Source organism: Eucalyptus grandis, chromosome 2 (genome assembly GCF_016545825.1).
Source record: "Eucalyptus grandis isolate ANBG69807.140 chromosome 2, ASM1654582v1, whole genome shotgun sequence".
In the NCBI taxonomy this organism is placed as follows: Eukaryota; Viridiplantae; Streptophyta; class Magnoliopsida; order Myrtales; family Myrtaceae; genus Eucalyptus; species Eucalyptus grandis.
This window is the reverse complement of record NC_052613.1, coordinates 8,703,096-8,772,055: the sequence shown is the minus strand read 5'-3', so window position 1 is coordinate 8,772,055 and position 68,960 is coordinate 8,703,096. Positions and strand designations below refer to the sequence as shown.

General features: G+C 38.8%; 8 protein-coding genes across 12 annotated transcripts in view; 6 read left to right on the top strand and 2 right to left on the bottom strand.

Moving 5' to 3' along the window:
• LOC104434399 (putative disease resistance RPP13-like protein 1) overlaps positions 1-1,987 on the bottom strand; it is a 4,208-nt gene extending 2,221 nt beyond the window's left edge. The window contains exons 1-2 of the mRNA XM_039306741.1: positions 1,867-1,987; positions 1,580-1,668 (exon numbers count right to left, since the gene is read on the bottom strand). Coding sequence (XP_039162675.1) covers positions 1,580-1,668; positions 1,867-1,987 — 210 coding nt within the window. The remainder of the gene's footprint in view (positions 1-1,579; positions 1,669-1,866) is intronic.
• A 5,915-nt stretch (positions 1,988-7,902) lies between these two features.
• Positions 7,903-10,578, top strand: LOC104421530 (peptidyl-tRNA hydrolase, mitochondrial). Its single transcript, XM_010033512.3, has 8 exons — positions 7,903-8,394; positions 8,504-8,588; positions 9,246-9,313; positions 9,409-9,459; positions 9,544-9,617; positions 9,942-10,000; positions 10,069-10,145; positions 10,229-10,578. Exons 1-8 carry the CDS (start codon positions 8,053-8,055, stop codon positions 10,340-10,342), a joined length of 870 nt encoding a protein of 289 aa, XP_010031814.2. The 5' UTR covers positions 7,903-8,052; the 3' UTR covers positions 10,343-10,578.
• Positions 10,579-21,420: 10,842 nt separating this feature from the next.
• LOC120290374 (glucose-6-phosphate isomerase 1, chloroplastic-like) lies at positions 21,421-23,665 on the top strand. The gene is made up of 5 exons (XM_039306438.1): positions 21,421-21,556; positions 21,641-21,706; positions 23,237-23,305; positions 23,405-23,485; positions 23,575-23,665. Exons 1-5 carry the CDS (start codon positions 21,521-21,523, stop codon positions 23,629-23,631), a joined length of 309 nt encoding a protein of 102 aa, XP_039162372.1. The 5' UTR covers positions 21,421-21,520; the 3' UTR covers positions 23,632-23,665.
• Positions 23,666-23,769: 104 nt separating this feature from the next.
• On the top strand, positions 23,770-26,110 carry LOC104435835 (SART-1 family protein DOT2-like). Its single transcript, XM_039306437.1, has 5 exons — positions 23,770-23,860; positions 23,946-24,204; positions 24,355-24,575; positions 25,180-25,273; positions 25,721-26,110. The coding sequence occupies exons 3-5, from the start codon at positions 24,418-24,420 to the stop codon at positions 25,793-25,795; spliced, it is 327 nt and encodes a 108-aa protein (XP_039162371.1). The 5' UTR covers positions 23,770-23,860; positions 23,946-24,204; positions 24,355-24,417; the 3' UTR covers positions 25,796-26,110.
• Positions 26,111-34,092: 7,982 nt separating this feature from the next.
• Positions 34,093-36,371, bottom strand: LOC104434398 (ankyrin repeat-containing protein BDA1). 2 transcript variants are annotated; one of them, XM_018867743.2, is made up of 3 exons: positions 35,755-36,371; positions 34,712-35,093; positions 34,093-34,459 (listed from the first exon to the last, which is right to left on the bottom strand). In XM_018867743.2, exons 1-3 carry the CDS (start codon positions 36,319-36,321, stop codon positions 34,311-34,313), a joined length of 1,098 nt encoding a protein of 365 aa, XP_018723288.2. In that variant the 5' UTR covers positions 36,322-36,371; the 3' UTR covers positions 34,093-34,310. The 2 variants fall into 2 exon arrangements, with proteins under 2 accessions (XP_018723288.2, XP_018723287.2); XM_018867742.2 differs by having other exon boundaries at positions 34,093-35,093.
• Positions 36,372-41,346: 4,975 nt separating this feature from the next.
• On the top strand, positions 41,347-51,849 carry LOC104421522 (actin-related protein 4). The gene is made up of 20 exons (XM_010033499.3): positions 41,347-41,554; positions 41,743-41,834; positions 42,194-42,370; positions 42,503-42,576; positions 44,086-44,166; positions 44,268-44,328; positions 44,437-44,486; positions 46,724-46,778; positions 47,058-47,135; positions 47,234-47,287; positions 47,740-47,793; positions 47,872-47,932; positions 48,406-48,457; positions 48,744-48,810; positions 49,935-49,997; positions 50,084-50,146; positions 50,483-50,545; positions 50,820-50,884; positions 51,217-51,285; positions 51,436-51,849. The coding sequence occupies exons 1-20, from the start codon at positions 41,542-41,544 to the stop codon at positions 51,479-51,481; spliced, it is 1,338 nt and encodes a 445-aa protein (XP_010031801.1). The 5' UTR covers positions 41,347-41,541; the 3' UTR covers positions 51,482-51,849.
• Positions 51,850-53,089: 1,240 nt separating this feature from the next.
• LOC104421513 lies at positions 53,090-59,204 on the top strand. The gene is made up of 9 exons (XM_010033487.3): positions 53,090-53,345; positions 54,176-54,349; positions 56,081-56,477; positions 56,574-56,854; positions 56,946-57,014; positions 57,098-57,154; positions 57,612-57,664; positions 57,752-57,827; positions 57,942-59,204. The coding sequence occupies exons 1-9, from the start codon at positions 53,305-53,307 to the stop codon at positions 58,876-58,878; spliced, it is 2,085 nt and encodes a 694-aa protein (XP_010031789.2). The 5' UTR covers positions 53,090-53,304; the 3' UTR covers positions 58,879-59,204.
• A 5,785-nt stretch (positions 59,205-64,989) lies between these two features.
• LOC104421488 (histone deacetylase 15) overlaps positions 64,990-68,960 on the top strand; it is a 9,862-nt gene continuing 5,891 nt past the window's right edge. Inside the window, exons 1-7 of one of the 4 annotated variants that reach the window (XM_010033456.3) lie at positions 64,990-65,175; positions 66,492-66,769; positions 66,866-67,045; positions 67,133-67,247; positions 67,790-67,863; positions 68,368-68,443; positions 68,657-68,721. In XM_010033456.3, coding sequence (XP_010031758.2) covers positions 66,506-66,769; positions 66,866-67,045; positions 67,133-67,247; positions 67,790-67,863; positions 68,368-68,443; positions 68,657-68,721 — 774 coding nt within the window. In that variant the 5' untranslated portion in view covers positions 64,990-65,175; positions 66,492-66,505. Of the gene's footprint in view, positions 65,176-65,206; positions 65,330-66,491; positions 66,770-66,865; positions 67,046-67,132; positions 67,248-67,789; positions 67,864-68,367; positions 68,444-68,656; positions 68,722-68,960 lie in introns of those variants that run through there. The other 3 variants (XM_010033475.3, XM_010033462.3, XM_010033468.3) reach the window with 3 other exon arrangements.

Genomic DNA, 68,960 nt, shown 5'->3' with positions numbered 1-68,960 from the left:
CGTTAAACAAATACAAAATATCTAAAAGGCGTTTTCCTAAAAATTATTTTTCATGAAACGAACCGAAGCTTTGTTCGAACGAATTTTCCCTCTCTTGGAACCTCCTGATTGGCGATCGCAACTATGAGTTGGAGCCATCACTTTCTCCATCGCCTTCCTCCGTTCCCCGATTCGCCACCACCTATTCTTCCTCCCCTTGGACCACCATCACCTCGCCAGTTTGCTGTCCCTCCGCCGCGCACATTGCCAAACCATTCGGAGAACGATGATGTCCGAGCAGTTCTCCTCCTCCTCGTCTTTGTCATCGTCTTCTTCTTCTTCTTCAGCGCCGGTTGCTTCATTGGCCAGGCCCGTCGACGGCAATGTTGAAGCAGAGAAGCCACCGCAGAAGCAGCACCCGTGGCTCATCGTCTGGCGCGGGAACCCCGGCAAGGATTACAGCGGGACTCGCCACAACTTGCGTCCGCTCTCTCTCTCTCTTTCTCTCTCTCGTGTGCGTATGCGAGAGGAAATCTCTGGCGATGTAATCCACGTGATGTGTGAAAAACGAGCTTCGTTTCAGGCGGGTTTTTGAGTTTGTAGAGGCGATAGCCGAAGCCGAAGGGATGTCCATGAGCAGCGTTTCTTTCAAAGCCCTCCTTGGAAAAGGTCTTGCTTGCTTGCTTGCCATACTCTCTCCCTGTTTGGGACCCGCCCTCGAAATTCTACTAGGATAAACAATGAAAGGTTCTGCTTTCTCACACCATTTTCGAAGTTTTGGGGTCTTAATGGAAATGAGGGATGCAAGACCAAGTGACGGTTTTTACCCATCAATGCAGATGACTGTTTATGTTAGTTTAAGCAATGGTAGGTTTAAACCCACTTGCGGATAAGCTCGACTTAGCTCGGGGCTTATAATTCAGCACGTTAATGCACTCTGTCGATAGAGAGTGGTGAAATCAAAATAGTCTTGCTGCTATAAAGAGGCGCGATTTCCCTTTGCATATAGGATTCAGCATCACAATAGGGAACCCTGAGTCAAATAAATGGAGATTGCGATCACTTAGTTGGATCGCGGAAAGGGAATTAAGGTTGGCTGGGTTCTAATCCTGGAGCTCCAGTGGTTCAAGCATTGTGTGAGGCTGCTTCTAGTTATGGGTCTATGTTCTTGTCTCTATTAAACGAGAGGACAATTTGTATTTGTGTAGTCCTTCCATTAATTCAAGACTAGGGACTACATTGAACATTTCTATACAATTCAAGGACTATATTAACTATTTACCAAAAATTCAAAGACTGCATTGAACAAATTAAAAATTTAAGGGTCACATTGCATATTGTGCTAAAGTTTAAAAATCATATTGAATAGTTTAAAAGTTCAAGAATCAAATTACATGTTAAAACAAAGTTAAGGGGTTGTTTGTATCATTATAGCTTTTGAAAGCCATCGAACTACAATTACGAACACGAATGTAAATACCCATTATCTGACCGAGCAACTCAGCGCACATAGCCAAGCAGAAAAAAGAAAAAAAAAATGGCTTTTTGAAACTCACATCACAAGCACGCAGGAATTTCAAAAGACTAGGCAACCGAAAACCCCCTCAAACATCTCTTTGTTCACCCCGAAAAACGGCATGGTGGACTCAAGGCCGCTGGTATCAAGCTTCATAAGTTCATGGCTAAAACCTGTAAGAAAAAACTCGGGCGACTGAATAACCGCAGACAAAAGACCATCCACATGGGACAAGTCGATGGATCTGTCCGCAGAGCAGTGCTGCGGAGGCTTTTGTTGGTGTTGTCATCTCTATCCGCAGCATTCTCTCTCTAGCTCAGGTGAGCCTTCCTGGAAAGAATCTTTTCCCACCTGCCATTAATCTTTTCTACCTTGGTTTTGAGACACCAGCAAGCACGGTCGGCTAAAGAAAGAAAACTTCTCTGCTTGTGCTGGATTCTGCCTCCGACTTGGCCTGAGTGGCTTCTCGAACTCATCGAGCAAGTCTTCCATGTTATAGGCCAAGTCCCTAACATCGTCCAACTACAGTTTCATTTGATAGTCAACACTCAATTGCTTGTCCTCTGCATCATCATTAATTGTTTCTAGCATCCCCTTCCACTCATCAGCAGGATGGTGTTGATTCCTTCTCCTTGTGCATAGCCCAATGCCAAAGAAGTTGACTTGTTGATTAGGACCAAAAAGAAGGAACCCAAAAAGATCTCTTCAATGGCCATGGGTGAATCAGACACTATAGTCCGTAGAGAACAACAAAGGTTATGGGAGGAAAAAACACTAAAAGTGCCAAAACTTTCGTGTGGCGCTCACTTAAATGCCAATTTTTTTTTCACTCACTTGAATGTCACAAATTTGAAAAATCAATCCAATTTCGATTTTGCTCTCTGGAAAATCCGATGTGGACGTTGATCATCTAACTAGGCGACACCAATTATCCGACGGCTTCACCGGCGTGATGTGGACAATTTTTAAATATCTTTAATATCTTTTATTTTTTTATTTTTAAAATTTTTATTTTTTAGAATTTTTCTTTAGGGCTGACGAGGGTCACCGGCAACCTCGCCCAAATTGGGTGGGGCCATTGAGGCCTCACCAACTTTGGGTGGCCGTGGGTGACATCGCCTCACCCAAGGCTGACAAGGCCTCAACACCTTTGCCTAGGGCCTTCGTAGCTAGATCTAGGTAGCTTGGGCAAGGGCTGCCTCACCCTCGTTGCAAAGGCACTACACCAGGGCGTCACGACCTCACTGGCCATGGCCGACACCGTCCAAAGCTAGCAAGACCATAAGGGCAGTCCTCATGCAAGGCCTTCGCAGCCAAGGGCAAGGGTCACTAGTCACCCTCATCAACCTTAAAGAAAAAAGTGAAAAAAATCAAAAAAAATCAAAAAAAAAAAAATCAAAATTCCACGTAGGATGATTCGTGGAAATTAACACTCAATTAATCGATTTTATTGTGATTTGACACTCAAATAAGCAGAAAAAAAAAATATTTGGTACTTAAGTAAATACTGTACAAAAGTTTTGGCACTCCTAATATTCTTATCTCGACTATGGGGAAGCAAAGTGATGATGAGCTAATGGAGAGAGAAAACTATGAAATCCAAGAAAACCAAGACTTTCAAGGGTGCATACGGGAGGATAGACAAATCAAAGTAAAATATTTTTTGTCCACAAGTGCTTTTTTGGTTGTACATAGAGAGTATCTCTGGTGACTTTACTAGATATCGTGTACCTTCCCTGTCTAAAGAGTGAAGTAAAAGTCAAAAAAGCCAATGAGAAAGAAACTTTGGGAGAATTACCAAAAAGTCTTAAACCTATTGTAATTATACCAATTCGGTCCTAAACTTTTTTTTGTCCAATTTAGTCCTAAACCTTTTATAATTGTGCCAATTCAGTCCATCCGGCCAAAATTGGCCGGCCAAGTGCCGATGTGGACGCCGGCGGGGGACACCCGGCCGGCGAGGTAATTTTTTAATTTTTTTTATTTTTTTTATTTTTTTCGAATTTTTAAATATTTTAATTTTTTTTTTTTTTTTGGCCTTCTTGAATCTTCTCCTTCCTCCGGCCGTTCCGGCCGAGGTCGCCGGCCACCGGCGAGGCTCGCCCGCCGGCCACCGGCGGAGGCGAGCCTCGCCCGGCAACGGCGAGGCTCGACCTCGCCATGGCTGGGCGAGACCGAGCCTCACCAGATCTGGCGACGGCGGCCTCGCCGTCGCTGGGCGAGGCCGAGCCTCGCCAGATCCGGCGAGCTCGGCCCTCGCCGGCCACTGGCGAGGGCGAGGCCCTGCCGCGCTGCGTGGTGTAGTCGAGGAACCCGCGGAGGAGCTCGATCTCGTCCTCGTCGGTCCAGAGGCGCTGGAACAGGGTTTTGGCGACGGTCACGGCCGGGGAGGGCCGCTTGAGCTCGGAGGGGAGATCGTGCCGACGATCCGGGGGACGGGGGAGGCGGCGATGGCGACGACCCTCGCCACCACCGGGCGAGGTCAACCTCGCCCTCACCAAAGTGGCCGACGAGGCGGCCGTCGCCGGATCTGGCGAGGCTCGCCTCCGCCAATGGTCGGCGGGGCGAGCCTCGCCGGTGGCCGGCGAGGCCGACCTCGCGGCCCTCACCTCTAGCCGGCGTCGGCCGAGGAAGGAGAAGAAGCCAAAAATAAAAGAATTAAAAAATATTTAAAAATATTAAAAAATTACCTCGCCGGCCGGTTGTCCCCCGCCGACGTCCACATCGCCGGCCAACCAATTTTGGCCGGATGGACTGAATTGGCATAGTTATAAAATGTTTAGGACTAAATTGGACAAAAAAAAAGTTTAGGACTGAATTGGCACAATTGCAATAGGTTTAGGACTTTTTTGGTAATTCTCCCAAGAAACTTTAATAAATTCAGGAAGGCTAAGACTTTGTAGGACGCAAATTGGCTGTCTTGATTTCTTTTCAATTAGCATAAAAGTGCGAAAATTGATATTTTAAAGGGTTAATATCTTGAAAAACTCAAAATTGATATATCTATGATAAATTTACCACAAATTATTTTTTTATCACAAAAAAATCCCAAACTAATATACATTTGACAAATTTACCAAAAACCGGTACATTTGTGACAAATTTACCTTATGTTAGTTTTCATTAAATTTTACTATCAAATTATTAAATTAAATTACACGTGACAGTTCACTGATATACCAATTTGAGATTTTATGCTATGTTTGTTACAGTTTATAATTTTTGTAATTTTTTTATTAATCCAATTTAGCGGGGTATATTTATCACAAATTTACTAGTTTTGGGTTTTTTACGGTCGAATAAATTAGTTTGAGATGAATTTATCATAAATGTATCAGTTTATGATTTTTTTTATGGTCGGTCAAAGTAAATTTGTCACAAGTGTACCGGTTTAGAGTTTTTCATGGTCGAAAAAATAGTTTTTGGTAAATTTGTCATAGGTGTATCAGTTTGGGATTTTCAGGATATTAATCCTATTATAAAACAACTCATAAATCGAACTATTTTTTAATTGGAAACACTAAAACATTTCTCCAAATTCAAATTTCTATATAATTTCTTTAATAATATTAGAAACGTAACTAGTACTAGAAATCTGGGCAAGAAAACAAAAGAAAAGATCTATTTGTTTTTAGTTAGATTGAAACAAAAAAGCCCTAAGCAAAAACCAAGGCATTTCATTTGTAATGACCTTGTAGATCATGCTCTTTTTTATTAACGTAGCAAAACATCGCCAAAATTCAAACAAAAATAAAAGAAAGCAAACATTGCTCAAAACACAAAACATTTTATATCCATTCGTTTCACAAAAATATATGGCACTTTTGAAAAGTATTTTTCAGGAAATCATTTTATATGAAAATAACAATATTTTTCGATATTCAATTAATGATTTATTTTTGTTCATTGCATTCCTTTTCTTCCTTTTTCTATTTTTTTATTTTTCTTTATTAAAACATTCGAATTTTTAATTATTTTTAATTTTCCTTTTCTTTTTCATGTTGTTTCTTTTTCTTTTTTTGTCCTCTGGTTACAGCAATGGCCGGCAAGCTAAGGAATGAGCTCGTTGACTTTTGGCAAAGCTCGAGCGTTGTCAATCTAGCGAGATGCCCAAGCTTCACTGATATGACGACCTTGAGCTCGCTTGTGGCTCCATGGTTGTCGATTGGCCGAAAAAGAAGAAAAGAGAAAAATTAAATATTCCAAATAAAAATTACAATAATTAAAATGAATGGTGAGAGAAAGATGATGCAGATAACCTATGAAGCACCGACACTCTTCAAAAGCTTTCATGTCGTGTCGAACATTTCGATATGTGTCCGACACTCTCCGACACTCGGTCAACACGTGTTGGAAAATCCGACACCTAGTCAATTTTCTCGACACTTTTCGACACTCGAGTCGAAATTCTGACATACGAGTTTTCGACATGTAATTCCGATATTAATGTCAATTTTAAAAATTCAATAAATGAGAGATCAAAAAATATATATATGAAAAAATAAAACATAATAATAAAAATAATAAATGGATATATATATATATATATATATATATATATATATATATATAATCTTCTCTTCTTTTCTAACTCCACTTTTTGTGATATACAATTCACCCCTTAAGTTTTTTTTTTCTCATCTTCCAACATATCTAATATGCAAGTCAAGAATATGGATTGCTTGTTTTTTCTTCAAGTTTTATGAATTATTGAAATAGAGTTGAATTTGTCAAATTGAAACAATGAATGGTATTCATAAATGATGAATTGATGCTTTTAATGTGTATTCATTCTAGGCTTTTTTTAATTATTTATTTACTTATGAATTTGATTCAAATTAATTTGATTGAAATAATCATAAAAATGATAATTTATTTTATATATATATATATATATATATATATATAATATATAACGTGTTACAATGTGTCAGAATTCTTTGTTTTTTGATAAATGACGTATCAACGTATCGTGTCGTATCGCGTCGCTTGTTGTGTGTCAGTGCTAATTAGCAGATAACATTTTCCCACTTTTGGTAATACTTTTTTTTTTTTGGTAAAAGGTAATAAATATATATAGCTAAGGCAATTTACAAAAGACCGGCACCAAAAACCTACACTCAAACCTCAAAACGAGACAGAGTGTAGGAGAGCCAATGTAAAAAGCCACAGAGACAAGCAAGAAAAGCCACAAGGGTAACAGCAACAAAAAAACAAGTGGGAAAGAAATAATAACAAGGTTGACCAATCCTCAGCCTACCATAGGAAGCGGGCTAAGAACGGATAGCCAAGAAAAGCTAGGAGCAACTCGTGCAAAACAGCAACTAAGGAGCACTGGGCGGACGAGAGAACACCATAGGGTCAAAACCCCAACCACGTTGAAGCCTCTTATTCCTCGAGATAGGAGAAACATCTTTGAATGTTATAGCTTTATCCCTCACAACTTTAATAAAGTGATTTTTTAGAGCCGAGACCGCTAAGGATTCGCCTGGAAATATAATCGCATTCCTCTTTTTCCAAATAAGATGACACATAGCTCTAAAAGAAAACCGTGCAATACAATAGAAGAAGTCCTTACTGGATAAGAACTTTAAGGCTCAACTGAAAATATCTTTCCAACATCTATTCCGCCACGGGAGGTTACACTAGCGGCCCAAAAGCAGGCTAGAGAAGCCGAGGTGCGACACACGAAGAATAAATATTCGACGTAACTGAACATCATTGCAGAAGACACAAACATTATAGTCGATCCTTTCATAAGAAAGAAGCAAAGATTCGAGTCGGCAGGCAATTTTTGTTTATAAGCCATAAATTAAACTGGAACCGCGGGGCTATAGCATTGTCCCATACAAAAGACGCCCAATCAACACGATCCTTGTTAACTCTAATGGAATTCCATGCTGAAGCTACAGAAAAGGATCCAAAAGCATCACAATACTAGGTAAACTTGTCACGAGCCGAAGAGAGGATTGGAAGAGAGATCCCCCATCTTTCTAAAAATAATTTAAATAAACAACCCACCGAGGTAAATAGATCCGCAACAATAGAATAGTCAGGAAGACATAAACCTTCACAGAATAAGCAAGGGATAAAAGGCATCAAGCAGGCCACAAGAAAGCCAGTGATCATGCCAAAGAGACATTGATAAGTCATTTCCAATCTTCCGCACAAAGAATAATCGAAAGTAATTCCTCAGTTGAATGATTTTTTTCCATGCCCAAAAACATTGGCCAAGTTGGGAAGAAATCCAAAAGTTTTTTTTTTTTTAATAAATTAGAGTATACTCACCGACACCACAACGATTCTTTATCAGTGAATAATTTATCTATTGGCAGAAAATATTTTACTGGACTAATTTATTTTTCGTTAAAACAAGCTCGAAAAATCTGAAAAACGTTTTTTCAGAAATTATATTTTCACTAAACGGACGGAGCGTTTGCTCCGACGGATCTTCCCTCTCTTCATCTTCGTTCACCGCCGCCGCGTTAGGGTTTTTCCACCCTGCAAATCCTCCGCCTGCAACAACCTTTGGAAGCTCCCGATTCGCGGTCGCGACTATGAGAGTCGGAGCCATCGCTTCCTCCGTCGCCGCCCTCCGTTCCCCGATTAGCCGCCGCCCCTTCCTCCTCCCCTCCTCCGACCACTCTCACCTCGCCGGCTCGCTGCACCTCCCCCGCGCGCGTTGCCGAACCGGTCGGAGGACGACGATGTCCGAGCAGTTCTTCTCCTCGTCGTCGCCGCCGCCGCCGTCACCTTCTTCTTCTTCAGCGCCGTTTGCTTCGTTGGCCAGGCCCGTCGACGGCGATGCCGAAGCGGAGAAGCCGCCGCAAAAGCAGCGCCCGTGGCTCATCGTCGGGCTCGGGAACCCCGGCAAGAATTACAGCGGGACTCGCCACAACGTGCGTCCTCTCTCTCTCTCTCTCTCTCTCTCTCTCTCGTGTGCGTATGCGAGAGGAAATTTCTGCCGATGTAATCGACGTGATGTGTGAAAAACGAGCTTCGTTTCAGGTGGGTTTTGAGTTTGTAGAGGCGATAGCCGAAGCCGAAGGGATATCCATGAGCAGCGTTTCTTTCAAGGCCCTCTTCGGAAAAGGTCTCGCTTTGCTTGCCATACTCTCTTCCTTTTTGGGGATCGTCCCGGTCCACGAGCACGACTTGAAAGATTGTGCTTTCTCACGCCCATTTGAGAGCTTGCGACAACATTTTCCGAGTCTTGAGCGTTGTCATGGAAATGAGGCGATGCAGGACCAAGTTGTAGTTTTGCCAATCTATGTAGATGACTGTTTATATTTGTTTAAGCGATGGTAGGTTTAGACCTGTTGCGGATGAACCCGACTTAGGTTGGGGTTCATAATTCAGTGCGTTAATGCACTCCCTTCGATTGAGAGCAGTGAAAATAAAAGAGTCTTGCTGCCATAAAGAGGCGCAATTTTATCTTCGCATGTAGGATTCAACATCGCAATAGTGAAAACCTGAGTTGAATAAATGGAGATTGGATTTGTCTAGTTAGATAGCTGAAAGGGATTTAAGGTTGGCTGGATTCTAATCCTGGAGCTCTAGTGGTGCGAGCATTGTGTAAGGCTGCCTCTAGTTGTGGGTCTCTGTTCTTGTCTCGGTTAAATGACAGGATAATTTGTAATTGTGTAGTTTCGGTGCATACATGGAAAAGAGAAAGCGTCTTTCCTCGTAGATTTGTTTCATCAATCATAATCCTTATGGGATCGATTTGGTTTCTGATTTGGTTTTGTAGGTTTCATAGGAAATGTCCCAGTCATGCTGGCCAAGCCACAAACTTTCATGAATGCCAGTGGCGAGTCTGTAAGCTATCCCTTAAGGATTTGTATCTTGCTGATAGTGGCAATATCTTTGTTTATCTGTATAATTTTGGCTGATAGGTGGACCACATTTTGTAGGTAGGGCCTATCGTTTCATATTATAAGATCCCATTGAAGCAAGTACTGGTGGTAAAATCTTGTCACTGAATCGAACTTTGCAGTACTTGAAATTTCTGATGCTGCAATGTTTATCTTCATTGTTTACTTCTGCAGGTTTTTGATGACTTAGACTTGCCCTTTGCAAAGCTGCGCTTGTTGCCAAAGGGTGGACATGGTGGACATAACGGGTACCTAAACCTAGTTCTGCAATCCTTTTTTGCTTTCACTTCTCCTATAATTCATTCGACAAACATATTGTCAATACTTCGAGGAAGGCATCATTGACATTTAAGGCACCCCTGCCATTGTAGATTTCAGGAATATCCACCAGCACCGTACCACTTCATATGCTATATCTGGCAGACCTGATCTTTGATAGAACTTTTTGTGCCAAGAATTTTTCTCACAGAGGTTTACATTAAGTTGTTGGGTTCTTCTGTAGAAAGCAGACAACTAAATAATTTTATTATTACCTTTCGTATGTATTGCTGATTTTCAATTTGGTTTTATAGGATGAAAAGTGTGATTAATCATCTAAAAGGGAGTCGTGATTTTCCTCGATTAAGAATAGGTGAGTTTCCACAGCACCATAAGACAAGTACATGCCTGTTTTGTCTTTTAACGACCACATGTCAATAGGCATTGGGCGGCCCCCTGGTAAAATGGACCCGGCAAGCTTTGTTATGCGACCATTCAATAAACAGGAGCGTGAGGAGGTATGTAGAAATACTTATTTGTGAAGCTACGGTGGAGGTCACTGTGATATGTGTTCTGATTGTTCGCTTCCAAATCTTCGCAGTTGGATTTTACATTGCAACAAGGTCTAACGGCTATACGGATCCTTCTGCTGGAAGGATTTAATAAGAGTGCAACATTTGTCAACAGCAACAAATCAATGGAACAACTCAGTTGAAAAAAGACATTGAATTCTTTTTCCAGACAGAAGAGACTGCTGTAGCCACCATCAGAGAGACTTCGCTCTGTAACGCGATTTACTTGGGCAGCCAGAAGAGGTTTTCTCAGGCAAAAGCTGGTTCAGATGATTCGATGCAACAAAGAACATCTTCATTTTTTTAGTTGCTTTATTGATTATTTGGGTCTTGGTTCATAATTAAATCAAAACGTACTTTGATTCTTCTTCTTTTAAAATCAGAACTGAGATGGAAAGAGTTCTTATAGGTTCTTATAGGCTTTTGCAGTTTTGGGTCAACCCCAAAGGCCCTAATTCCGGGGAGGGGCATATATTCCAAAGGCAAATTTAGGCTCCGTTCGTTTAAAAAATAATTTCCGGAAAACGTTTTCAGGATTTTTCAAAGATTCGCTTCACGGAAAATAAATTATTTGAGGAAAATATTTTTTTATGAAAGGAAAAAAAGTCTTCTAGATTAAGCTTTTGGAAAACATCTTCCTCATTTTATCTCTTTTATCTCACATTTCTACAAATCCTTACTTTCTCATCCCTTTTTTTTTTTGAATTATTTTTTAATTTTCTTTAACTTTTTAATTCGAATTATTTTTAATTTCCTTTTTCTTTTCTTTTTATTTTATTTTTTTTTTTTTCTTTTTTTTTACTTTGTTTCCCATCTTCTTCTTTCTTGGCTAGTCGTTAGCCGTTGCCAAAAACGAATCTCGAGCTCATCGATCTCAAGCTCATGCTCTGCACTCTTATCTTTTTCTTTATTTACTCTACCCTGCAGTTGTACATCACTCAAGCAAAGGGTTTTACATGCAGTTGTACATGCTTTGCTTCTTTTCTCTTTTATTTCTTTTTAAAATCCATACAAATATTTTTTAGAATAGATAAATATTTAGTGACAATGAGGGAACAAAGATATAAAGCAAGTTCTTTACCCAAAAAAAAAGAATATATGAAGCAAGTTTGCCTGGATTTGAAAGTAAGTTTATATTTGATTGATTTATAGGTTGGTAAGTAATGCATGTTTAAATGGTGAAGTCTTAGAAAATATTTTCTTTATCGAACACCGGAAAATATTTTTCGAAACATTTTCAAGTTTTAACCGAATACTAGAAAATATTGTCATTTTCCCGAAAAAATGACTTCTAAAAATATTTTCCGAAAATAGCTCATTTTTTGTTAAACGAACGGACTCTAAATTGGCATAAACGCAAAGGGTTTAGAACTTTTTTAACACTTTTCCCCTAGTTTAGCACATCATGTTGCTTTGGAATTTTCCTTAGTGCTAATCGCCACAAATCAAATCAAGTAAACGTCCATCTATTATACATGTAGGCCCCATCTTTTACATAAATTCAATAGGTTTCAAACATTTATTATTCTCACAAGCACATACACATACATATAATCTCAAATGTATCATAGATGATTTGTTTGGTTGGTGCTCCGAATAGCACATACTATATAGCATCTAATCTTGCATGGCCTTATAGCTCAATCCACTTCTTCTGGGACACACTTGTAGTGAAACAAAGACACTAAGGTATTAGATCCTGTGGATTTCGCTTTTGAAGGGTTTGAGGACCAATTTCAACACTTTGCATAACAATTTCAAGATTAAACACAAAAGGCGGCATAGAAAAAGGAAAACCGTCAATATAGCCCATACTAGCACCGTAACGCAAATTGTTTCATATGTAGTATTCCTTTTGTTATTCGGTATGAATACTAATAGGGAGATGGCATAAGTCATTGCCATAAAGGTTATTGCAACCCACATAGTAAGCATTACAATCCCCATGAAGATTTGATAACGCTTTTAAGAAAGACCACTTATGAGAAGCATAATAATGCTAAGCGATGCGATAAAGCTTATTGCATTACATGCCATGAAAAACTTGTACCCATCCAAATACCTATGAGCTATTTCAGAGTCACCCGCAACATGTGCTTTATGAATTTTGTCACCCTCAAAATCATCTTGCCAAATTCTGCCAGGTGGGGCTAGGTGGGGTCATACCTACTTGGAATGCCATGGTAGCTAGCAGTATCACTATCACCATTATTGTCTTATGCATATTGTTTTGCCACTTTATCTTTCTTTTTCTTTTGTTTTCTTCTCCTATAGACAGCTGGAAGGCGGTGACCATGTTATTCGCATAAACATCTGGATGGGTTGTGATGCTCTATAATTTGGGGACCATAATTTACAATCTTTGAGGCTCTTTCCATGCTTTTGCCTTGTGTTAATAGGGCAAGTATTGAGGAACCTCAAGAGTTCGTAATGTTTGGGTTAATTCCTTTATTAGTCCTAGATTTTTTTTAGAGCGTACTGCTATTGAATTGAAAAAAAAAAGGTTGTTGGATGAAATAATCAGAGTGACAAATGGTTACGGTTGCAGAAACTGGATAAAGTCAGGAACCGTCAGTTACAGGAATAGTATAGTCTGCAAAATAGTAACGCTAGAACGTACCAATTGAAGTCAAGTTTGAACTAGACAAGCCTAGGATATATACTTTTTCAGGATTAAATTTGCTACTAGTGTTCTTAAGTTTTGTAGTGTGTGTGACTATTATTTGATGCCTTCAAAAGGGAATCCCTTGTGGAATCTCTTTTGCCATCTCCAGTTTTATGTTCCTTCTAATCTAGATAAATTAGTATGAAAATAACGCGGTTGTCATGACCTACCTCTCGAGGGAGGGAATAGATTTAGAGTATTGCTTAAAAGACGAACCTACAATCCATGATTAGGTACAGTTCTTCCAATCCTATATCTCACGCGACATTCGGGTGTTTATAAGAATTTTGTAATAAGGAGTCGCCACTAATCTACTGAGGTCGATTAGAAAATAAATGAGATATGGGAGCGTAGCTTACTTCCTACACAACCAGATAATGTAGGTTTGGAGACTTGATTACACTAATAATCCAATTAGTGCCTTTTAATTACCTTTCTTTTTTTTAAAGAATTTTGTTAGTCAGTCTAAATTGATTTTAGTCCTATCCATTAACACATATTGTGATCATGCGGGTATGTAATCATTAAAATAACAATCAATAACCAGATAAAACGTTAAATAAATTGCAAGGAAAACAAACATCTACCACTAAAAGATAAATAAATGTTAATCCTAATTAAGCTAAAGGGAAGTCATAATCATATCGAGAGTGTGCAATCAAGCGTATTTGTTTCTAAAGACAATTGAAACCTTAAGGTAGAGCCCTAAGGACTTGTTTAATTTTCAATTTTAATTTCTAAGAGTTTTAAAAAAATCTAATTTTTTCAATGATTTTCGAATTGAAATAAATTTTTATTTATTATTAATATAAAAGGGATTTGGACCGAGTCAAGAGACCTGACCCAACTGAATCGACCCGAACCCCATTGGATCGGGTTGGACTAAAAAATTAACCCTAAAAGCCTGCTCGGAATTAATTATAAAAGCCCACGAACTGTTTTTAACTCTTTTTCCGGCCCACATTTTGAAATGAGCCCAGCCCACAACAGAACACTCCTTGGCCCTCTCATATTTTACGGTTTCCTTTCTCTTTTCCTTTTCTTATTTTCTTTTAATTCTTTTCTCTTTTTATGGTCCTTTTCCGTTTTGTCTTATTCTGCTCTTCTTCTCCGCGACTCCTTCTGGAAGCCAACTCCAACCCTGCAACCTCCCCACCGAAACTTCTTCCCCATATTCCGACGAGCACCCACCGGCGTTCGGGCTACCACCAGGCCACTGTCTAGCACCGGCCACTAGTTGGCTGGAGATTTATAGTATCGCCGGATGTATTCCGGCGAGGGGCATGCTCATAACGACCAACGCAAGATACGCCACCAAAAATCAAGGAAAACACCAATGATAGTGTCAGGACAATAGCATCATAATGGGTCACACAGACACCGAACATCTAGGCTTCGGTTCGGAGACTCGAGTTTGATTCTCCGGTGAAGCAATTCATCGAACAATTGGCATGCACTAGAGAAACAAGGGGCTTTCGACTCGTTCATGACTTAAGTCCGAACCAAGACTCTTAATAGGCATACTAGGACGCACAACAAGCATGCTAGATGCGTAGCAACGTTAACGGTGAATCGGCGGGGCCAGGGTTCACATGAGCCGAACAGCCGCGAACTCCGTCCCACGTACCTCGTCCTTCCCGACCCAATCGTGCCCATTTTTTTAATTAATTTTCTTTTTCTTTCTTCTTTTTACAAAAAGGTCTCTATTTCTATTAATGCAAATGCTTTTAATGTCTATATGCCATGCAATTTAATGAAAATTATTTTTGTTAGGGGTTAAAATTAATCTCTAATTTTCTAAGCAATAAAAGTCATAAATAAAATGATAAAACTTAGGCGTCAACAGTGGTGTAAAGTTGTCGTTAATTATGTAGACCAATGTTCTTTTCCTCGGCTCTCCGCAGGGCTCGGACTCCATGTTTGGATCTTTGATATGGGAGTTTCGGGATCACTTCTCCATTGGGAGAGGTGAATGTACATTATCACAGCCAAGTCAACCTTACCGGTAGGCTTGACGAAGAGCGAAAAATGTGGCTCAGCTCACACGCGTGTCCTAGTAGGTCACCTAAGGTGATGACCCATGGAGGTTTGTTGGGGGTATGTTGGGATACACCTGGCGGCCATTTCTGGTCTTGTCTCCATTCACTCCTATATCGGTCAAGTCCCCACATGTAACATGCGCTAAGAATCGAGTGGACGCTGGATTGAGAAAAGCACTAAATAAAACACTCCTCTGTTCTCTCTCTACGTTGCTTTATTCGCTACACACTCGCACATGGACCACCTCTCCGTTTATCGGATGCACCACTTTTCCAATATAAAATATCTCCTAAACTAATGATCACATTACGACTTGCTTCGGCTTATCGGAAGAGTCAGCTAGAAAGGGAAACATCTGGAGAGAGGGAAAATATGGAATAAGGTAGAGAGAGAGAGAGAGAAATCTGGAAAATGGAAGAGAGAGAGAGAGAGAAGCAGCGCATCTCAGCAAGTCCCTTTGGAGCCTTGACATCCTTTGATCGTTGCCACATTGCGACGTTGTTCTTCCCTCAAACCATGACCAGATATTTTTACACACAATCTTAAACATGATTGGCTGAGATGAAAGACCATAGCTCTCTGCGGTAATTTTGCCGAGCGATCAGGGATATATCAACACTAGTCCTTCCCTTTACTCACGAATATGGAGATATATAAATGCGTGAGAACAGTGTCACCGCCACATGGTCTCCAGGCAAAATCTACAATTCCCTAAACACGGCATGTCGACCTCTGCACATTACATTATTCTTCTGCTAAGATCATTTAACTTCATGAATTGTGTTAGGAAGATGCTCGAAACGAGCAAGATTCATAAGTGCATTTATAACTAGTCTTTCCGACAAAATGGTCGCAAATGATTTTAAGCTAGTAAATAATCCAAGGGCAATGAGCAAGCAGCAGTCTTGCTACCCATTTGATTGCCCATTTTTGTTCAAAAACCAATGTACTTTTATGCAAAGATTAATTTACTTTGAAGGGATGATCAGCAAAAACAAAATGATCATGAATTGGAGAAGGGAAAGCCACGATAGTCCGAATCAATTCGACCTGTTAAGTTTCTTCCCAGAAAGAAAGAGAAAGAAAGAGCAAGAAAACCAAGTAATGGGAAAAAACTAAGCATGTTACATAATCAGATCACTTGTTCTACTGCATTCAGAGAACATGGCAAAGAATTCTTGAGAAACTTTTGATTCTTCCTCGCACAACTGATGTAGAAAAATTGTTGGCACATAATCTTTTTATTTGGACATTCAATCTTTAACTCTGTATTTTGTGAAAGCTAATCCTAAGTTGTTTGAAAGTCCTCGCCCTAAATTGCCCTCATGGACACAAAACATCTGCTTCGGTGATTCTACGTTCTAGGATCCTCTACTTCAGTATTAAGCTTATGGGGAGCAATTCTAAGATCCCATATGAAAACGAGGGGAAAATTATCAAAACAATCTTAAACTTTTTACAATTTTTCCGGTTCAATTCTAAATCTTTTTTTTTTTTGGGGGCTAAGTTAGTCCTAAATCTTTTATATTTATATCAATTTAGTCTATCCACCTAATTTAGGCCCGCCGGCATTGACGTGGACGCCGGTTGGCACCGGTTGTTCAGCTGACACTGAGGTTTCAATTTTTAAATATTTATTATTTATTTTTTTCATTTTTCTCATTTTTCCTTTTTTTTTTTTTTTTTTTTTTCTATTTTCTTCTTCCTCTAGGCGAGATTGACCTTGCTGGCCACTAGGGAGGCTCGCCCTTAAGAGAGAGAGAGAGAGAGAGAGAAATACAAAATGTTTAGGATTGAATTAGCAAAAACAAAAAAGATTTAGGATTGAATTAGAAAAATTGCAATAAGTTCAAGACTATTCTGGTAATTTTCCCAAAAATAGGGACCTCCATCCTGTGTGCAAAATTAAGCCAGTTATTGAGTGTTGACACCAAGTCAGCCAAAAGTTAGGAAAGTGACATTTAAGTGTTAAAATCGGAGCAAAATGGATTACTTAACCGGCCAACGGTGAAAATCCAGCCAAAATGCCGACGTTGAGATTTTCTCGGCGAGGTGACATGGTAAATAATTAATATATAAATTAAATTAAATTTAAAACTAAATTTATTTAAAACATTTAAAAATTTAATTTATTTTTTTTAAAAAAAAAGGGAGAGAGGAGGCACGCGGTTGAGGGTTGAGCCCTTATTGCCACCGCCTCCCCGCCGCTGCTGTGAAGGGTTGGTGACGATGGGGGCAGCGTCGACTGGGGTTGCCGGGCCTTAGCTAGGGGCCGATGACCCCGGCCAATTGGCTGCGAGGGCCCACGAGCCCTCATTGAATCTGGGGAGGGCTGCAACCCTCGCCACCTTCTTCCTCCCTCCTCCTCTTTTTTACCGACGAGCCACGTAGGCGAGAAAATAATAAAAATTACCATGTAAAATTTCTAGTGAAGTTCACTAGAGATGGCACTTAAGTGTCTCACTTTTCAAAAAAATGGCACTTAAGTGTCACTTTATTAACTTTTCCACTTAAAGGTGCGAATGATAACCATTCTGGCTAGAAATTGATTTATGGAAGAGAAATAGATTTTTCTATTTCTATTTCTAGATGAGTTTTTAAGCAAAAATACCCGTTTGATAACTATACAATATACTCTAAAAATAGAAATTCGTTTGATAACGGCACAAAATTTCTCCCTTTTGAACAACGGTGACTGGTGGCGGTGATGGCCAGCGACCGACGGCGGTGACGGACGGCGGACGGCGGCGGTGGCCGACGGCCGGGGATGATGGCAACGGCAATGACGGGCCGGCAACCGTAGACTGTGGTTGAAGATTGAGGTGGCGGCGATCGGGCGGACGGTGATCGGCAGTGATTGATGGACAACCGGTTCGTAACAAGGACGAATAATGAGAAAAATTTTATTTCTCATTTCTATTCCAGAAATATAAAAGTAAAAAAAATTTACTTCTGATTTCTATTCCAAACCTATTTCTGGAACAAACATCTATTTCAGAAATAGAAAAATGAAATAATTTTATCAAACATATTTCTATTCTAGAAACAAGTCTAGAATATAAAAAATTGTTTCTAGAACAAAAATTTTGGTTTGTCATGCACACCAAGTGTTTTTTTTCATGCCAAGTTTTGGCACTTGGGCTGTATTTCTTCCACTAGTTATTTGTAGTTTATTTTGGTTGTAAACAATTTTGCGAATTCAAAAGGGAATATATGAATTATAAGAAAATTTTTGAATTTGCAAAAGCCTACAAACACAAAGGTAATTTAACGATGTTGAAACTAATTTTATGAACACAACATATAACTTACAAACATTATTTGGCATTTATGATACAATAAGGTATGTTACTACGATTAGGCTTTTTTGACAATTTACTAAGAAATTTGACCCAAAAAAAGAAAAAAATTTCTAAGAACGAGTATAATTAAGATCATCAAGGATTAGCACTCATTCAATTTATTAATTGTAAGGGAAGTTACTACTTGAAAGGTGCATTATTTCTCATAGGGTAAATTACTATTTTGAATTACTTCCCATAAAGTAGAATATTGTCTTAAGAGATGTTACTACTTTGAAGGTAAATTACACATTTTCTAACATAAGAATGCTTACACTTAGTAATGTGCTGATAGTAAATTACCTCAAACCACCGCATGTGATATATAACTTAATAATTGATTTTAAAGATAAGGTGAATCGGCTAAATCCTCACAATCTGAATGCACTTATTGTTTCGTAAAATTTTATAAAAAAAATAGAAACATTCCTCTACACTTCGTAATTTGAGGATGTTTTCATTCGTAATTATATATAATGTTATAATTTTCATTAATTAGTCATAATTGGTAGTTCATTATTGTTAGTATTTTTCAAGTATTAATACTAACTTCCCTTAATATTTCATGACTCAACAACGGAATTACCGAGTAATTGTCCTACCATGGTATAATTTTCCTCGACATGTCATGACTTGTAGTTCCTATCCTTAATAATTATATATCCAATAATTGTAATATGCTTGAAATCGCTGTGATCTCAATTGTACCAGTAGTTAGTACATTCCTTTTTTGCGTAGTAATTTAACTATAGAGTGCGCAACAAGAATCTCTTGATTGAAAATAACCATTTTAAAAGATGTTACTACTTTGATGGTAATTTATTTATTTTGTAAGATGAGAATGCTAACACCTAGAAATTTTCTTATAACATTTGCCATAAGCCATGGCGTGTGATATATTACTTGGTAATTGATTTTAAGCTATGGTAAATTGGCTAAACTCCTCATAATCTGATTGCACTTATTGTTCATAAAATTGTATTAAAATAGTGACATTCATAAACACCACTTAAATTGGGGATGTTGTCACTAGTTATTCAGTAATATTATAATTTTCTTCAATTAGTCAAAATTGGTAGTTCATTTTCTTTTAGTTATTTTCCATTATTAACAATAACTTCCTTTTATATGGTCATAACTTGTAGTTCCTATTCCGTATCTTTATACCTCCGATCATTATAATTTGCCCAAAATAGTCACGATCAATTGCACGTCTAGTTAATACTTTCCTTTTTTATGTGGTAAATAAGCGATACAGTTTGAAACAAGAAATTCGTATCACTTAGCAATTAATTAATGGGATAATAAGGTAGTTAAAATTGTCATGAGACAATAACCTTAAACTTTCGTCAGTACGTGTAAATGGAGAAAATATTCAGTGGTTCGTGCGTGCCACGTCTTCCGCGGACGTGGCGCGCATGAACCACTCAAATATCAACACCTGTCCCGAGCGGGACCCCCTCGAAAATGAAAAAAGGGCTGGTTTTTTGTCGGCTCGGCTCGGCTCGAAAAGACGGTCGGCGTATTCCTCCCGCTCAAAATTTTTCTCTTTCCTCACTTGAATGGGCGGGTTCTCTCTCCCCTCGTAAAAGAACCAAGAACGTTTAGAGCCTCTGTTTCCTTCTCCACGCATCCCACCTCCTCCGCCTCCGCCTCCGTCTCCGCCTCCGCCTCCTCCTCCGCCTCCGCCTGCCCAAAAGCGTCGCTGGTCATCTGCCTCTGGCATCTCGGTCTCGTTCCCGAGCGGCACTAGGCTCCCCGCCGCTGACCGGGCGCTGTCCTCGACGCTGGCCCGCTCGGTCGCGAGGGAGATCTAGGCGGACTTGGGCGGGGTCGATGGCGCAGCGAAGAAGGAGAGACCTGCTGCATTTTATCTCTCTATTTTCAACGGAGCGCGCACTTTTCTTTCCGCTTCTGCCTCTCTTTCCTCAAGCACTCCTCTCCTCTCTGTCCCGAGCCCTCTCACTCACCCCAAGCGCCCCCCTCCTCGCCTCTCTCGAGCCCTCTCACTCACCTTAAGCGCTTCCCTCCTCGCCGTCATCGACTTTCCAGCCGCGGCTCCAGAAATCGCCGGCTGCCGACTGGCCTCTCGAGCTTCTTTGTCTTCTACTCCTTATTCGGTCCCGATTTCGGGCTCGAGTACGTAGCCAAGGATTTTGAAGCAAAAGAGGTTTGCGAGGCCAGATATACTGGTGGCAGTGCTAAGTTTTGGGGTTTCAGCAACGTCGTGACGGCCGCGAGGGATATTGTGGTGGAGGAGAGAGAGGCGTATGGGTACCGTGAGACCTATCTTTCTCCTTTGCCTTTTTTTTTCTTTTCTATCGCCTTTGTTTCAAGAGGCATGGAGGCCTGGTGATAGTGGCTGTTTTGGCTTCTAGTACAATGGCAAGGTTTGCTTACCTTGGCATGAGTAACAGCGACATTGATCCTATGCCAATCACCAAGTAGTGAGGAATTGCAATGATTCCCCTTTTTGTTAGACCTCACAAAGGAAACCACTATGCAATCTTTATGTCGTCCCTGGACAACAATAACAAAATGCTTAGTGTGAAAATTATACGCTTCCCAAGAAAAATACAAAAAAAAGAAAGAGCGAGAAAAGAAAAAAAGATAAGCATTGAGGTGAGAAGAACACACATTTCACATGCTAGACTTGCATAACAAAATGAATGTTGTTAACAAATGCCCTTGCAGCAGTGGTCAAGGTTCAAGAACATATATAAAATCGTTATCCTATTTGATGTAGGAAGTTTTCTCGTTATCATATTTTGTAAAGTCGAACGTGTTACTTGCCAAACATTCATAATTTGTTGGACATTAAGAAATTGAAAGCATGTTGGTAACTTCGTCAAATATTTACTGCTGTTTAAATTGGTAAGGTTTTATATCTGTTAAGATACAAATTTACTTTGTGCCACACTCTAACTATTGAAGTAAACGATTGCGCATTTAGCTTCAAGTTGATGGCAGAGCTAGAGTTCTTGAGTTTGATTGCTAACTGTCGTCTGCAACCTGTTATGGGTCTACCTATTCTTATGCCTACAAGCATAGGGTTTGCATGCCTAAGGCCTTTGTCATCAAATTACCTTTGCATGAGCAAAAATAACCACTGCACTCTAACGGCTTAAGCTTTTGTAGTCGGTTTTGCATGTAACCTCAAGTTTATCAATTGATAAATTCAAGTACCCTCTGGTACATAACTTCATGTTATTGAATTCTAATGTAAATGACTAGTTTACTTGGTAAAACAGACAGCTCCCAGTAGAACATCTGAAATGTCTGCAGTTGGTCGACTTCCAGCAGCCCTTCAAGTTCGTAAGCTTAACTTCTAATCTCATTGTGGTTATATTCTGATTTGACTCGAAGAGCATATTCATTAGCGACTCCAACTTCAGGGGATCGATATCAGAGAAATGCTTGCTGGCGCATCCTTCATGGATGGGGCAACTAGGACGAAAGTGGTAAGATTGCTGTCGACTGATGTTATTTGGTGTTTCTTCGGAATGTTTTGTTGTTACCCAAGTCCAGTAAAGGAATTAGTTTCAGTACCAGTAGGGCAACTTATGGTGTAAAATCTTGCTCAGTGTGTAGTGCTTAGGATTCTGCATGTGCACTTTTATGATGTAAGAAGCTGGGTCGCCCGAATTAACTAAGTATGGTCGAGATATCAGTCTTGATTATAGATAGCTAATCAGGCATTCAAGGATGTCAGCTAACAAGTTGAACGGTTGTCTTTGATAGTATGCACTATGATGTATGCAATAATAACTTGTGAACTTATATGCAGGAGAATTGTCACTTGTTTCCCGTCATTATGCACTGAGAAGATTTTGTAGTATATGTGCTAGAGGATGTCATACAGTATAATTCACTGTAAAATAGAATGCAGAGTATCCATTAGATCCATTTAAGCTCACGACTGGCAATTGCTATTGTTGTCGCTTAGTTGCTTCGAGGCATATTCATTTCTAGTTGCTGATGCACTCTACAGTGAATCAAAGTATAGCCTTTTAGTTTCATGCATTTTGATTTGTGCCTTCTCTTGTTGCCTGCTTGTAGTATCAATTTCGCAAGCAATTCAAATCCTTGTTCAAGATGCAGAGTAAATCTGCAATGCAAGTTGGGGAGATGATCATGTTTCCTTGTCCAGGATATCCATTTCTGTAGGTTGTCTGAAAAAGAACCACAGATATGTTCATTTAGGGACTGATAGCATATCCACACCGTTTGCATTCCTAGTTGTAATTCCTTTCTCTGCTTGCAGTATTAAATTTGGCAGCAAATAAAATTCTCTTTAAGGATAAAGTCCCATGTAAGTCTGGGAATTAATTATGTTTTCTTGTCCAAGATGTTGCTAACTTGTATGTTGTGTCAGAAGATCCACAGAAACATTGATGTAGGGACTGTAGATTAACTTAGCATGTCCACACTGTATGTGCTTCCTAGATTGTAAATCCTTTGGCAAGAAACTTATCATTGTACTACTTTTGTCAAATAATCACAAACATAAATGTCAAGGCCTGTTTGGGGTGGCTGTGAGTTTCAGCTTGCCTTTCTGGTTTTAGCTGTGGGTTTTGAGTTTTTGGCTTTCACTTTGACTTTAAAGAAATGAAGTTGGTAGAAGACATAACTTCTAACTTAAAGGTGACTGGCTCATTCTGAGAATTTAATAGTGCTGAACACTGAACCTTAAATCATAGATGTTTGGATTCTTGGATAATTTTACTTCTAAAATGAAGCATATAATAACTTTTAGTGACCAAAAGCCATAATACCTTATGTGTAGTCCCTTTCATCCCCCCCCTCGGTGCAAAAAACAAAAACGAAAAAAAAAAAAAACGAAAACACACACACAAAAGAAGAAGTTACAACATAAGAACTATCGGTAGTTTTCCTTAGCTGTCTGAGTGGCTCCTCTACTGACACTGATCAAAGGATGGTTCTTGCCTTTTGTAGTCCTGTGTCAGCGGAAATAACTTTTTCTTTTCCAGGTGAAGAACAACCCTGCTGCATTGCTTGCTTTATGTTGGTATTGGGCTTCTGATGGTGTAGGATCTAAGGTATTATATTTGAATGAGAGTGTCTTCTGAATTGTTGTTTTTTCCCTTTCAGTTTGCAGTCATTGACAATTGTTTCACTTTTTAAATTGCTGCTGTCAGGACATGGTAATTCTTCCTTACAAAGACAGCCTTTTGTTATTCAGTTGGTATCTACAACAATTTGATTTGGATGGCAATCAGGTATGTGTTTGATTTTTTGGTGAAAATTGGGAGTTCTGTCTCCATCTCTAGTTTCCAAAATGTTAAATCTCAAATTGTTCATTTCACAGGTCAATCAAGGGCTTACTGTTTATGGGAATACAGGAAGCACAGATCAGCATGCGTAAGTTATTTTTTGATAAAGTAATGCCACTATTACTTTTACATGCTGGTGACGTGATTATTCCCGATGCATGTTATTGTCTAATTTCCATATAGCTACAAACAACAGCTGAGAGAGGGTGTGCACAACTTCTTTGAACATTCATTGAAGTGCTTTGTGAGAGACCACCTGGTCATGATTGGGAGCTTGAACCTAGTGTTACCTGTGGTGACTATCTGTTTGGAATGCTTCAAGTTAGTTTACAATAAGAGCTACTAATATTTACCTTTAAGAAGATTATAGCAATAGTCGAAGTTCTTATGTCTATTGTTTCTGAAGTTTAAGATCTCAGACTTCTCTTGGAAAGGAGACATGAGTTCAATGGATGATTTACTTATAGTCACTGAGGCCAGGTATCTTACTAGAACAAGCTTGTCTAAGATGGAAACTATCAGCTCTTAAGGAACGGGGAACACTTAAAGAAACTGTTGAGTGGGGTGGTAGAAACATGGATAAGAAGAAAAGCAAGCTCATAGGCATTGCAGATGATGGACAGAAAGAGATCCGCATTGAAAGGACAGATGAATTTGGCCGAATAGTAAGTTTTCAACGAAAAAAAGATTTTAATCATAAAACCTTGTAATACTAAATTGTCCATTATAATTTCTTTTGCGTCTGACAAAGAAACACCAATTCATTACTTTGATGTTTTTATGCCAATCTTCTTGTTTTGAATGTTTTGCAACAGTTAACCCCAAAGGAAGCTTTCTGATTGCTTTCCCATAAATTTCATGGAAAATGGCCTGGCAAAATGAAGCAAGAGAAGAGCATGAAGCAATACCAGGAAGAATTGAAGTTGAAGCAGATGAAGAATTCAGACACACCTTCTTTGTCTGCAGAGAGGATGAGGGAAGCTCAAGCTCAAATGAAGACACCTTATCTTGTGCTTGGTGGTCATGTTAAGCCTGGGTATGTTTTCCTCTGTTAAAAAATCAAGTTACTAGTTCTTTATTCATTGGCATTTAAGTACATAGCATTTTAGATTAATCTGACTTTATAAGATGTCAATGTGAAGTGTCTTGTTCCATGACCAAAGTGCTTGACTGTCTTTTCTATTTGCTGCTTCAAATTTTCTATTTATCCCAAATCCCTCAGAGCCTGGCCTCTGCTGAGGAGATGTTTCTGTTTGCTAATGTATAGCTCCATGGATCACTGCCTGGATGACTCTTTCCAGACTATATTTCCCCAGATGTTTGAGGGGAATCTCCAATTTCAAGACTCGTGGATTTGTTAACTTAAAAATCATACCCTATGACCATGCATTATAGATCATCCTATAGATGTCTCCATCTTTATGCTTAAAAAGGCGGCACCTTAATAGAAATTTGAGTGGTCTGACTTGATTGATGATAAACAATCTATATCTGAGAAGACAATCAGACACCATCTAATAAGTGTAAGCTGGACTTCATGCAATGTCTATTTACCATGGTAATTGAATGATAAAATAATGATTAGATTTTTGTTACTTTGTGCCTGTTTATTTAATTGTTTTTTTTTCTTTTTTCTTCAGGGGTGTTTCCAGTCAAAATAGTGATCCAAGAAGTGGCTTTGCCACCATTGAGAAGGATCCCGGGAGCTTGACGCCCATGCTTGGAGATAGGAAGGTCAGTGTCAACCCAAGTTTGGATGTAGCATTACTCTTATTTTATTGCAAAAAGGAAATTGGCCTGTGTTTGTTTGCACCATAATTGTTGACGCAAGTTATCAAGATGCATCTCAGGTGCAAGGTTTTCTATGTATGAGGCACCACGAGGCTATCTTTTTAACACCACTTGGAATAATTTCTGAGTATTTGCCACCATCAGATCATTTTTGTAATCCTGCTTCCAGATGCATTTTAGACTAAGGTTACTAGAATTTTAGAAGAAAAGCAAGGTCTTAGGCATCACGATTTTAGTGATATTTTTATCAAGCTGGGTTTGTCAAAATGGTTGTAGGGCTTCTCTCTTCTCCTTTTGTTTTCTTTTACCAGGGAATCTTTTTGTCTTGACTTTTAAGGCACTTGCCCTTGGTTCATACTTCATAAGTTCTGATGGTCAACTGTATCCTAGGTTGAGCATTTCTTGGGGATAAAGCGGAAGCCTGAGCCTACTAACTTGGGAGAACCAAAGAAGTCGAAAACTTGAAGTGTTATTGACGGCTCTTCTATTATTTGTTGAGTTCGAGCAACTTACTATTGGGGCTAGAAGTAACTTCAGGCTCTAGGCGTCAATTGCAGCTCCCCATTACATTATCCTATATACCTTTTAGCTTTAACAACTATGAAGATCAAAATATAGATGCTCTTGTTGCTTTTGATGATGTACTTAGACCTGTAGTGCCAACAAGACAGGCGGTAATTTTTGAGAATTCTTTGTTGCCCGATAATTGAATGGCACCTTTATTAGTGATCTTCTTCATTGTTACTGTTCCTAGAGATGGTTGTACAGATTATGTGATTCGCAGGTGGTTATTTCACAGATGCTACTCGTTGTTAGACAAACGACTGAGCAAGTGAAATGCTCTGCATGTGTTTATGGAAAGATAATGGCCATCGGTGTAAACCTTGCTTTTATTTGTTGATATATGGGGGGCGTGAACACCTTTGCTTTGATTTGCTGCTATATATAGGGCATGCTTGCTCGTGTGCGAATGTGGTTAGGTGTGTGCATGTCCTGCTTGTATACAGCTGCGGTTGCATGATTTTGAGAACCTGAAGAACACTTAAGATTCTTGTGATGGGACATAATTATTTTTCTAAAGGGGTAAAAGTCATTCTTCTTAAAAGCCGTCATCATTTTTTTTTCTTTTTCAGTTCCATATCTCCTCCACTATACGGTGTGGTTTTGACTGGGAAAGCAAGCCTACCGAGGAATGGTTCTCAACAACTTAATTGGTATTACAGTACACAATAAGATGCATTTATCGGTATCAATTATTAGCAGATTAAGCCTAACTTTGGATTTGTCGAATGAAGGTTAATGAATTAGAAAGGTCGCCGACTACTGAATTTCTGTAAACCAATACAGCATAAAAGGTCGGGCAATGTGTCCTTTGTTCATTTGGCTTGCTATAAATCGGCGACTTCATTGCAAAAGTCTTTTATCCAATCTTCCCAATACTCTTTTTGGAGAGCATTTTGAGGATAAAGAGTGGTTTTTCATCATTAGCCTTCCTCTAGCGTTCTGAATTGTGTAGTGTTTGTGGGTCTCAAAATTTTGTGTGGAATATGGTGTAATCTAGCTCACCCAACAACGGCAATCAATGCATTTTAGGTGTGGAAAAATGTTCTCTACTTAATTGGATTTTAGTTCATTCACTAGTGGACCCGAGAGAAGGGAAAAATCTATTGGAAATCATCATCAGCCGAGTTAGATATTGAAGTTGGGTTGAACATTTGAAAGCAGGAAGTTGCCCATATGACACTCATTTATGCTATGGTAACATGACACTGTCAAAGCTGAGTTCCCTACCATTTTACAGCTGATTGAAATAATCCAGAAAGCAATATTCAATCGTGAACTCCTGCAAGTGAAAAACAATCTCCAAAGCAAATTATGAATAGGATTAATGAAGAGAGCATTCAACTGCACATCATCAACAAAGGCTTTGTTTAAGCAACGAAAAAGAAGGCAAGGCATATATGCCATGGCATGGACATACAACACCAGTCCAGCGACTAATGACAGCACAATTGTTTTTCCTCTAACCACAACAGCACGATTTTTTGAATCATACACAAATCTATTGAACAACTACAAGAAAACATTGACAACCAAGATACAAATTCAGAACAACAAAACAAGTTTGCTAGATTGAGTTACATAAACCCTTCACCCAGTTTGGTAAAGTAGCGCTAAAGAGCAGCGTCTGAACTTTACTTGTATCCTCCACCTTGCCTACAAGAACTAGAAGAATTGAAGGATAAGTATATCCACATCTATCAGCAATGCGGTTAAATCGAATAAGTCACATAATTGAGACAGATTCTCCAAATATCTCGGGATAATCAATTTTCAAACTGCAGCCTAGATAATACCTTACGTAAACCTACTAAGACAAGCCTCAAGCAGAGGAATAGCAATATTGGTTTAAGCCCCTCTCAATGTATGCACAATAAGAGATATGTTACACGTAGTAGAGAATTTTAAAGGCACAAAGAAAATAAAGATCTTGCTCTAAAAATAAGATTTAAAAATCTCTTTTTTAAAAAGTTCTAAGCAGCTGCATGATGCTGAAACTGAAAAACCTATTGTCAAATATCAAAAAATAACATCACTAGTAATAATTGTAATTGCAATAAATAAGTAAAGCATATTTCTGCCAAAACTTCATAGGGAAAAAAATTAGTACACATACACCAAGAATTAGTTCCACATCTTCAACAAAACCCATCCTTACCATTTCATCAGCCTCATCAAGGACGAGGAAGGTTAAAGTCAATATTTTCCCTCCCAATGTGGTCCTACCACAAGATGTAACAACTATGAATAAGAGCTCATAGTAAGACAAACCTGTCATCTGAAGCGTAAATCACGAGTCACACATACAAGCTAAAGTCACCTCAGCACAAGAAATTCTGCATAGTCAATTGTCATTGCTATTCTGTGGTAATCCAACTAATGGCAATGAAAATAGCTTTCCTTTAGTGATGGAAGATATTAGATGTATAGATTGTTGGAAGGTGGCCGACAATGGTTGCAACTGATAACACAGCCTTTTATAGGACGAAAGGCATGTTGAAGTGTTATTCTATAGAATTGATAAAGCTTGCGTTCTTGTGGACAGACAAGTAATTTTTACACCGCTAACCAGAAGAGAACCTATTTCATTTATTCTTATGACAAAGATCAGATGTCAACAGGTTCTGAGAAGTGCTAAAGAAATGGCTGACTCGGAATAAGCACCATCTTGCTACTTACAAACTCAAAAAATCCAACAACGATGAGAGCCTGAGGCTGAAAATCCTGATGACGACCTCATAAGTTTCAAACCTTAGCGCTTCAGGTATCAGCAAGTGAGATCAGCTGATCAACAACAGATGGATCTGCCAGTGTGCTGTTGTCTCCAAGCTTGTCTAATTGCCTCGAGGCAATTTTCCTCAGGATTCTCCTCATTATCTTTCCACTGCGGGTTTTTAGTAGGCCCAAGAGATTCAAGAAAAAGCAACAGCAAAACATCTTAGAAGTAGAAATTATCCAAGGACATTAAGGATGGAAATCTTGTTCCAGTAAAAGGCCCCAATTGGTCATTCATGTTATTCCACTAAGTTTAAAATTACTTTCAAAGTCTAGGCCTGTACGCCAAAGGAGAGATGAAAGAGGAACAGGCACATGCATAAAGAGTGGCTGAAAAGGCCATTATACATTCCTTATGAGCAAAGCCAAACCAATGAAAGCAAACATGGACATGAACAGTTTTCCCTGTTGTTTAGGAATTAAGTTCAGGCTCATCTTCTCCTAAAGGTCTGTCACAAGAGTAAATAACATGTATGAATTTCATATTAATTTTTTCGTTAAACTTCAAATAACTTAAGTAATTGACCATATTAATTCCTTTTCCATTGGCCATACAACAACTGCTTAGCCAAGTTGGAACCTAGTTACAATGACATACAACTGTTATGGGTATAGTTTGAAGAACAATATGCATCAACTTTCAAGCAAGGGAAATTTTGAACCGTAGGAAAATCTCAAAGTCTGCAGTCATGAGGTGCCACACAGAATTCCAATGCTATATTGCATGAGACATTTACAGGAACAGAATAATTGAAACTGCAAAAAAAATTTCTAATGAGAAAAAGGATGGTGAAAAATACCATCCAACTACCAAAACCTCACTAGAAAGAGGAAAATCATGAAAGGATTATGAAACTACAAAAAGAAAAATAAAAAGACTAATCTTGTTGTGGGGGAAGGGGAAGGGGGTCCGAGGTTGTATCATCATTAGCTAGCAAAGGACATCAACCAAATGTAATACAAGACATCTAACAAGAATGAGCGAATCTCATATAAACACCAACTTGAGGGTTCCGTGAAACTCAATACATATCCCCATCGAAATCCCCACCAGCTATTTCATCGGCCAAGGAGCACGGTCCACTAGTAGGGAAAAATATAGCATACTTTGAATTTCCAACTTTTGTTTCCAGAGGTTCCACATATGTAGCGTTCAAAACATGAATATCTCCGAAGTGCAAACCAGGATTGCGGTATACTAATACCTTCCCTGAAATTTGTCCACTGTCACTGCATTGATGATTTGAGCAAACTATTAAATAGTAAAGACACCCGAAACAGCATTATAACATCAAAGCCCAATAGGTAATTACACATTTTCCCCAAAGTTGTGAATATCAAACTCAAACATGGGTTAACAAGAATAGAACCAGAGATGGGATGTCATCAAAGCAATATAACACCATTGATGTCTAAATCCAAGGACAAGATATGGAGGCATGTAACTAAATTAAGCATCTAAGCCCCAGACAAGCATAGCTATAGTTATTAATTGGCAAGCTGATTAAATGAATAAGCAAAAGCACTTACAAATGTCATTAGAAAAGTAGGATAAGATGATGATTATTTTAACAATTAAAATAAAAAAAAAACTATGCGTATCTAATATTTGTGAAGACTGACCTTTTACTTAAACCATAAAACATGATTTTATTTGGAAACATGAACAATAGCAAATCTTTTAATCAGTTGCCTTATAAGACAAAAGACCTATAAAACAGAATACTCTAATGGATTGTAATGAAGATACTAATCAGTTAGAGCTTCTCGTTTACTAGAGAAGACACTATTTGCATCTCCCAGAGCATTCTCCACCATGTCCAAAAGAAATTCATTAGGGACCCCGCCATAGCTTAAAAGTGCAATCAAAATCTTTGAAAGATATGCAGGCTTTGGTTTATTACTGCATCAATGAGGACCAAGGTCTAATCAGTTCTTCCGAAAAGGTAAAATTTGATGGCAGAAAAAGCTCCAAACAAAAAGCAATGGGATTTAGTATTTCACAAGAAAAACATGTCCCATGTTCAAATTAAACTGCTGAAAGAACAAGAAAGCCGCTAACTTTTCAGTCTGTTTATGTAAAGGTCATTTAACCAGCTAACTCCAAAGGAAATATACCCTTGTTTACTTGTCTTCATGGTATTAAAGTTCATTAAATAGTCTGTAAATTAATATTTTAACAGTGATGTTTGTTGGTGAGGAAGACAATCCAGGACATGAAGTTGCTAAAGCAGGTAAATAAATCTGTTGTTGCACAATTATGATTAATCAGTGCCCCATGACACTAAAGCGTGGAACATCTCATTGCAGTGAAGATTAGAGATATCCTTGACATTGAAGCAATTAAAATCTGCAAAGAGGACTTCTGGCCCTGGCCATTCATAATATCATATCTGATATTCTTATGTCTAAGAAGGAATTGCAACCTTGTTGGGCAATTCAAATGCAGCATGATCTTGTTCGATGGTACATGAACTTACATGCATGTGTTATGTACAGATGATCAAAAGGGAGAATGAGGTCCACAATCAACACAGGAAAACGAATGCTTGGAAAGGCCAAGACCATGGAGAAAAAGTCCTGATGGACTACTTACCACAAATGACATCATTTACTCTCAAAGAAAATATAATGACAGGAACATGTCCTGCATTCCAACAATATAATTTTCCATTTGGGCATGCTGATGTTCCTGCATTATCGAGTCAGAGAAAGTGAAATTACAATTAGAAAAGTACGTAGCTCTAGTGGTGGACACTACAAGAAATCTGCAGACATACATGAGATGTTCTAAAGGAGGAAACAAAGCCGGGTGAAAGTAACAATGTCATTTAGAATAGTCTAAACATCAAAGCAGGTCCAGATATGGACACTACTAGGTGTTTCCACACATACTATGTTCTATAAGAAGAAATAAAGCCTAGGATTACTAAGTCTTTTTTGGATAAGTAATATCTAAAACCAGTACAAGCCTAACAAAAAGAAACCCATGGTTTGTGATAAGCACAATACAACTGAACTAACATGAGTCCAGCTGAGCTTCTTGATGTACCATCATCACTAATATATAAATGGAGAGCATCGCTCAACTATGCCAGTTTATGGAAGTTGGCCAGACCATCCCATATAAACTGAATACACTTCTTTGCTCTTCAAAAGCATTTATATCAAATAAAGCAATCTGCAGTTTTGCTAATCTATGATGCAAAACCGATTATTCATGACAATTACCAAGGAAAATATTATGTCCTCATAATATACCTGCCAAGTTCGTAATATCTGGTGAAATTGCTTAGGGTAACAATTCGTCTGCTTCGTTCGGCAAGAAAGAAAACCGGTAGCTCTTCATATGCATCTCATAAAATGAACAAGACAGACATCAATGAAAAGAAGGGCGACAGTGATTCATGAATTTACTTCTATCTCCTCCCAGTTTCGCCCCAGGGTGGTCTATGGCCCAAAAAGAAATATTTATTTTACTATTTCCATTATTTATCCTATTCATAATCTCTGTCTTTATTTCCCTTCCGTTGCATCAACTCATCCATCTAAACACAATGCAAGACATGAGAACAACCAATAAATTCAAGGACAACAGCAAACTAATTACTCTAAAAAAAGGCTCAAAAAGGACCCGGCTCAGCTGTCCCATTTGGGCAATCGCAGAAATCGTCATTGACCTGGGCTCTGGTGAATTTCTTCGACCCATCCTTACACTTGATCCTGTTCGATGAACTGTAATATTTCACATCTGGGTATCACGCAAACTGTCATCAGTCACCCAACCACAGCCTCCAAAAGTCAAAACCCCTCACCCCAACCCACCCCACCCCACCCCACCCCACCCACTACAGCGAGCTCTGTCCAATAAAAAACACTTTACAAACGAGGCACCCAAAAGAAAGCGGCGGGCTCGAACCTTCAGGAGCTATCCCAAGAAACGGGTCTTTGGGCGGCGAAGTCGAGGACGACACGCGGAGAGAACCGTTGGACAGCAGGACCGATTCGACGACGGAAATGAAAACGGTCGGCGAATTCATGTCCGGAGGAAGTGTTAGAAAAGAGCTGGAACCCAGAAATAAATTCTTGATGTGCCGGTGCCGGTGCTCGACCGTGATCTTGGAAGTTCATTGGTCGTGGCAAACCCCAAAACTTAGGACCGCCACCGGTATATCTAGCCTTACAAACCTCTTTTGCTTCAAAATCCTTGGCTATGTACTCGAGCCCGAAATCGGGACCGAATAAGGAGTAGAAGACAAAGAAGCTCGAGAGGCCAGTCGGCAGCCGGCGATTTCTGGAGCCACGGCTGGAAAGTCGATGACGGCAACGAGGACAGAGGCGAGGAGGGAAGCGCTTAGGGTGAGTGAGAGGGCTCGAGAGAGGCGAGGAGGGGGGCACTTGGGGTGAGTGAGAGGGCTCGGGACAGAGAGGAGAGGAGTGCTTGAGGAAGAGAGAGGCAGAAGCGGAAAGAAAAAGCGCGCGCTCCGTTGAAAAAAGGAGAGAGAAAATGCAGCAGGCCTCTCCTTCCTCGCCGCGCCGTCGACCCCGCCCAAGTCCGCCCAGATCTCCCTCGCGACCGAGCGGGCCAGCGTCAGGGACAGCACCCGGTCAGCAGCGGGAAGCCTGGTGCCGCTCGGGAACGAGACCAAGATGCCGGAGGCAGATGACCAGCAACGCTTTGGGCAGGCGCAAGCCGAGGCGGAGGCGGAGGCGGAGACGGAGCCAGAGCCGGAGACGGAGGCGGAGGAGGTGGGATGCGCGGAGAAAGAAGCATAGGAAGGCTCTGAGCGTTGTTTTTTCTTTTACAAGGAGAGGAGAGAGAATCCGGCCATTCAAGTGAGGAGAGAGAAAAATTTTGAGTGGGAGGAATTAGCTCCTTTCGAGCCGAGCCGATCAAAAACCAGCCCTTTTCTCATTTTCGAGGGGGTCCCGCTCGGGACAGGTGTTGATATCTGAGTGGTTCATGCGCGCCACGTCCGCAGATGACGTGGCGCACACGAACCACTGAATATTTTCTCGTGTAAATGGGAGTTGATGGTATACATTCACAAATATTAGATTTCCTCAAATTATTGTGCTCTCGAAGGTCTTATCCAAAATCTTTTTTAGAAATATTAAGTAGTCTAAAGGTATTGTTACCGCCTCTTTTTACATAAATGATCCGTGCATTTTTTTTTTCAAATTCGTAAAATGGAGCCTATCCATAAATAATAATCTTTTTTATTGTCGTAATTTTCCTTAATCGATTGCAAAACTTACATTCCACCGAAATAAACTTTGTTTATTCTCAATAAATTACCGCTTAACATGTTCAAGTTGAACTTATTAAAATTTATCCCATGGCTGAGATTTTGGACTTTAAATCCATTAAGATATATTATCACCGCCTCAAATCAAATCAAGTCAAATAAAACAACCATCCATTGTACATCTAAACACCATATTTCACATTGATTCAACACGCTAAAACATTTATTATTTTCACAAGCACTTACACGCATGCATACTCAAATGTGTCGTACCTAAGTTGTCTAATCTGCATACTGAACAATACATATTGTATGGCATCTCCTCCTGCATGACCTTCGGTCTCAGGGCACTTCTTCTTGGATAAATACATTTGCAGCATATACAACTGCAACTACTAAGCTATAAGATCCTCCGGCTTCCGTTTTTTCCAAGCTTTGAGGACGAGTTTCTGGACTTTGCGTACCAACTTCAGGATTAAGCGAGCAACGTGGCACAGAAAGATAAGAATCATCAATGCAGCCCATGCCAGCACCGCCCACCCAACTGTTCCATTCATAGAAATCAGTTTGCTCTCTGGTGTGAACTTAATTATGGAGATGGCATAAGTTGTCGCCGTGAAGGTTATTGCAACCCACATGGCTAGCATTGCAATCCATGTGAGGATCGGGTGCCGCTTTAGAGGAAGACCACTTATGAGAAGCATAATGACGCTAAGTGACGCTATAAAACTTATCGTGTTACATGTTACAAAATACTTGTATTGATCAAAGTACTTATTTGCCATTATAGATTCACCTGCAGTATGTGCTGCGTTCTTTCCATCACCCGGGAAATCATCTTGCCAAATGCCGCCAGGTGGAGTATTACCGAGTTGAAATGCCATGGTAGCTAGCAATGTCGCCACCACCATTAGTGTCTCATGCATGCTGTCTTGCCATTTTCTCTTTCTCTCCCTTTCATCCTCTTCTCCTATAGGTGGATGGAAAACGGTGACTGTGTCATTGGCACTGACTTTCTGTTCGGGTGGGTCTAGATTCTCTGAAATTTGATGAATAGAATCCTTAATCTCTGATGCTCTTCGTGTGCTTTCACCTTGTTCTAATAGGTCGAGTGCTGTCAAACCTCTAAAGTTCGTAATGTTTGGATTTACTCCTTTATTAATCAGGAACATTGTAGTCTGTAGGAGAGTAATAAGAGGATGTAACAATTGGGGTCAGGTTTGAATTAGACAAGCCCATGTTATATACATTTCAAGATGAACTTTGGTACTAGTATGTGTGACTATTATTTGATGCCTTTAAAAGGGAAACTCAAATCACAGCCTCGCTTACCATAGTAAGAAAACAGTGAAGAAGGAAAGAGAGGGAAAAGAAAATAAGAAAAAAATTCAAAATTCAAAATTTCAAAAATTTCAAAAAATTCAAAAAAAATATTAAATATTATTAAAAATTGTTAACATTCGTGCCGGTCGTGCCATGTAGGATGGTTGGTGTCCAAGTTAGCAATTTTTGGCCAAAATTGGCTTAATGGACAAAAGATTTAGGACTAAATTGGTAAAAGTACAAAATATTTAAAATTTTTGACAATTTTCCCTTCTTTTTATATTCCTTCTAATATGGATAGAATTAGTGTAGAGATATTGGGGAATGTATAGTTGTAATTAATTTTCTAGACTAATGAATTTTTTTTCCAAAAATCTTATAACCTGTGATGATTTATAAATAGATATTTTTTAGCTTCAGAATATTTCTAGGATATTCACATTTCCTAGAACTGCCTTTTTTGTTGATAAGCTCACTGAATTTGATTAGTGCAAAGGCTTGGTTCTATGAACATACCTCAGTTTGTCTATCTATGGCAGCTAAATGCAAAATTGTGTTGCCATCTTCGTCCCTCGAGTTGATGAACTGATCATTGCCCAAGAGATTTGTTAACAACTTCAAAGCTTCCAGTCTGTTGTGCTTCACACATAAATGGAGGATCGTCTGGCCATGTTCAACGACACTATGGGCTGCATCAGGTCTCACTTGAACCAAACATTCCAGCACATCCACATGCCCTCTCACGGCTGCGATGTGAAGAGGGTTTCTTTTGTATTTGTCACGGACGAAACATATCTCAGGGCTGACTCTTAACAAGCTTGCCACTATGTTAAGGTGCCCTTTTGCTGCTGCGAGATGAAGAGGCGTCAAACTTTGAGAATCTTGCTCTCTTGCCAGCTCGGCCTTTCGAGCTAAAACCTCTTCCACGAAGTCCAAGTGTCCGAGCATGGCTGCGATGTGCAAAGGAGTCTCGGTGTGATTCCCGGTCATGACTCGATCAAGAAGTAGCTTATCTTTTCTGAGCAACTCAAGTAAAGAAGACACATTTCCTTTCATGGCGGCTTCGTAGAGCTCGGACTCCATTTTTGACTCTCTAAAATGAGAGTTTCGGAATACTCACTCCTCCATTTGGAGATTTGAATATATATCGTCCCAAACAAGTGAATCTTCACAGTAGGCTAGACGAAGACCGGAAAATATCTGCAATTGCGTGGCTCAGTTCCCCCGAATGTCTATGGAGGTTGTGTTGGGATACACCTGGCGGCCATTTTCCGGCGAGTCTCGTCTCCATTTGGTCCTACATTGGTCAAGTGGATGCTCAACTGAAACAAGCACTTAATAAAACACTCTTCTTTGTTCTCTCTCTACGTCGCTTTATTCACGACACGCTCGCACATGGACCACCTCCTCCATTTGTAGGATGCAAAGTCAGTGCATCTCAGCTTTCCACACTTTTCCAATATAAATATCTCCTAAACTAATTCATCACATTACAACTTGCTTTGGCTTATCGGAAGAGGCGGATAGAAAGGGAAAAATCTGGAGACAAGGTAAAATATGGAAGAAAGGAGAGAGAGAGAGAGAGATCTGGAAAATGGATGAGGGAGAGGCGGTGCTTCTCAACATGTCCCCTTGGAGACCTGACATCCTTTGAGATTCGCTGCTGTTACGATGCTTCACTGCGACGATGTTCTTCCCTCAACCAACGACCGGCCATTTTTCACACAATTTAAGACATGATTGGCTAAGATCAAAGACCATAGTTCTCTGTGATAATTTCACTGAATAATCAGGGATATATCAACACCGGTCCTTTCCATTCCTCACAAATATGGACATATATGGTCGCGTGAACTTGACTTAAATAGACCAAATGCAAACAGTGTCACCACCAAATGGTTCCCAAGTGCCTCTCCCAATTCCCTAAACACGACATGTCAACTTCAAAACTCCCGTTTTTAGGGCCTCCGTTCGTTTTGCGGAAAATAATTTCCGGGAAAATGTTTTCCGGATTTTCCGGCGTTCGTTTCATAGAAAATGAATTCCTTGGAAAATGTTTTCCATGAAAGGAAAAAAGTCTTCTAAATTAAGGGAAAATGTTTTCTACTTTTGAAAAGTGGAAAACATTTTCCTCACTTGATCTCTTTTATCTCACACATCTACAAATCATCACTTCCTCCTCCCCTTTCTTTTTATTTTTTTTTTTTTTGTTCAAATTATTTTTTCTTTTTTTCTTTTTTAATTCAAATTATGTTTAATTTCCTTTTTCTTTTTCTTTTTTCTTTTTCTTTTTTTTTCTTTATTTCCCATCTTCTTCTTTCTTGGCTAGTCATCAGCCGTTGCCAGGCGAATATCGAACTCGTCGATTTCAAGCTCACGGTCTACACTCTTGCTTATCCTTTTCTTTATTTATTCTACCCTGCACTCTTTTTCTTTTGTTTATTAGAATACAAAAGACGTAGGGGAGAAAATGCCACTCAACTTGAAGATTCTCATGATGGTTGTACATGCTTTACTTCTTTTCTCTTTTGCTTCTTTTTAAAATCCATACGAACATTTTTTTTAGAGTAAATGAGTGTTTGGTGACAATGAAGCAATAAAGATAAGAAGCAAGTTTGCCCAGATTTAAAAGTAAGTTCATATTTGATGGATTTATAGGTCAGTAAGTGATGCATGCCTAAGTGGTGAAGTCTTAGAAAATATTTTCCTTACGAATACTGAAAAATATTCTCTGAAACATTTTCAAGTTTTAGCCGAACATTAGAAAATATTGTCATTTTCTTGGAAAATGATTTCGGGAAAATATTTTCCGGAAATGGCCAATTTTCTGCAAAACGAATGGACCCTAGAAGAAAAAACTAATAATTTGTTCAACCTCACTCAGACGAGTCAAATCTAATCTAGGAATGAAACTTACATTGTTGGTACGTATAGCTCAATCTATGAACCTACAATAATGGTAGACTAGCACTTTTAGTCCTTAAACTTGTGCGGTTTTGTTAATCAAGTACTAAAAACTATTTATTTATCTAATTAGGGTCCGTTCGTTTCGCGGAAAATAATTTTCGAGAAAACGTTTTTTGGATTTTCCGGCGTTTGTTTCACGGAAAATGAATTCCTTGGGGAAAATGTTTTCAATGAAATGAAAAAAAGTCTTTTAAATTAGAGGAAAATGTTTTCCACTTTTGAAAAGTGAAAAAGATGGCGGTTCCTCCGGAACGTTTTAGTTAGCCTCAGGCTATTACTGAGTGGGGTATAGACATCCTTGTCCCTGGTAGCCATTGGGTCTACGAGTTGATCGTGACCACCGTCTAGGTCAATGAGGGCCTACCTGAGAGGATACCTCGTTGATTTAGGGCGTGGTTCCACCATGGACTAGATGGATACAAAGTTAAGCCCCTCCAGGGTTTTGAGGTCTCTGCTGTGGTAGTCAACGCCACTTTTGGCAAGAGTGCAACTAACCCTCCTAATGGTGCTGTGGTGGACCCAGCACCCCCGAAGCCTGTGGAGTTCGAAAGATTGGCGAACATGTCCAACTAGTGGGTCGTAGGACAGTTTCCTTTTTTAGGACTGATCTTTTTGGTAGATGGACTAGTTTTGTATATAAACCTAATTTGTGTATAAAAGCGTGTTTTGGTTGTGAATTTGTTATCCTGTTTTTCTATCACATGATGTTGGCTATGAGGGGATTTGTTTATTCCCTTCCGCATGTGCAATAAAATGAATGGGTCAGCGACGCGTTCTGGGACGTCGCAATTTTATCGACCACTGAGGAATGTACGCGTGCTCGGAACTTCGGGCCATGACAGTAAGTGATGCATGCCTAAGTGGTGAAGTCTTAGAAAATATTTTCCTTACCAAACAACGGAAAATATTTTCCGAAACATTTTCAGGTTTTAGCCGAATACCATAAAATATTGTCATTTTCCTAGAAAATGATTTCTAGGAAAATATTTTCCGGAAATGGCCCATTTTTCGTGAAACGAACGGACCCTTAAACTTCTTTTGATTCTTCCTTGTTTAATGAATTCTCCCCCTTTATGATTGAGAGAAAGGTGGGAAAGGGTGACCAACGTTGGTGATCCCTCTCGGGTGTTACTAGCAGTTGGAATGCTCGTTTTATTATATTTAACAAAATGATTTATGCTTACGGACAATTTAGTCATTTTTTCATTATATTATTTTTTGCAGTGCAACCAATATAAAAGGCAATTTTCAAGAGGACTCGATCACTTGTTATTATTGCAATACATTTCCACTTTGAAAGATAATTTACCTTATTTTTCTTCTTTTTTTTGGTATTGAAGATAATTTGCCTTTACACTAGTGATTCTATACTTTTAGATCTGACAAAAAATATGTATTTGTTAATGGTTTGAGTGGATTACCCTATAATGCAATTACAATGGCCATAATTTTTTGGTCAACAGCTAATTATTGCACGTAATCAAGCCAAAGATGATATTCCATGTAATAATATTTAGAGAGCATTTTCTTTCGAATTTGCATAATCATGATAGATGTTTAGAATTTTTAATGTAATTGACTTCTTCATATTTTAGTTTTTGTTTGAATATATCTTTTGAAAAATCATCCATTGAGGGAATGAAAAATAATTTAAACAAATTAGAAATTGGATTAACTAAATAAAATGAAAGTTGAGTAGGTGAAATACATGGACTATAATGTAATGACAAATATTAAAATTATATACAAACGAATGCATTCATTAAAAATAATAGATGACTCTTTTCACTCTTATTTGTGAGGAAAATTGTCCAAAAAATTAGAAATCTATTGGTAATTTGGTTTTAAACATTTTGATTTGGTCAATTTAATCTTAAATCTTTTAACGGTTTATCAATCTAGTCATTTTGGTCAATTTTGGTTGAAAATCATTGATATGAATGCCAACCAACTTACATTACACGATCGGTAGTAGGTGGACAATCTTTATAATTTTTCAATTTTTTTTCTCATTTTCCTATGTCGGTCCACAGCCAAGCCCCCTAGATGGTGTGACCATGCCTTGATCTAGTAAGGGCATCATGGCTCTTGGCCAATGGCTAGTGATTGAAGGCCATGATGCCTTCACTTAGTGCCAACGACTCTTGTCGATCACGGTCAACACAACAAAAAAAAAAAAAAAAAAAAAGAAAAAAAGAATAGAAATTTATACAAGTATTAAAAATTTATAAAAATATTCACGTTAGCATTACCCAGCATGATACATAAACAATTATATTGACATTAGTTATTTCATGCCAAAGTTTACTGAACGGACTATATTAGGAAATCGTCAAAATGTTTAAAATTAAATTGGCTAAATTGAAATATTTATAATTGAATTAACATCCGTTTAATAGATTTATGATTATATCGGAAGAGTTAATACCTTGAAAAATCTCAAACTGGTACATTTATAATAAATTTACTTCAAACTAAGTTTTTGACTATAAAAACCCTAAATCAATATACTCTTAATAAATTTATCCAAAATCGATGTATCTGTGAGAATTTTATTCTCAATTAGATTTCATTAAATTTATTGTTAGATTCCATAAAATTTTATTATTAAATTTCTGAATTTGATAACACATGATATTTTATTGATGTATTAATTTTGGATTTTACTCTCCCTTTGTCAAAATCGTATCAATTTTGTGATTTTTTGTGATATTAATCCAATTTAATAAAATGTATATTTATCATAAATGCACCGATTTGAGAATTTTGACTATAAAAAAAATTAATTTTGATTAAATTTATCATAAGTGTACAAATTTGAGGTTTTTATGTAATTTGTAATAAATGTATTAGTTTATGAGTTTTCAAGATATTACTCCTTTTGATAAGTCCCCCTTTATAATCATTTGTTTTATTTCCCCTTTTTATTATGTGATATATGCTATTTTATTCAATAAGGTACTACCAATTCTTTTATGAAATTTATTCATTAGTTAGATTTATTGATTAATAAATTTTTGGCCGGAGATTTATTAATTTATTAATTCTTTTGATTAATTTTTTTTTTTTGGTCAAAATTTAATTGCTGAAGTTATAAATAAGGGTCTCCCTCTCCCATTTTAAACTTCTTTATGTCAATTTCCAGGCATTTCTAGTTGCTACTGAAGCACAACGGTCGAGGGGTCGAACCTCTCCCTCTCTCCCTCCCTCTCTCACTGCGACTGGGAGCTGTAAAACCCTAACGAGCTTTTCCCCCCGCGAAGCTCGAGATCGTTTCCCGCCCGCTCGCGCTCCCCCTCACCCCTCGCCGGTTTCCCCTCCCGAACCCCGGCGATCATGTACGGCGGCGGTGAGTCCCTTCCCTCCCTCCTCCGCCGCCGCCGCCGCCGCCGCTCCGGCGACGCGTCCTCCGCCGATTCTCAGCTCGACGCCCGCCATGCGGTTTTCTCGTGGTGTTGCTGCTGGTCTCGTGCGGGGCGCACGCGGTCGGGATTGACGTTTGTCTCACTCGCCGGAATTTTCTGTTTCCTCTTGCAGATGAAGTGTCGGCGATAGTCATCGACCTGGGCTCGCACACCTGCAAGGCCGGGTACGCCGGCGAAGATGCTCCCAAGGCCGTCTTCCCTTCGGTGAGTTGTTGCTCTTTTCCTTAGGCGAATTGGAGTGTAACGAGTTTGAGGGACGACAATGCGGCTGCTGCTGTGCCGGCGGTTCTTGGTTTGCGGAAAATTGTCCGTATTTTAGCTCATTTGCACCAATTGAGCTGTCAGCTGAACTGAGTTAGAGATTAGATCGAACCTTTCCATACAGTTGTGCCCCAATTTTATTATTCTGAATCTGTATTTTGTTCCTCTTGGGGGTAAGTACTGGGGGATGTCGTGGACCTCCACTTGTTCCAAGGCATTAAAGATTTAGGGGTTGTTAACATGGATTGGTGTACCATGGTTGTGGTCAAGAGGATTTACGTAAATATAATGCCTTTTATTAGGTCGTGGGGTCGATTGATCAAATGGAAGTTGACGATGCTGCAAATACCGATACAAACTCTGGAGCAGCCATGGATGCTAAGAGCAATGCCAAAACACCTGATTCTGATAAAACTAAGGGAAAGCGGAAATTGTACGTGGGATCTCAAGCTCTAGGATACCGTAGGGATAACATGGAGGTCAGCTACTGATCGTCTACCGTTATTCTGAATGTGACATGGGTGCCATCTAATTTCTTACCAAATCACCTGCAGTGTTGGTGATATGTGGTGTCTTAATGCAATTTCATTGTCCATTCCATTTTTGATCAGGTCATATCGCCTTTCAAGGATGGAATTGTCGCAGATTGGGATATTGTTGACAATATATGGGACCATGCTTTCAGGTAGTTTATAGTCAGCAGGGACACACTTTAGTAGGTTTTATATGTGGCTTGCATCCTTGATCTAAATTTTGCATTGAATAAATGAGTTAATCTTCTCCGGGAGTCAAAACCTGTTCCACTATCACAGTCATGACTATGTTTCCATAACTTTCATTTTTATCTTTTGGTCCTATTCCAGCAAAAGCTGGAATTTCCCATCTAAGCCCTGAATACCTTTTAGTAAAAGGTTAGTTTACTGGGGCTTAGCTTGTACTGTCTAAGAATGATGGCTATGAGAAATGTAGTATGTCATGGGCATAACATGATCAAGAACCAATATATGTCACTAGCATAACATGATCAGGGAGCTCAAAATCATGCCATGTATAGTCTATTGAGGTATTATTGAACTTGAGCTGTTTTCCTGTGGGATTATATCCATTGTACGGGCTCTATATGAATAGAACTCAGCTATCTGATCATGATCAGAAAATTCAAAATTCATTGGCCAATTCTTTTGGTGGGTATGATAGGGTTATGTTAATGGCATTCAGTAGTTTACCTATGATGCCTTATCCTACTATAAGTTTGCATCATCTTCAAACTCAGATTGAGGTTAGTTTTGTACTCTGGGTCCTGTAAATGTTAGTTTTTGCTCCAAAGTTCTTTAACTCCTTCCGCGATAGAGTCCAAATGTTACGCAAGACCATGATGATACTATGCCAGAACCCAGTGGGTTCACTTTAGAGATTTTTGCAGAATTGTTGTCTAAGAGGTTGGAACCACATTGCTAGATTTAAGCATGAGCTGAAGGTTGCCTTTTGCTGATGATTTAGTGGTCAGATGATTGACCTCTACATCAAAATGAAGCGCTATATTGCAATAGCCTAATCATTAGCTGGAGAAGAGGGACTAATGAAAAGTTGCTTACATATTCCTAGAATAGCCAGAAATTAACTCTGTTGTTGGATTATATAACTTATGTAGATAGACCAGTGTTCATCGGATCCTTCATGTGCCTTGATCCTTCTTTTGATATTGAATGATTGTTTCTTTCAATCCAAGTTAATTTGCCAGCATAAAACAAACCCCCCTCCCCCCAAAAAAAAAAAAAAAAAAACCCTCCCCACCCCACCCAACATGCACACGCGCACACATACACACACCTACCACTGACCAGTCAGAGAGAGAGGATTTTAAGTGTATAAATTCTCATCTTTCATCTTCGAAGTTTTAAAATAGGCTGGAAAACTAGTGATAAAAATGAGGTGGCTCAAAGGATTTCTAGATGGTCTCTTGTTTTTCGATGTATCTGGTAACTTTGTATTGCAATATTTCCTTGTTCCTGCTCTCCAGTCTCTGCTAAGAGAGCAGCCCTGGTATGTGGATTAGTCCTACATCTGAAATTTGTTGAACCTCTGTCTCGTTTTCTTTTCAAGAAAGTTATTGCATTTTTCAGTTTAATGCAGTTGTATTCTCTAGTATTTTAGATTTTTGATGTTTATTATGCCCGGTCCTTTTCTTTTGCAGGGAATGTCTTCTAATTGATCCGACAGAGCATCCAATGCTTCTTGCGGAGCCATCTTCCAACCCTCAGCAGCAACGAGAAAAGTAAGTAAATTGGTAGAGAATATGAGGCTGATGCATGCCAGACTGCCTTACCCAATATCTTTGTGCTCTTCATGATTGAGCTCGATTTACATAATTGACAGGGCAGCTGAGCTTATGTTTGAAAAGTATAAAGTTCCTGCCTTGTTTTTGGCCAAGAACGCTGTATGCCCTTGATCCTTCCTTTGCTGAACTTATTATGAACTTATTCTGTCCCTTGATTGTATGTCGCGTCACATATGTGAGGTCCTCATTCAGTAAATGTTCATGCAGGTCCTCACTTCTTTTGCATCTGGGCGGGCCACTTCCTTAGTAGTTGACTGGTACAATTTTTGACCTTCAACTCTTGATCTTATTCAGTTCTCTGTCGTTGCCTTATTTCTAATTGTTGGGCTCTCTCTCTCTCTCTCTTTTTCCTCCTCTAATTTGTGCAATTTCGAACTTGTAGCCTAATTTTTAAGTTTTTTGCATTACTCAATTTCACATGCAGAATTAATAACATTTCTGCCTTGTAATTTTAGCCTGGATGGTTTGACTTACATCTTTTAGTGGCGTAGTTGGTTTTGGAGAACATTTTCAGGGCTCTTTCTTTACAGAAAAATTTTCAAATTTTATATTTCACTTGTAACATTTCTATATTGTAATTTTAGCTGGGATGGTTTGACATACATCTTTTAGTGGCTTAGTTGGTTTTAGAGAACATTTTAGGGGTTGTTTGTTTACAGAAAAAATTTCAAATTTATTTTCATTTACATGTTAGGAGGAAAATGATCATGGAAATGTGTTTCGATGCAATGGGTTTTCAGTTTTCAACTGAACAAGGAAGTGGGTGTTTTCCTTTTTTTTTAACTAGAAGAGTGAAAACGGGTTTTAGTTGTTTTTAATTTTTCATCTCAAATGACAACGCAACTTCTCTTCCATCTCTCTCTCATCTTGAGTTTTTCTTCTTTTTCATCAACTATTCCACAGTTGTTCGTTTCAAGATAAAGCTTTATTTGAAACTTTTAAAGGAGCTTGAAGCTTCCATAAACCTGTAAAGCTTCAATCTATAAACCTGTAAGGCTTTCAAAATATTTCAAGCTTCAAAAGAAACAAGAAAGAAAAAAAAAAGCTGGTTTGCTTAATTGAATCTGGAGTTGAAGCTGGAGCTTTAAAGCTCTGAATGATGACGCCCAAGATCTTCTCTCTTCCCTTTGTTAGTGGTCTGATTCTGAAGCTTTGGTTCAAAGAAGTTGTAGCACTGTTGGAGCTTCAAGAATCTTCACATAAGATTTTGCTAAAACGGTGAAAGAAAATCCAAAGAAAATTATCAAAAAAATAGGAAATAGAAACCTGATTAGCAATTTTTTTACAAATACTTTCAGGAAATAAGAGAACATTGAGAGTGTGTTCATCTTTTGTTTAATCGATTGAGAATATTGGCACATAGCACAACTCTTTTTATCGTGAAGATAACACCACCAAACATGTTTTCAAGAAAACAGAAAAATGAAAATGAATACTGTTTTCCTTTTCATTTTTACTGAAATGATTTGGCATACCAAACGAGCCCTTCAGTTTTCATTTTCATTGGAAGTTTTTCTATCTGCACAAATTTGTACTTATTTTTTGTCTTTCATCTCAAAGTATGCTTTAAAATCAGTTGAACGTTTTTCATAGATTTTGGATTCTAGTTTCAGCTTGAAAACAGTTATGAAATCTATCTTGTTATTTTCTATTTTTTTTACTAAACCTGTTTTTCACCTTACAGAAGTACCGAAAGCGGGACAGGCTACTAAAACAATTTTTGACTTTTGCCTATAGGAACTAGAGCATTTTTAATAACCAAATGCACTCTACAAATGCCGTGTTTTGTTTTTGTTCAAGTTCAATCCATAGAATTGCTGAACTTGTTGACTTGACTGAATATTAAACATATAGAGTTGCTTGGTCTTGAAAATTGTGCATGTCCTTTTTTTTCCCATGTTATCATATGCTTCCACGAAGTATAAGCATTCCTGGAGATTTATTCAGTTTTCAACTCATCCAATGATGATAGGAAGCACTCACATAGGAATAGTGTAACGACATATATCACCAAATGACAGCTCACATCTCCTTAGATGGAAAAGCATGAGAAGGAAGCATATGTCATTGTACATACATACTTGCAATATTATAATTGTGACAAACAATTCATTATTGGAGAACTAGGGCTAATTTGACCTTTTGCTGGACTTTTAGATGATGTTAGTCCATCTTGTGTAGTCAAGAGTTCGAGGTAAAAAATGTCATGGACAAATGCATGATTCTCCATGGAACTGGCCTATAAAACAAGTTATATGATATGCTCATATGTTGAGCCAGGCTCACAAAGTGATGGGTCAGTCTTTTGGGCAGTCGAGCTACAAGGAATCTAGTCGTAGGCCATGGCTTTGTGTGATGGAGAGATGCCTTTGGAATAATCTCTAATTTTTTTAATGTCTGCTATATATTGCATTTATTTACCTCTTTCTTACTAGATTGAATATTCTTCGACTGCTTGCACTGATTCATGTCAATGAAAAACTGAAATTTTCAGTGGTGGAGGATCAACTACAATAGCTCCAGTACATGATGGTTATGTTCTTCAAAAGGTGCCGTCCTTTTTCAGCCTTTTCAAATTGTCAATTGTCAAACGGTTCCTTAGGCAGGAGCGTTTGCTCTTTCCCTTATATTATCAACACATATAAGTGTAATATAAAGGGTCGTTTCCCTGTGCAATAGTGTTTCTGTTGTGATAAGATGACAGATGCTACCTTCAATGGAGGTTCATCAATGTGCTGGGCTACTTGAAGTTGTTTAGTTTATTTTGGGAAGCTTCTGCTGGGTTGTTTTTGGTACTTTTTGCTCTGACAATATTCATGCAATGATAGGCTGTGGGGACTTCACCTATTGGAGGAGAATTTCTAACGGATTGCTTGTTGAAGAGCTTGGAAAGCAAAGGTATCAAGGTAAATACTCTTTTCCGGGAGTTCATGTTGTGCTTGCCCTGCACATTTGAATTCTTAGTTCCTATTAGGTCATAAGCATTTCCTATTTTGTTCTGCAGATAAAACCAAGATATTCATTTAAGAGAAAGGAAGTACGTCCGGGAGATTTTCAGGTTGTTTCTTGCTCATTTGCATTTTTCATCTACTTTTGAGAATTAGTATTTTTGGTGGTGTGACTATTTTAGCCCTGTCCTGAAAAATGTTTTCATAACCCCTTGGTTTTGGTTTAGTGGTTAAAAAGCGGACATATGTGTGTAGATTAGGCACACGGCATAGTTTGATTCCTCGAATCACCCAAGTGTAAATGATCTCATGTTTGGCTACATACCTGAGCTTTGGCTCGAGTTTAACCTGGTCCATGAGGTTAATGAGTTTTTCATTACCCTGGAATTCCAAATCTCCAAAGATATTAACAAAACTTTTTTTTCATGCAATTACCTTTTATTGCCCCCATATGTACGTGTTTTGAGCCTTGAGATCAATCCTCAAGGCTTTGTATATATTAAACTAAAGGCCCAACTCGAGTTGCTTATGTTATCATTTTCTTGTTTTGTTCATTCTGTAGCCATTTGATGTTGATTTTCCAAACACTACAGAAAGCTACAGACTATATTCCCAGGTCTGTCATTTTCTATATATAATTTCTAGTTCAGATGCCACATGCTCCATATTGCTGCTAAATATTCTCCTGTGACAGAGGGTAATTGCTAGTGATATCAAGGATTCTGTATGCCGTGCTCCAGATAGTCCCTATGATGGTACTCAATCTTTGGCTTTGGTTTTAGTAGTGTTATAGAGTTGGCATGCCTTTGTCTCTTTGTAATTTACCCTAAAAGTGAAGATTGTCCTCTGTGTTCTTTTTACTCATCCAACTGATAATTCTCGGCAGTTCATATGTACATCTACTGGTTTTATCCGATGCATGTATACAGCAGTTATCCCTCTGCATATTTTTTAGTAAGCCCACTGTGATGACTGGCCATGTGCTGCTTTTTGTCCAAGCTGCATTCTCTCAGCCTAATGAAAATTTTCTTGAGATAATCTGCTGCTTTAGGAATTCTCAAAAGTTACTCAGATACATCTGCTAGTTATTTAATATGATTGATATAATAGTTTTCGTTGGCAGAAAGTGTGTATGGGAATATTGTTTTCATATGAAATTTCAAATCTTGACTGAGATACATCAGCTGGCAATTCGATACATTTGATATAATTCGTTTTCTTTTGGCAGAAAGTGCATATGCAAATATTCCAATGACCCCATATGAGTTACCTGATGGCCAGTGAGTCTCTTAATTCTCTGCTCAACAATTTATTGCTATAAGATCCTAATTTGGGCCATCTCTTAAAATTTGTTCTGTCTAGCATATAAAATCCCCTTACCTTTTCAAAATCGTTGTATGCTAAATAGAGCACTATAGCTGAGAATTTCCATGTAGCTGCAGCTTAATAGAAAAGGCTTCATTATTATGCTTCATTTGTGGCCTTTTTTGGTGATTTTGTGGTGCTATAACTGTTCAGAATCACGCATTTCACTTCAGTCTTGCATTGTTCTTCTGCATAATGCAGGACAATTGAAATTGGGTCTGACAGATTTAAGATTCCTGATGTTCTGTTCAATCCAACCCTATCTCAGGTAGGTAGCCAGTTGACTTTGATGCAAATTTTATATGTTTCTTCTTTTTCCCCGTCAAAATGCTTGCTTGAGTCTTGTTTTGATAATCTATCATGAACATAATTTTTTATACAAATCCTTAACAATGACAGACTTGGCTGCTATGGTTCTACCTTATAAGAAATGCGCATTACGCTATGCTTGGCACCAAAAAAAAAGTGTGGACAGGAAAAGAGGGAAAGAAAACATGTAGATTCAAGTGTTTGGGAGGTATAGAGAGAATTGAGGTTGAGATTTTCGGGGGCAAAAGAGTTTTCCCAGGCCCACATTTCGAGGTCATTTCATTGGTGGAGAAAAGATGCGGAATTGGCCATTTAGTTTACCAACCCAAAGAATCATATTTCCCCTCATCTTCTGCACCTTCACTTTTTATCCTTTCCAAATGAAATTGTTCTCTCCACCTCCATTTTTCAATATCTCCGTTCTCTTAAAAATCTTAGGTTCTACGATATTCCTGCTTTTGCCAATTGAAGAGTTCTGTGTGGTTAGGTCTCTGTACTAATAATTTTTGTAAATACATCCATGTCCTTAGTCATCTGCCCAGCTTTTTACCTTAATGAGTTCTGTATGAGGCAATTTCTTTGTTATGAGATTTTTTTTAACTGTATATGAGGGTACCTCATCTCTTGCCTTCTTTCATATATTTGTTACCTGACTACCTCTTTCAACTATGGGTTTTCAGAATGTCATTACTTCCTGAAAGTAGACAGATTTTTGGCTTTTAATTTCCTAAAGAGTATGTTCGTTCAGCTTAGTTCTCTGTAAAAGATCTTAGTAGTTAGTACAATTTTGAAGCCTCAGCTATATGGTTTTGCTTTTGTATCGTACCGTAGACCCCATGGTTGATTGAGTCTTTAAGTCTCTTTTTAGGTAGAATTAGGCATTGCATGCTCATGAATGTTCATGCCATGTTCCCTGATTTTGTAATCGCTTAGATCTTTAAAATGTATTATGCATCTGTATCTCTGTGTCACTGATTGTTGAAGAAATGGGTTGGTATTCTTCCACACCAGTTTCTTCAGATATGCTGTTTCTTTGGAATGCATCTACTTATTTAGGATTTTAACTTTGTATGTGGAGAACAGACAATTCCTGGTATGGAGAGTTTCTCAGAGTTTGCTCCTTCTGTTCGTGGATTATCCCAGATGGTGATTTCCTTTTCCTTTGCCCTTTGTCTAGATTGCACTTTTCAAGTCTCAGGAAATTCTCTTGCTAAAACATCCTATTTTTGCAGGTTATTGAGAGTATTAACAAGTGTGATGTTGACATCCGAAGAGAACTATTTAGTAGTATTCTGGTAAAATGTTAATCAATTCTGGTTTACCTAAGCTTGAATCCTCTAATTTTAGTTTGGATATGCTAAGCATTCTTTATTGAATCCTTCAACATGCTTAGGAGGGATGCCTTTCTATATTGTGGAAGTATACTTTGCGGTTCTATTTTGTAAAATGGGAGTAGTTTTGGCAGCTCTTTATTTCAAAAATGTGTTGAAATAGGGAATCTGCCATGTGCATGCAAGGGATGCAACAGTTATACTATGCAGGGCAATGTGATGGCCATAATATGTAGACCAATGCTCAACTGTTTATAAATTCTTGAAATGAGGTTGATTTTTTCATTCATCTCTTTAAAGCTTGCGGGTGGCACTGCATCGATGCAGCAGTTGAAGGAACGTCTCGAGAAAGACTTGCTAGAGGTATATATTGCTTAAGTGAATGTATACTAAAGTTGTGAGTGTTGAGGGAACGGGTCCCTATCATGTATTACTTATCTCTAGTACGAAATACAATTTTGGAGTTCTATGGACTCTGTGTATCTATTATTTATTTAGTACATTTGTTTCTATTGTTATTCATTGTTTGCAACAGTTGATAGACTTGTGAGCTCTCAATTCCCTCAATTAATGCTGAATTTGTCCTGTTGAATAAGATCATTGAACCTTTTAATTCAAGAGAGTTCTCCATGTGCAGGAATCCCCTCAAGCTGCCAGAGTAAAAGTATTGGCCAGCGGGAATACAACTGAAAGAAGATTCAGGTAGTTGGAACTTTCCCTAAAATTGTTCTCCAAGACCTACTTCATGTACTACCCTTGCACAGTGCTAGGATAGAAAGGATATACAAGCGAGAAAATAATATCTGAAAGGGATGGAACAATATAATCTTAGGATTCGAAAGTGCTCAGAAAGAGTGGCTTTAGTTGTCAAGGATCACGGAAGCTATGATGTCAGCAATCATCTTATATGTCATACGCTGCAATTGACTACCATCGTCTCCTAGCAGTTGCCCAGTTCCCTGGACAATTGTTTTATGGTGTTTTTTAATGAGTTGTGCCTATTGCTCTCTTGATGCTGAGTATGTGGTGTGCAGTGTTTGGATAGGAGGAAGTATATTGGCATCTCTCGGATCATTTCAGCAGATGTGGTTCTCAAAGACGGAGTAAGTTTTGGATTTAAGGTTCCAGTTTTCACCTATAGCAGTGAAGTTGCTCTTTTCCAATTTATGAAGTTTGGATAACGAGAGAGTTTTCAGAAGTTTGCATATTCAGTTTGTTCTCTGCAGAGCACTAAATTTGTGTATTCAATTCAGGTACGAGGAGCACGGCGCGTCATATGTTCAGAGAAAATGCCCGTGATTTGATACTTTCGGTGCTTCTACAATGTCTAGTGTTGATTATTATAGGATCCCTCGAATTCCTCTTGTCAGAGTGGAAGAAAGATGCTTGTGAGATTGAATCCAATTAGGGTCATGTCGAGGTTCTCGGATCGGAAGACGCATTGTGGCCAATTTGATAGGGTTTGGGAATTAATCAGTCGTAGCTTCTCATCTACGAAGCTCGGAATAGCTCAGCTGTGGGGACTGATCTCATCGTTTGCTCTCGTGGCTTAACTGAGGGTACACTCAATGTGTGGAATCCTAAGTTGTAGTTGCTGTATCTTCTGTAGGAAAATTTAACAGGGACTTTAACCAATTCACGCTCTCGAGCTGTAAATGTCGTTCTTTGGTGTCTCGCCATCTTTAGCCTTATTAGAGATCCAAAACGTCAATGGAACAATCCGGCCGAGCCGAGCTGAGCCATCGTCTGCTGCTGTCACAAGAGCTGACTGCTCGATCAACGATGGGCTCGGCGGGTGCAAGAATTTCGCAATCCCGGGACTGCTGTTTGGAAAGATTAGGATGATCTCTTGTTGGGAAGATGAAGCTTCAAAACGAGTGTAAGAATCTAGACCGTTTTGACTCTTGCCACGGCCATGATGATCCGTCCGGACCCCGCAAAAGATTTGCACCGTCTTTTCCTCATCGGCAATGACGTGAAGTGCCCTCCGCGCTTTACGCAAAATCTCATGTTTGGAACGTGAGCGAGCGACATCTTGACGTAAAGTGCGCGTACTGAAACGGGTACGACTAGCACGTGCGCTGCTTCCCTACACGCTATCCACTCCCCTTTTAATCTCCACCGTCCGCGGGGCCCCCTTTAATCCTCGCCGTCCCCGCGTAATCTCGCCACCATTGGTCCCCCGCGATTCGCCGCCTTACTTGAAAATGACCTTCTGTCGACGGATGTCACCGCGTGCAATTTATGAATTTCATTTAATTTGTGCTGTGTATTGCGTGCTTTCCCTGTTGAATTCTGATTAATCGATTGTACAAATAACATTCAGGTAAATGCTTTTAGTAGAAATTATTTGTAAGGAAAATGTTTAAAGGATTCGTTTTCCTTATTTTCTTTAATCCTAAATGAATAATTTTCAACAAATCAAACACAGGATCCAAAAAAATAATTAGTAGAAAATTCTCCTACTCAAACAAAGACACTATAACCATCATCTCCCCAGCTCTTCAAAAACCCTAAATTGATAGTAATACATTTACTATTCATTAATTTTCATTATATTTTATCGTTAAATTATTAAGTCAGGATGTCTATTTATTACAAGTATATTTGTTTTTTTTTTACTTTTTGTGGTATTATTTCAATTTAATAGAAAATAATAAAGTATATCGTTACAAATACACATTATCACAAACGTATGAATTTAGAATTTTTCACAACATTAACCTTTTTTATTTTATTCGACAAAAAAAAAATCCTATTTTCATATAAATTTGTGGAAATTCAGGGCAACTCGGTCATTTGCTTGACCCGGAGTGGGCCAGGAATTCGACACGACTCGGACGTCGGTCCAATCAGATGCGCCCACGCGGGGGGGCCCCGCGCCTCTTCCACTAAATGAAAACCCACCGACTCGCTCGTCCCGCGGGCACGAAGAAACCGAAGCCGCGAGCGCTAGCGCTACCCAACATCCAGGAGAAGAGAATCTCATCCAATTTCCGCTCCCCCGGCAAGCTTCCCGCATTCGCGCCGGAAATTTCTGGTCGGAATCCCTCCGGCTGACGTCTCGATTCCCGATCCTTCTTTGAAGAGCGCGTGTTTGTTGGCTTCCGTAAGCTTCCGAGATGCAGCGGTTCGTCGACGACGTCCTCGCCGTATCCAAAGAGTGAGTTTCCCTTTTCTTTTTCTTTTTTTGGGTGAACGAATTCTCGCCGGAGAAGATGCCGCGCTGTTGATCGGCGAATTGGTTACGGATTCGCATTCGCATTCTGGGTTTTTCAAAGAACCGTTTTACCGTCGAATTCTTGGTTCTGGCTGAGTATCTTATTTTGGCTGCACATGCCATTGTGCGGATGAACTGTTTGATGGATATTTTCTTTAATAAGGGAGTGGTTGTGGTGATTCCGGTTGTCTGCTGACGCTACCCCTGTGTAATTTCTTTAGTTAATTTTTGAGCAATTACTACGGTGGGACGGGCATATTCCTTCTTCTTTTTGATTCGTCTGGGTTTTTACAGTCCTCCTTTCGCGGCGATTTGACGTGGGATTTGCTTGGGACCTCATATTTAGCTCCCTGGATTTGATCTTGTGGCGATTTTATCTGTGAAAAGTTATAAATAAATAAATAAAAACGAACCCATGATTGGTTTGGTTGAAAAATCTTCGATCATGCCGTGTTCTTTTTAAAGCTAGTTACAGAAAGGTTTGATACCCTCTTGTGATTACAATTTAAAAGGGAAAAAAAGAAAGTGAAAAGTGAATGAATTATAATATTGCTTCGGTAGAGTTGAGTATCGTTTGTTCGACTCGGGAGCTTTATTGTTTATGACCTTCAGATGCTGTCATTTTGGTTTTTTTTGTGTCCATTAGCATCTTTGAAATTGGCCTGACTCCTCTTAATTTTATGGACTCTAACGTTAAGTAGATGACAAAACACTTTGGTACATGGAGCGCTTGCTGAATCGATAGATGGGCATGTTTGTTGGATGCACTGCAGGTCGGTTAAGACTATCACCTATGAATCTTTGAACAACATCGTGAGGTTCGTGAATGGAGTGTCAGCACTTCTGTTGACCATTTTACCTGGAAAAGCTACCATCTTAGAAGGTATGAATGGATGGGAGCTCAGGCCAACTTTCAGTGGACCTCGGTTGCCCCGGTGGATGGAACAGTGAGTTTTCTCCTTTGTGTACCATGAACTGATTCATTAATTCTGAATAAGAACTTTTTCCATAATAGATAAGAAAAAGTATGTAGTTTACTTAACCAAAAAGTATGTAGAATTTACTTGTATGCATGGCCCTGTGGAGTGTTTCCCTCTATTTTGTCTTGAAAAGCAGTGGGAAATTTGAATTATAATTCTGACAGTAGCACAGGGAAAGACATAGCCAAATGAGTTGTATATAGAACTGAAGTGCTATTGTCATTTTGCCCTTTTGGGAGTCTGAATCTGTGGCTGTTGGGCAATGCTCATTCATCCAGTTAACAAGGGCCACAAACCTTTTCTGGTCATGAAGGTCAAAACAATATCATTTACTTTTCCTTATTCTCTATGAAAAAAACAACATTTGTGATAATTGATTTAGTTCTTGAAATAATTGCATGAAGGAACGAACAACTCTTGATACACTTTCATCTTTGATGATTCGTATATAAGATCCTTCTATTCTTTATTTGCAATTTTTAAGAATGTATATGGGTTTTTAAAGGGTGTCCTCGAGGCACTCATTAGACAAACAAATAGAGAGACTTTCAATATTCGAAGCACTAACTCTGCTGATGATGCATGTAATCAATGCCTTAGAAATTGAAATGGTCCTTGTATGTCATGCTTGAAAAATGCCCTAAGGGCACTCGTCAACAAAACTGTGGACATATGTATCTTGTAGCTTGTTTGCTTTACTCCGTTGCTCTCCCGTCTCTAGCTGTCATTCCACACAATTGTCATGATGCTTCAAATGTCACTGAAAATTTTACATATTTCACGAAGAGAGTGCAGGACAATGTTTTAATGGATTCTAGTTATGAATAGAGATGTTAAAATGAACAAAACCATTCTTAATTGAACATCTATAACTGTATGCCATCTTTTTGTACTTCAAAGTTAGTTACTTGTATATTGGTTTGAGAAAGTGAGTTGACAAACTGGTTAGAATTAGATTTATTTATCCTAGAAAAAGTCTTTTGTCATTGCAAACGTGTTATTTATGTTTTTTGTCTGAAAGGAAAATGATTGAATTTGTGCAATTGGGTTTGCTCCTGTGGAAAATGTCTCTCACTCCAATGAAGTACACTTATATTTTGACAAACTGTTTACCATACACACACATATACCTGTATATTCATATATACATAGTAAAGAAAAGGTCCTGTTGCTTCCGCACGCAGCACGATGGTTGCTGGTCAAGTGTCCTTGGTTTGCATTCACTCTTTCAACATGTTTTGACCTTCATTTTCAACACATGGACCAACATAGACATGTAATTCTATGTATACTGCATTCCTGTGATTAATATTTGTTGTCTGCTACGACCCTCATTTATTTTATACATGTCTACAACTAAGATCTGTCATGACCATAAATTATTGGATTTAAAAAATAAAATATTGTAATTAGTATAATTGTCGCTGGATAGAGTAAAAAGACTTAAATTAATTATGATTTGTCCATGGTTGGATAAATGAATAATAATAGGCTTTTCGTCATATTGATAGACTGGTTAGATTGAGCTTAGTTTGTTCCAGAGAAATTACCTTACCATTGCAAGTGTGATATCTAACATTCTGATCCGAAATTGCATTAAAAAAAAAAAAATCCTTTAGGTTATGCCTCTGTGTATTTATATTTGTTTAACCGTAGGGATAATACCATAGGATTTGACTTCTTCACCTTGTATTGCAGTGGTGTGTCCTCTTTCAATCAGTTTGTACACAATCTCGCAGTTGATTCAGATGCTTCTTCAATCTCAGACTACTCTTCTGAGGAAGAAGATATTAATGAAAATTCATGTCCCTCACCATTATCTCAAAGCTCCCGATTCTCCAGGGCAAGCTCCTTGTCCAGACATGAAAGACATGGAATGGGTTGGCGAAACAGCATATTTTCTCTGATTTTGTTCCCTGTCAAATTATTTCTGGCAACACTAGCTCGTCTACTCTTCTTCCCCTTCTATAGGAAAGTGAGGACATCCTCATCTGAAAGACAAAAGCCTTCAAGTTCAACTTCCTTAAATAGGGTTCAAACTCTTAAGGATTATGTTTTTCAGCGTACTACTGATCGGAGGCGTGGAGTAATTGAGGTAGAGGAATGACTAGTAATCACCATATGTTGGAGATGATCTTGGCTTTGGGACTCATCCTTTTTTCCCTTGCTTATTGGATTTATTGTTTTATAGGATCTTCATCTAGCAATGGAGATCTTCATAGAGGCTATATTTGATATAGTTCACAAGGCTGCGCACTGCTTGCTTTCGCCAGCTGAAGTTAGTAGAATGCTATATGGATGGATTTTCTCACACAATATGGTCAATCATAATAACCATGTAGTTTCAGAATCCTCGGTGACCACTGCAACACCGGGAGAGAATGATCCAGCTTTGTCACAAAGTAAAACTTCTTTTCATCATTCTCTTAATACAGACGCTCGGACATGTCAGGATGTGATAACCGAGCTTGGGTAAGGGCTATGTACTCCATTGATACCACATTGATTTTAGTTCCTAGGAGACTCTTTAACTTTCTTTCCTTTACCTTTAAACCTATTTCAGGTATCCATATGAAGCAATTAATGTCATCACGGATGATGGCTATATTCTCCTTTTGGAGAGAATACCTCGGTATGTTTCGGTCTTGTTCTAATTTTTCATCTTTAGAACATATCCCCTTTTCCACGTTGGCTTAGTGTCTAATTCTATTGCAGACGTGATGCAAGAAAGGCTGTATACTTACAGCATGGCATTCTGGATTCATCAATGGGGTGAGTTAATATTCTTATTCATTCTGTGCCGTCTCACAAGCTTCTTCCTTTTTCAAATAGTAAATGCAGTTGGTTGATGAGTTTGTTTGTCAAAATTCAGTGCTTCTCTTTTGTGTTTTTACCATTTCCCAATTTTTTTAGCATTTCGGCATTTAGTGTATGGTGATATGCAAATTTATTACACTATGGGAGAAAATAGAAGGATTAAGCTCTTTAGAGATATGTGTGGCAATATCAGTTGAAAATAAGTTAAACCAAAAAAAAAAGATTCAAATGAGTATGAGTTGACATATCTTGGAAATGGTAGTATTCAAGTTAACTATTCTAGAGTTATTCATTACAGTATTACCGGGAACAAGATAAACATAATATTTTATGAAGATGATCTCACTAAATAAATGGACTTATATCAAGTTGAGATGCATATGCATTGATTTATTCTTCTTTTTTTGTCCAGTTGGGTTTCAAATGGAGTGGTAGGTTCTCCAGCTTTTGCAGCATATGATCAAGGTTTGTAAATTAACTGGAGAATGAGCAAGTGACCATAGGGGCTCTTCCTGAAGCTGAATTCTTTTTTATCTTATTATTTTCTGACAGGTTTTGATGTTTATCTTGGGAATTTTCGAGGACTTGTATCTAGGGAACACGTGAACAAGAGCATCTCCTCTCGACAGTGAGTTACATATTGGAGTTGATTGTACATTTCATTCCTCTTTTTGCATTTTGTGTACTTAATTTAGGATGTCTAGCATGGAATTTATAATTCTACTATCTTCAATTAATGCAGGTATTGGCAGTACTCCATTAATGAGCATGGGACTCAGGATATTCCTGCAATGATAAACAAGATTCATGAGGTTAAAACATCTGAGTTGAAGCTCAGCCAACCTGATCTCGAAGAAGAATCAAATGAAGATCAGCCATATAAACTTTGTGCTATCTGTCATAGCTTGGGAGGAGCTGCTATGCTGATGTACCTCATTACCAGTCGAATTGAAGAGAAGCCCCACAGGCTCTCGAGATTGATTTTACTGTCGCCTGCTGGCTTTCACGGTGACTCTAACTTAGCATTTGCTCTGGTGGAGCAAATATTGCTCATATTAGCTCCTATATTGGCCCGTTTTGTGCCTGCATTCTACATACCAACCAGATTCTTCCGACTGCTGTTGAATAAGTTGGCACGGGATTTCATTAACTACCCTGCTGTCGGAGGGCTTGTTCAAACACTAATGAGTTACGTTGTTGGTGGGGATAGCTCGAACTGGGTAGGGGTGTTGGGGTCACCACATTACAACATGAATGATATGCCTGGCGTGTCGTTTCGCGTAGCTCTCCACCTGGCACAAATGAAGCGGAGAGGAACTTTCAAAATGTTTGATTATGGAAGTGCATCTGCCAACAAGGAGGCCTACGGATCTTCAGAGCCATTGGATTTGGGCGAACATTACGGGCTTATCGACATCCCTGTTGATCTGGTCGCGGGAAGGAAGGACAAAGTTATTCGGTCATCCATGGTGAGGAAGCACTACAGAATAATGAAGGAATCCGGCGTTGAAGTCTCCTACAGCGAATTCGAGTATGCTCACTTGGACTTCATTTTCTCACACCGTGAAGAGCTGTTGGCCTACGTCCTGTCTCGCTTGCTGCTCGTTGTGCCCAACCAAAAGCATCAACCGAGCCAGAAGGCCATGAAGTTGAAGAGGAAAGCACAGGTCAGTTCCTAGTGGTGGAAAAAAACCCCGAGCCCCAAGAATTGCCATTGTGGGATCAGGGGCTTTACATGTGTTGTATCTTTGATGTGCCAGTTTTTTGTCGCACGCAATTGTAGTCTAGTGATGTGTCCCGGTTTGTACAGCTAGTGTAAGCTATAGAGGATATAGACAGTACATGTCTCGGCAAGCTTCCCTGTCAAGTTTTTGTTGTCAAGGGAGGTGAGGATAAAGCTGTAATAGGTTGTATGCACCGCCGGTGTTGTTATTTTATTGACGGTTTATTGGACTATGGTCTGCTGTTCCTAAAATTTATTCACAGTATGTTGTTGAGAGCTTCATCTGAAGGCTGTATACTGTCTAAATAGTCATTTCCTTATGAGAATCGAACGAGGCGTCCGCAAGCACCCCGTGTCCGTGTGCAGCTTCTGTGTTCTGTCATTCTTCACCTTTCTAGGAACCCCCTATACTTGTGTTAATGGTTCTTACTACTTTCTCTTTCAGTGAACCATAAAGATGAAATTGGTTCAATTAGGCAATTGTCGGTATTGTTTCCTTTCCTGTTCTTGTCCCTTCCACGCATCTAAGTAAATTTGAAGTAGATTTTCTGAAATCGATCACCAGGTGCAGAGGGCCAGTTGATCGGCGGTTAGTAACTTCGAAAAACAAAATAAAGGGCACTTCTCATTTCCTTAAAACGAGAGTAAACTAACGAGAAGGCCCGTGGGTTATGTATTTCTTTCAAAAAATTACAAAATGATTAAATCTATGTCATTTAGATTGAAGGTGGCGAGATAAATAAAAAATGATAATCTTTTGGGCCCATTTGGTTCGGCTTGGAGAAATACTCTTGGGAGAATGTAAATACATTTAAGGTAAACGTTTGATAAAATGTTACATTTGGTAAATGAATTTTCAAATAGCTTTTATTTTAACATAAATTTTTAAAAACTGAAAATACAAATGAGCTTTTGTTTTTATTTTTATTTTTTTTTAAATTTGAAAATCCAAATCTAGTGGCCAATGACCTCGACCTTAGGCAATGTCATCGCCACTTGGAGGTGACCTCAAGCAAGACGACAACGTCGCCCGGAGGTGCGACCTCACTCGCCCGAAACCTCAAGCGAGTCACAAGTCACAAACCTCGAGGTTGCAAGGCCAAATTTGGCCTCAATCGCCCGGGTTCACGAGGAACCAAGTGATGGCCATTTGCCGCCTTCGTGCGAAACTCAAGCGACGCCGCCTAGGTTCGTGCGACCTCGGCGCGCCGTCGCATGGTTTGCGCGCGCCAAGTGACGCCACCTGGGTCGCGGGTCGCACCACCCCTAGGCGATGGTCACCAAGGATGCGCGACCCTCAGGCGATGGTGGCGGCTGCCGGAGAAGCCCAATGGGCGGGAAGAAGAAGATGAACAAGGAAGAAGATGGCCGGAAAGAAGAAGAAGACCAAGGGGGAAGAGAAATGAATAGTGAACGGTGAAATTTTGCATTTCCCAAATGCCTAATGCCCAAAGCAGCCTCTCATTAGCATTTAACTTTCAGCATTCAAAATGCCCATATTTCGTAAAAGAGCATTTAAAAATTTTGCTAAACACAAAAATTTTCCTCAATGGGCTTTGGAGGCTTAAAGCTCCTTGGGAAAATCCAACCAAATGGGGAGTTAGGGACCAAAATGAAAAATTGCATCAAACTGATTTTTTTACTGATACTCTGTACCGAGCACTTGGTAATTGGATGGTCGAAACTCAATAATTCAAATCGAAAGTCTAAATTTTCCAGGACCTGTTTTGAAATGAAGAAGGGTAAGTGGCGGGTAAAAGGTTCTAATTGAAAACCCCATTTCCATTTCCATTTCCATTTGAAGAAACCATGCCCCTAGTTTGTTTTCTGTGCGAACGTGATTTTTAATAATACAATTAGTGGAAAGTTCTTATCACTGAAATAAATTAGAAAAGCCTGATTGAATATAAGTTACAATTTTCTGACCAAAAAACAAAAGAATATAAGTTACAATTTTCAAAGAGCAATCTGTGAGATTTTAAGTGAATTAATAAATATCTGTTATATAAAATTTGCCCAACTTCCTCCAATAATTCGACCACAAAAAAAAAAAAGATTAATATCACGAAAAACTCCAAACCGGCACATTTGTGACAATTTTATTTTAAATTAATTTTTTGACTGTTAAAAATCTAAAACTATATTCTTACACAAAAAAAATGTAAAACTAAATTTATCCCAAATGATCACAAAAAATTCTAAATTAGTACATTTATGACAAATTTACCCAAAACTAATTTTTTCCTACCACTAAAGGTCTCAAACTGATATATTTGTGACAAATGTATTATCTATCAAATAAATTAATACTACAAAAAATCACAAAATTAATACAATTGTAACAAACGAAGAATAAAATCTAAAATTAATATACCAATCAATTGTTACATGATATCTAACTCAACAATTTGATAGTAAAATTTAGAGGATAAATTTATCACAAATATATCAGTTTGGGATAAATTGTCAAAGGCATACAAGTTTAGGATTTTTTATAGTCAAAAAATTAATTTGGAATAAACTTATTACAGATATATCAATTTGGGGTTTTTCAAAATATTAATAAAAAACTAAAAAATTATTAATAAAAAAAGAAAAATCCTCATAACACTGATTACCATTTTGTCCTTTGCTACTCATAAAAGGCCAACGGATAATAGATCAATCGAGGGTGTAATAAAAGTAACACTATAATTTCAAAATTAGCTCTAAAAAAGGATATATGATGCCTTCATCCATGAATCGATCATGCAGCTTAAATTTTAGTCTTATGAACTGGATCACGGAGCGTGATTTTGACGCAATAGTCCAATGCTTGACTATTTTTCACAAGAAAACAAGGGCAAGTCATATTTTCTAGTGAACTTCCAAATTATTTTTGCTGTTGAGCACTAGCACCCTATGTGGAGTCAATTAAGATTATGTGTGGTGGGACTACGGAGACAGTCCGGCCAACCTTGAACCTCATGGATCTCAAGTGATGTTGAATAGTTATTTGGGGTGATCGGTTCTTGGGTTGATAATTCCCACCCTGAGATCAGGAATTGCCCATCAGACGAGGCGGTTTGGTTCTCGAGTGGGGATGGATTTGTGAAAGTGGTTGAAATGTTCCCATTTCAAAAGAGGCGTTAGATTTGATAGTGAGCAATGAGGTCAGAGGCCAAGAGTGAGTGATAGAGGGAAAGGAGAGGGATCAATGAGGTTGGAGGTCATCTGAGAGACAAAGTGAGAGAAGGAGGTGAGGTTGTGAGATTAGTGAGGTGAGAAACAAAAAGGAAACTAAGGTTTTGATTTGAAAAGTTAAAATTCAAAAATAATTAATATATATATATATATATATATATATATTTATGTATGTATATATGTATTGATTCGATTCAAATTGGTAGTTTCATACCTAAAAGCAAGAATCAAACCGATACTCATTGATTCTAATAAATTGGAATTAGGAATCAAATCGATTCCCATAGGAACTACTGGTTCCGGACCAATCCGATTTCGGATGGTTTCCAATTCTCTTACACGTCCCTAATAATTATGGATTAAACTAAGTACTCCATAGTGAATGCGAGACTCTCATGCTTAGGGAGGCCATCAACGGTCGTTTCCTCTCCCTATCTTTTTATTTATGTAAAAAAAATATCTTTACTAATTCAAACGAATCAAATATGGCCATGGCAATGAGGGATTTAAATAAATTTTTTCATTTTTATGGATTTCAGCCTAAGGCCAAAGCCAACCATTGTTCTCTTGTGACCAATGGTGAAACGGTCACCCGCCAATGAAAAAGAATTTCCTCCGTAGATTGGTCCCCTCCCCATCTCATTATGCACTATTTTTTCAATCCTCACTCACTTATCATGGTTAATACTCTTGCTCTCTAAAATCGGTCGTCCTTTTCATTTCTTTCCTTTCTCCTTACAAACGATTTAATTGAGCCTAGGAAAATTGTTTGAAAAGTCTTAGACTTATTGCATTTTTGTCAATTCAGTTTAAACTTTTCAATTTTGCCAATTTAGTTATAAATATTTTTACTTCTTGATAATTGAGTCCATTCAACAAATTTTAGTTGGAAATTACTGACGTGGCCAGTCAATGCTGATGTGATGCTTTTTAATAATTTGTTAATAATTTTATTGCATTTTTAATTTTTTTTTACTTTTCTCTTTTTTTTTCTTTTTTTTGGAGTTTGGGGTTAGGGTTGATGAGGTACCGACCAACCCTCGTTGGCCATAGTTGAGGGCCGGCTAACCCTTGTTGGCCTTGGGCAGGGTGTCGCCATCCTTGCCAACCCTAGGTAATGGTTGCAACACCCTCCCCCAAAATCGATGAGGGCAGCAACGCCCTCATTGGCCCTTATTGGCCCCAAGCAAGGGCCTCGAGTGAGGTTATTGCCTTCCCCTGCCAAATCTGACAAGGGCATCACAACCTTCAACGTTCTTGGGTGAGGGCTCATGAGCCCTCAACTTCACCAACCCTCAACTGTGGCCATGAAGGGTCAATTGACAACCCTCGCTAGCCCTAACCCCAAACCCAAAAAGAGAGAGAGAGAGAGAGAAAAGTAAAAAAATTCAAAATTCAAAAGAATTATTAAAATGCACCACATTAGTGTTGGCCGGTCATGTCACTAATTTATGGTCAAAATTGATCGAATTAACTCAATTGATAAAAAGTAAAATATTTAATATTGAATTGATAAAATTGAAAGATTTAGAATTTAATTGGCAAAAGTATAATAGGTTTAAAATATTTTGAACAATTTTCTCAATCGAGCTCCACATCTTGCAAAGCAGAATAATAACCACAATAGTTTCCGATCATCTTATCCCAGTACGAATTCACCGTACAATAACCGCAGGACTTGTTTGGTGACTTTCATGACAATAGCGTCTACATATTGGCTCCACCTTGGCAATAAAGCCGAATTCGATGACGACAAGAGACAACAGCTCGACAACTGAAAGGAATTGCAAGGGCAACCGCCGCAAGGCAGTTCCCACCAGGCCGTCGAAAGCCCCCGATCCTTTGGCGGAGCCAAAAACCCTGAAGTGTCAATTTTTTTGTGAGATGACAGTTTGGAAACTCTGTCCAAGTACAATAAGGTAAGGAATGAGATGCAGGGATGTCCAAGGCTGAGAGCAACTCTTGAAGTATAACATCACATTACCACAAACTCTGTCCAGGTACAATGAGGTAGGGAATCAGCGGGAGCTTGCATTTTATTGTCTTGATATCGAGGAATCCTTTCGCTTTATAGAACATCCCCACTTCATGCGCTACATGCATGTGTCAAGGAGTGGACAAAAAAAAACTGTATCGGTTTTCTAACATGTATTCAAAAGTACAATATAGCTAATAGTTTATGAAACACATTAGCAACTACGTATGCAATAAATTAACTGTCCTATTCTACGGTTCCTATACAAGGAAAGATAAAATGAGTTAGCTAACTTTTAAAACTCTTACTGCATTTGCCAAGAACACAAGGATTGTTTAACTGGTCTTGATCCTATCGAAAGCAATTTCCTAAATCCCTTGGCTATAGGCAGATTTTTTTTCCCAATATTACAAAATGACCTTTTATGCTAAAGTATTATTATATTGGGATGATACCACAAAAAACCCAAAATCGGAACATGTATGATAAATTTACTCTAAATTAATATTTTGATTATAAAAAACTCTAAATAGGTATGTTTATGACAAGTTTTCCTTCCCTTAAATAAGATTACTATAATAAAAAATCACAAATTAATACATCCGTGACCAACGGATGATTAATACACTTGCTAACCATCACGTGTTTTAACAGATGAAAAATTTATCATAGTTATCCTAGCTTAAAGTTTAATTTATAACAAATTTATCACACGTGTTTTAATTTGAAATTTTTTGTGATATTATTGTAATTCCATCATTTCTCTCAATTTTTGTCGGACATCCCAATGACTCAACTTTATTATTATTAATATATATATATATATATATATATATATATTGTACATTTCAGTCCTAGGTTCCACTTCATCCTCAAAACAAGCGAAAAATTGTCGTAATTAACGTTAAACAACGCCCGTCCCGGCATTGAAAAAAATCTGGGCACCAAACATCGAGGCACAAAACCCGCGGCCGGCCAGCAGCATCGTCCCCCGCGTCTCCGTCGCGACACCCTCCTCGTCCGGTGGCGGCGGTGGCGGTGCGGAGTTTAAAAGCGTCGCGGTTTCCCTCGACACGACCGAGCCTCCCCCACAACGTAAACCCAGAATCTCTCTCTCACTCTCTCTCTCTCACTCTCTCTCTACTCTCTCTCTCTCTCTCTCTCTCTCTCTCTCTCTCTCAGCCCGCTCGCTCGCGATCGACGGCGCGCGCTCGCCGGCTTCCGCCTTCCTCTCCGGCGATCTCGGCATGTAAGGCTCTTAAACCTCGATCGTCCGTCGAGATGCCGTCGATTTCCCTCCGCTTTCCGTCCTGTTAGGGTTTTCCGAGGAGTCGTCGTCGTCGTCGTCGTTCATTTCCTGCTCATTTGCACCTCCTCTGTTTTTTTTTTTTGAATTTTTTGTGGATTTTTTTGGGTCAAGATTGCTGTTTTGCTCTGTCCGGACGTCGTTTTCCAGCAGCAGCGAGTTTCGACTGCACTTTTTTTTTTCTCTTTCGTTTGTTTTTTTGCTTTTGACTTTGTCCGTCGTTTCCCGCGCGCGAGATTAGGGTCTCCCCCCTCTCGGATGCCATTTGCTCTGAATTTGCTTTTGCCGACGAGGTGCTTGCGATTCGGAATCTGTTTCATCGTTCTGTTTTCGGGTCGTGCCGATCATTTTCTGTGCAGGCATGTACCGGCCGCATTTCGTGAATTATCGACGGAATAGCTTGGCTTGGCCGTAGCATGGCTGATTCGGCTTTTCAATATGGCTTGTTGGGGCTTCTGCTTGAGATTGCATACCTGGCTTTTTGTTTTGTTTATTTCGGTTTTTAAGTTCATTTTATGATGAAATGGCGGGTGGTTCCCGCCTCTCAATTTTGCGGTTAATGTTATCTGCATCTCAATGTACGCGAATTTATTGACATTGGAAATTACCCGATACGTCTGTGAGAAGCCAATCCGTTGGCATCCTGTTGACAGCTTCGTTGTGCATTCGTATTCATCACAATCCCCGCCGTTATTTTTTGGCTACTCGGTTGACCAATAATTATTCATTTGTTCTCTTCCCCTCTTTAAAGTCTCAATTTCAGGCCTTTTTCTGCCTCAACTCATAACAGTTTTTTCCATTAAGCATAATTGGATGCCGATATTCTTAACGCAGTTAACCTGAACGGTCGTACTTGTTTAATAATGTCTGCTTGTACAAGAGTGTTGCATGTTAGTTTGTTCTGTGCCGCCAGTTGGATTCATTTTTGGCACAACTATAACAGTTTCTCTATTAAGCATGATTGGATTCCGATATTCTCAACGTATTTAACCTTAATGGTCGTACTTATTGAATAATGTGTGCTTGTACAAGAGTGTTGCATGTTAATTTGTTCAGTGCTGCTGGTCGGATTCATTTTTATGGAAGTTGCTGGAATTTATTTCAGGATGTATTAAAGGAATGACAGTGGCTGAAGATTTCCATGTAAACAACAGGTCTAAAATGGTTTCCCAGGCAACTCCAGAAAGTCGTCTCACAGGTGGAGAAGATGATAACAGTCTGCACAATCAAGTTGATGAGCTCCTCTGTCAGGAATTACCAGAAAGACAAGTGATATTGGAGTTTGAAGGCACCAGGCCTAAGCCTTATTTCAGTGATCATAACGGGGCAGAAAATAGTGCATTAGGTGTGAGAGCTGCCGAAGATGATTTGAATTCTGATGTGGTAAGTGAGTTCCCTATGTTGCCTTCCTTCAAAACGTGAGTGCTTTTGACATTGGTTTTATATCTGGTGGGGTCTTACATATGTACTTTACTACAGGAGGCTGAAGAAAAGCAGAAAGAAATGACTTTAGAAGATATGTACAAAAATGATGGCACCTTATATGATGACGATGAGGATGACAGTGATTGGGAACCGGTGAAAAGGCAAGTGGAACTGATGAGGTGGTTTTGCACCAACTGTACAATGGTGAACGTTGAAGATGTCTTTCTCTGCGATGTATGTATATTCTTCATGCTTAAATCGTGACTTGTTGCTCATGAGAGAGAGACCCACAAATTCTCATAATTTTCTTGATCTATCCAGATATGTGGGGAACATAGAGATTCAGGTATCTTGAGACATGGCTTTTATGCATCTCCATTCATGCAAGATGTGGGTGCTCCTAGCGTTGAAGCAGAAGTACAGGAATCACGTGAAGGTGGTTACATATTCCGGTTGAAAACAGTGTTTACCTTATGGCCGAAAATTTATTTATTCTCTTTGTGATGCCAGATTTCATTTTCTTTGTGTAAAGGTCCAATGCTGGTTGTTTCTACCTTTCGGTAAATGAATATGTATTGCTGAGAATTGTTAAAAAGGTGATGATATTGTAGCTGTCGATTCATGAAAATTTGATTTCTTCATGGATTATATTGGTGGATAGGGGTTAAGGCTGGGTGCATATGGGAGAATGAAGTAATTTGTGGGGAGTCTCTTTTTATGGTGGAACTAAAATTCTAGGGACTAACTCAATGGATATTATCATATTAACTCCTTGAGATGTAGGGTGCAAAGTGCAATTTCTCTTATCACTAGATGCACATTGTTTGTAGATTAAATGGGAGATGTTTTTAGAACTTTTTCTGGAATTTTTCATGGTGTCAACATCGCCTCGTCTTGTTTTGCTGATACGTTATGTGTTGAAAGACCTTCCCTTACTAGAGTCATGTTTTCACGTAATTATTCTCTTTGTGTATGTAGATCATGCTAGAAGTTCTCCGCCAAGCAGTTCAACTGTTGTGGGTTTTGATGAGAAGATGCTGCTACACTCAGAGGTATGGTGCTATTCCATTTATTGAACTACTTCTTTTACAGATATTGATACAGCTGCAGGAGATTGCCTACTGATGTCTCCTCTTGAGGAGTGGTTAATGCTTTTGTTAGTGTCTGAGTGTGTATATGCAGTGAAGTATTTGGGATGGTGGGTCCTTAAAGCCAACTGCTGTGCACATGATCTTTTATGTTCTTTCTTGGAAGAGATGGAGGAAGCAATATCTCTTTGGGTGCACTGGGGAATAGGGGCATTAAGCAAGTCTACTAATCATATTTTAATGTGGCAACACGATCTTGAAACACTAAGGGTAGTTCTTGAAATTACAATTATCTGAAACAACGTTTGGCTTGTGTTTCTCAGTGTTATATCAGCTGCGCTGGTTTCATTCTGATAAAGGCATAATCAAGATTTCTGATGCTATAAGTTTTCTAAGATTTGATCTCTCTTTCTTCTATCTCTTGATGATCATCGGTTCTGTTTTTATTCCATTGCTATGCTAGAGTAGGTGGAGATGAAGTCACATCCTCACCCTGAAAGGGCAGACCGTCTTCAAGCTATTGCTGCTAGCCTTGCTACTGCCGGTACTTCTTTTCTGTCTTGGGTGAATTACTAAATAAGTTGGTTCCTTTAACTACTATGAGGTTGTTTATTTATGTAATCCTTGATGATTGTCTTCTCTACTTGTGCCTTTGTCTCTGTTCTCTTGTTGTGGTTTCATTGGCACATGCACACCTTGCATGCAGGTTTATCATTTTCTGCAGCTAGCTGAGCATTTTCCAATTTTAAATTCTCAGGCATATTTCCTGGAAGATGCTGTTCGCTTCCCGTGAGAGAAATTACAAAAGAAGAGCTGCAGATGGTATGCTAGACTATTCTGGAGTTGTGTAGTGACATACTTCTTCTCACATTCATGTTTTGTGCATGCACATAGGCAGCAGAGATAGTATAAAATGAGTAACACGCATTATGATATTCCTGAAATCATTTATCTTTCTCAAGGTTGTTTTTATCTCATGATAGAGTAACAAAGATCTTGTGGGTTTTTGTAATTTTAACATTCTTTTCATTGCTGCTACAATCTTGTTTTTGATATTCCAA

What these genes read in the sequence shown, in the direction of transcription:
- LOC104421530 (XM_010033512.3), top strand. Translation starts at nt 8,053, where the DNA reads ATGAGAGTCGGAGCCATCGCTTCCTCCGTCGCCGCCCTCCGTTCCCCG. An exon ending in ACAGCGGGACTCGCCACAAC is followed by an intron (nt 8,395 to 8,503) that starts GTGCGTCCTCTC and finishes GCTTCGTTTCAG; the next exon opens with GTGGGTTTTGAGTTTGTAGA. An exon ending in GGACATGGTGGACATAACGG is followed by an intron (nt 9,618 to 9,941) that starts GTACCTAAACCT and finishes TTGGTTTTATAG; the next exon opens with GATGAAAAGTGTGATTAATC.
- LOC120290374 (XM_039306438.1), top strand. Translation starts at nt 21,521, where the DNA reads ATGTCTGCAGTTGGTCGACTTCCAGCAGCCCTTCAA. An exon ending in GGGCAACTAGGACGAAAGTG is followed by an intron (nt 21,707 to 23,236) that starts GTAAGATTGCTG and finishes TTTCTTTTCCAG; the next exon opens with GTGAAGAACAACCCTGCTGC. An exon ending in CTGATGGTGTAGGATCTAAG is followed by an intron (nt 23,306 to 23,404) that starts GTATTATATTTG and finishes TGCTGCTGTCAG; the next exon opens with GACATGGTAATTCTTCCTTA.
- LOC104435835 (XM_039306437.1), top strand. Translation starts at nt 24,418, where the DNA reads ATGAAGCAAGAGAAGAGCATGAAGCAATACCAGGAAGAATTGAAGTTG. An exon ending in GGTGGTCATGTTAAGCCTGG is followed by an intron (nt 24,576 to 25,179) that starts GTATGTTTTCCT and finishes TTTTTTCTTCAG; the next exon opens with GGGTGTTTCCAGTCAAAATA. An exon ending in CCATGCTTGGAGATAGGAAG is followed by an intron (nt 25,274 to 25,720) that starts GTCAGTGTCAAC and finishes ACTGTATCCTAG; the next exon opens with GTTGAGCATTTCTTGGGGAT.
- LOC104434398 (XM_018867742.2), bottom strand. Translation starts at nt 36,321, where the DNA reads ATGGAGTCCGAGCTCTACGAAGCCGCCATGAAAGGAAATGTGTCTTCT. An exon ending in CCATAGATAGACAAACTGAG is followed by an intron (nt 35,094 to 35,754) that starts GTATGTTCATAG and finishes ACTCTCCTACAG; the next exon opens with ACTACAATGTTCCTGATTAA.
- LOC104421522 (XM_010033499.3), top strand. An exon ending in TGGAAAGCAAAGGTATCAAG is followed by an intron (nt 47,136 to 47,233) that starts GTAAATACTCTT and finishes TTTGTTCTGCAG; the next exon opens with ATAAAACCAAGATATTCATT. An exon ending in TTCGTGGATTATCCCAGATG is followed by an intron (nt 49,998 to 50,083) that starts GTGATTTCCTTT and finishes CTATTTTTGCAG; the next exon opens with GTTATTGAGAGTATTAACAA.
- LOC104421513 (XM_010033487.3), top strand. Translation starts at nt 53,305, where the DNA reads ATGCAGCGGTTCGTCGACGACGTCCTCGCCGTATCCAAAGA. An exon ending in GTCCTCGCCGTATCCAAAGA is followed by an intron (nt 53,346 to 54,175) that starts GTGAGTTTCCCT and finishes GATGCACTGCAG; the next exon opens with GTCGGTTAAGACTATCACCT. An exon ending in TTGCCCCGGTGGATGGAACA is followed by an intron (nt 54,350 to 56,080) that starts GTGAGTTTTCTC and finishes CTTGTATTGCAG; the next exon opens with TGGTGTGTCCTCTTTCAATC.